At 46.2% G+C, this 72,089-nt stretch overlaps 2 pseudogenes; one reads left to right on the top strand and one right to left on the bottom strand.

Annotated features, from left to right (window-relative positions):
• Positions 1-19,102: 19,102 nt before the first annotated feature.
• LOC144123733 (uncharacterized) lies at positions 19,103-33,263 on the top strand (annotated as a pseudogene).
• Positions 33,264-41,683: 8,420 nt separating this feature from the next.
• Positions 41,684-71,538, bottom strand: LOC144123732 (uncharacterized; annotated as a pseudogene).
• Positions 71,539-72,089: the final 551 nt, after the last annotated feature.

Below are 72,089 nucleotides of genomic sequence, written 5' to 3'. Positions count from 1 at the left end.
ATAAAACATTTTTGTCCTCCTGTTTTACAGCTGTTCTGTTCGTTTTTCTCATCCACGTTTTTCCTGACACGCTTTGTACTCGCTGAAGCCTTTGATGTCGTCTTTTTGCTTTTCACATTTCTGTTTTTGACCACTCGGCAGTTAAAAAAGAGCCACACTGCGGCACCCACATCCAATTCTGCTCGGCCACTCAAAAACGTCTCGGTTATGCTATTTGAGCGATTATAAAAAAGCTGGCTTTATCGTGCTCACGAACGGAAGAGCAAACGTGTCGCGACTATATATAGGATGCGAGTTTTGTGCTCCCTCTTATGAGGGCCGAGTTTTCGTTCCGACAAATCACCTGACAAGCTTTTGGTTCAATTTCAGACGAGCGAAGCGTTCAAGTCGCCGAGGAGTTTACATGACTGTGGAAGCAAGACGGAGCCTTGCCGAACGCCATGTTTTGGCGCTTCTTTTCATCTGGCTTCATGCTTCACTCGCTAGCCTATTTGCAGGGAGCCTGTCTGCAGGAAGGAGCGAAGACCGTCTTCTGCGGGCACTTACTGATACCTTGGAGAACACGCATTTCCCACCGGTAGGCGTGAAAGCAAAAAAAGCCCAGATTACACTCGAGGGCTTGTATTCAGGGGCTTAGGTAGAGCTTTGTTGACACGAGACGCGCGCCTCCAGTGGAGACTAAGAGGTATTTGGGGAATCGATCAGAGTTCTCCCAGCTTGAAAGCGAAGAATCTGCCGCCTTAGACGCCTCGACAACTGTAGCGCATTCTAAGAAGAGCTACAAAGCGGATGCGCAGGGTGGAGATTTATTCTTACCTTTCTGCACATGTTTTTCAGTATACAACTTTGAAAACGTAAGTTTTCGATTAGCTCGGTACGATGGCAAATTTTCATTGCATTTTAATGAAGCAGGGCTTAGACTTGCGGTTAGAAATGCGTTTCACAATATACTTAGGGAGTAGTTAGAGTAGACATGAAAACTTACATTTTGTCTCATCAGTTTACGTCTAAGAGCCGGGATCATCGATTAAAAATAAGGCCATTTAATTGGTGGACCAATTTCCTTGATTATTGATTTTTATACACACTAGCAGCGGATGGAATGGACTACCAAAGGAAATAATTGAATGCCAGAGCGAAATGCTGTTCCGGGATCTGTTCTCGGAAGTAAAACAGCTTGCGCGGTACCAATTTCTTTGTTGGTATTGGATAATGTATTTGTTGGTTCCCTATTTTGTCATTCTCATTACAATGATATTATATTATTTTCCTCTTCCTTTCATTACGTTAGCCTCATAAAACAATATGTGTTTTTACCACCCGCAATACTGCCTTCGACCGCAGCAGGTACTCTAAATAAATAAATAAATACAAGTGGCGGTTCAAGAAGTTCTGAACGTAAAAGCGCAAGAAACAAGGACGTAGAATAAGACAGACAACACGAGCGTTGTAGTCTGTCTTATTTTACGTCGTTGTTTCTTGGGCTTTTACGTTCAGCATGGAAAACCAACTCGCCCAAACGTGGCATTTATTAAAGAAGTGGCCGTTTATAAGAAAAAATATAAGCAGGCATCAGCGATTCAAAATGCGTGAATAGCGCTTATGCTCCTTATTGGTCTTCAATTTTAAACTGCTACCTCGATTGATAGGTGGAAAATTGGAGAGAACGATATCCCGCTCCCCGTTCCTATGGGAGAGGAAGGACAAAGCGGAAGGTGGCTACAACAAGAGCCTGCACCTCGCAAGATTGGTAGACAAAAGAGTCAGAGTCGGATGCGGGCAGCCGACTTGCCTGCCCGGCCTTGGGCCCCCGGCCGTACATTGTACGGCACAACATAGTAGCTCATAGTACGGCCGGGTGCCCAAGGCCGGGCAGGCAAGTCGGCTGCCCGCATCCGACTCTGACACTTTTGTCTACCAATCTTGCGAGGCGCAGGTTCTTGTTGTAGCCACCTTCCGCTTTGTCCTTCCTCTCCCATAGGAAAGGAGAGGGGGATATCCTTCTCTCCACTTTGCCGCCTATAAACCGAGGTAGGTGGGAGCTGACAGCTCACTCTTACGTGTTCTTAGCAGTGTGACATCAGTGGTAGGGGCGGTGACCTGCGGTTCTTATGTTATCCCATACAGAAATGGAGCGGGACGATCTCAAAGTTATTTATTTACTTGAATTTGTAATCCCAGAGACAAGAGTTCCGATCGGTACGCCACGTGTGAGCTGGTCACCAGAACTGCCCAGTTCTGGACAACACATTTATTTCAAAGGATCGATTCTATCTTTGATTCTCATTTCACCCGGAAGTGCGCAGTAGCAGTGTATTACTCCCGATAAAATTGGGGGATCTTTCGTCAGACACGACAAGTTGAAATAAAGAATGTGCCCACGCTGCGAGCGAAAGTTCTTGGTGTGCGCAACTATCATTTGATGCTATCTGCAATTCTAATTCCGAAATCAAGTTGTTTTAATCAAGCTTCCCTACGTGATGTGCGTAATATTATCCCAAAGAAGACGAAGCAGGCAGTGGCGCGAGAACAAGCGCTCGTCATACCATGCGCGCATAACGTCTGGCGCTTCCAAGACCTCAAAAAGCGTTGGAAGCTTTGTATAGACTGCAAGGGAGACCATTTAGAAGGGGTGCTGCGCAAATGATTTCAATCTTAAACGCATTTTTTAATGGACTCTATCTCGAAGTTTACGGACAAAGGTTGTACTTTTATCTCAAACAGAACGATGGCGTTCTGAAGGAAAAATGCGCTCGGCTGCGTACAGGAAGCTTTAGGTTTGCCACCGCACTCCTTCTCGGTCAAGATGACATTCAAAAATTCTTGCGAAATTGAAATATCGCTTCAACCTTTCTACTGTGAGCCTCAAAGAGTATATTGCTCATATCTTTGCTCTTCCATTTTCTCTACTTGGTTTTCAGCACTGCAGTTAGGCAGCTACAGGATTAATTTGATAGCGTCAGTGTAAAGAATCCGACCGGAAAGGAGGCATGAATTCCACAGCAGGACTGGACTATTTAAACTAAACGGCTTCGCGCTATTTTTGTCCTGTTCTTCACGCACAAACGGAAAACAGGCTAGATTGCGGTAGGGTGAGCAGTGACGCACGTAGGCAGCATAACATACAAGGTTAAGATGCGTAAATGTTTTCTTCAAGAAAAGGAGAGGTTTCGTGGAAGCCTTTCTATTACGGCTTTTCGTAGAAGCAAAATGTGAAACGTGTTCTAACAATATTCCAAGCTCAGTGGTGGTGTCATGTGCTTCTTTTGTAATAGTGTGGTTTTATGCTAGAAATGATAACATACTGCAAACCCAACTATGTGGCAATAGCTTTGATCTTTCTTTGCTGTTGTTATACGTCCGTGGAATTGTGCAGTCATCGATTTCGTTTCTTTTTGCTACTCCGCTCATTCTTGGAATGCTTTGTCCTTGTATCTCGTCTGCAATTTGTTGCATAGTGAGGAATTAAAACTGAAGCATTGCTAAACATCGCGAGTGCGATCTCCTCATAGAAATTCGGGCATGCTTAGTGCACGATGCGATGAGCCCTGACGTTAAGTTTTTCAACCTACCTTCTCCCGTTTCATACATAAGTTTCACGGCCATTTGAAGTTGCTGCCTACGATCTCAAGGCTGGTAACCACGGAGGAACGCCGTGCGCTGGATCAGGTATTAAAGGCGGTTGTATCAACAGCGAAACTGCACACAATTGTTAGGGGAAGGAACCCGCATAAACCCCGGCCTATGATCCATCCTTACTACTTTTCGAAACGCTTTTCTTAATCATTTTATTTGTTTTTTTTACATGCTACAGCCTTCCTTAAGATTATGTCAGGGGCTAAAAATACACAAACTCCAAACAATCAGCATGATATTGGATGCTATGAATGCACAATGTAACACCCAGTAAAAATATGTCGGCTACATATCGCAGAATCTAAGAATTCTTTCAAAAGCACACCATGAGTAAGGCTAGGAACGCAGTTCCGCATTTCTGTAGTGAGTGGAAAAAAACTTTTTGAACTAGTAATTGCGAGAACAAGTGTAGGAGCCTTTGGAGATAGATAAGAACCAAATACATATTTTTAGACCATTACATGTCCTGCATAAACATAAAGCCGCGGTATCTGTACCGCAGAGCTTATGTTAGGGAATTTCCTTTGAACGAATATGTGGCCAAAGATTTTGATGTGCGCCTCTAGAATGATATGACAACAGGTTTAGAGAAATAAAAGCGTGTTAGCGTATGTACGGCTTCACTATATAACTTTTAGAGACCTGCTAAGAAGGACATAATCTTGAGATTGTTTAATTGTATAACGGAGCCCACTTTCGTCAACGTGCAGGAGTATGCTTTTAATGCATGAAGGCGTCGATCACTGATGTATTAAAAGATAAGATGCGTATCCAGAATAGAATTGTGTGAGACCGACATCTGATGAAATGCCAGTTAACGATCATCCAGTGTAACTTAAAAATGTTTTGTGAGCATTGGGAAAGAAAATGAGCTATCCAGTTTGTATGATTACAGTTTTTAAATACAGAATTAGGCATTGCAAATTCTTTCCAGGAAAAGGCGCAGTCAAATGTGCTCAATGAGTCTATAAATATGCAGTCAACCTGTTCAGCCATCTCGAGAGAACGGGAGATGTCATGGGAGAATTCTGTAATTTGTGATGGTTCTCCGTCCATGGAAACACAAATGTGGTGTGTTTACTCAGGAGATTATTGAATTAGAGGAAAACAGTGATGTGCTTGAAAATGTTATTTTCTAGCACATTACATGAATGGCCTGTATGGTAAAGAGGTCTGTAGTTGGAAAATATCTGCATGCTTGATTTATGCAGGGGGAGATATTTTGCTAAATTCTACGAAGAAAGGCATGTGTTGTTAAAGAGAAATATATAAAAAACAGTGGTGAGGTGTCAGCCGGTCCCAGCAGCATATCGTGCTAGAAATGGATGGGGTATCTCATCAGCTGGACAGATCTTTTTAGAGTGCAAACCTAAGTCCAAAATAAGAACAACTTCTATACAAATATGAACATCGCCGTTTGAAGAATATGTACGACAGCATCTCACTTTATCTTCTTCTGTCTGTTGTATACCAGCCTGCTGATTGCAGAAAGATCACGTTTTTTCTCAATTTTATCTGATCACGACGTGTTTACGCAGTATGTCGGGTCTTTGGACGCTTGGTGAAGGAAAAAACTGTTTAGATAAAAGCATGACGATATAGCCTGTTTTGCACCGAGATTTAGGTGCACTTTATAACTTGGACACTGTCGCCCGTTCTAGGTCGCTTTTTGACCAGCTAGCCCGCGCTCAAGACGGCCGGCTGATTCTTGTCCCGATATTCCCGTTCCAGACCCATCGAGCTATAGGCAGCTTTCTTCACAGCAGGAGTGAAATCTTGAAAAATCGGCGGACATAAATAAGGTAGAGGAATTATGAGTATGATGCAGAGATGCACGAAACAGATTCAACTCGCTGGGAGGCATCCTACGTGCCCAGAGGGCAATTTTTACGCTAGAGAGGCACACTTTCATATATAGGCTCAACAGTTTTTTATTTTTAATATCGGTGGCGTGGTCTTGTTTAAAGCCCTCGGCAAGGTGGATACAAAAAATTGAAAAAAAAACAACGTTATAAATGCAGGGATTCAGAAGCGTGAATTGCTGAGCGAGTTGGTTACTGGTGTTCTAGCAAGAATCCAGCTAAAACAGACACAGGACCAGAAGAAAGCTGCACGCGTTCTGTTGCCAGCGACAGAGTGCGTATGTATGCTTTCTTCTGGTCCTGTACCTTCGTTTTCGCTGTTTTGTTCCTTAAATACAGGGTTACGTGAATGAAGACATGTAAAGTAGTTTGCTGCGTAAAAAGGCACGCATTAGCTCAAACCTTCTAATCTTTAACCAAGCTCAGACAGTTGACTGAGCAGGCTGAAAGGAAAAAAGTTAACAAACCATAAATCCCCAAAACGTAAGAATGGCATTACCAGACATCATCAAGGTCACAGTTAAGAGTGAGGAAGGACCACCCAGAACAAGGGTGCGTTGTTGGACTTGTGCCCCTGAAAAGCAACGCTTGTTGAGAACACCGAGGTAACTCGTTCGATGTAAATTTACTACCAAGGTATTAGCGCTGCGCGAAGGAACGAGGACACGAAGGAAATCACAAAACACAGGAAGTTCGTTGTTGTTGCGTGCTCCTCTTGCGTGTTTCACTTTTATGAAATCGACTTTGCTGGTTGTGCTTTTCCTGGAAATAGACGGTCTGTTTGCAATAGAGCTGCCAATCACATGGCAAATGAAAATTCAGAGCACATGGTATTCGTCTCTGCCCACAAAGCTAACATTTCCGGCTAACAAGCGCTATATCACCATGCTACTGAAGCAGCGTACACTGAAGAGTGATTATTCACGTTTCTGTCTCGCAGGGCTTCGAGATGAATATGGGACGCCAAGGCGCTGGGAGTTCTCGGATCCAAAAAGGCGTTAGAAGTTGGCGCGTTTCCGGTTGCACTTTTTCCTCTCGTTCTTTTTAAACCCATTGTAATACGTTCTGTTTCGATGAAACAGCTGTGTAAAACACCGCAAACATGTTTTGTCGAAAGGTTTTAAACTTCTTTACATCGTTTTCGCCAAATTTCGTGCCAAACAAGTTGCAGTGGACATGCAATGGGCAATCATCATTTAAGCTAGGAGCAATGGTTGACAAAAGTCGCTTTTTCAGAGTCTTTGCAACTTTTCTGATTTATCTGGTTTGCTGACCGTCTAGAATTCTTGTTTCCTGGCTTTAATATACCACACATTCTAACGGCATCCTTTTTATATCGTAGCCTCCTTTGGTTTTTCTTGTGCTAGGAGACGCTTCGCCTAGCCTGCTCGTCACACAAAGCTCAGGTATGCTTTAAACACAATAGCCATTTACATAACAAAAAATAACATCATTCACTGATTTTATCGCGGCAGTGCCTATAAAATATCGACATACTGAACGCGGGCTAATTAATGCCATGTAATATGGAAGAGGCGTTAAAGATGTCTAACCACATTCTATATATATTGTGAACCACCTCTGCTATGTCTTTATGACTGGAACTAACGTCACAAGAGCAAGAAAAGTATCAAAGCTAACGGAGCCTCGCCTCGCTGGCCACCTTATTCGTTCTAGCTGGACGGACCACTGTGGCTTGGGAAGTTTGTTCTCAGCCACTGGGCCTCACAGGTGGCTCTGTATAATTGTATGTTTCATCCTCTAGCTAGATGCTTGAAGGGGGTAATATGAGGTGTCAAAGCAAGTAAGTAATAGGCACATTTGAAGCTTTTCTAGACAGAAGCTCGGTTGATAAGAATAGAAGGGAGCTATTAGATTTCACTCAATTTATTTCACCCCTGGAGGCTTAAGGCATTACTAAGAGGCAGAGACAAAAGAGGGAGATAGACATGACATATAAAGGAAATGAGTGTTTTAAATATATAGCGTTAGACAATGAATATGGAACGCTAGCTAAACATCGCAAAAAGTTCGTTATTCTATATTCATTATATAATTGGTTTTTTGGGGAAAGGAAATGGCGCAGTATCTGTCTCATCTATCGTTGGAAACCTGACCCGCGCCGTATGAGAAGGGATAAAGGAGGGAGAGAAAGAAAGAAAGAAAAAAAGAAAAAAAGAAAGAAAGAAAGAAAGAAAGAGGTGCCCGTAGTGGAGGGATCCGAAATAATTTCGACCACCTGGGGATCTTTAACGTGCACTGACATCGCACTGCACACGGGCGCCTTAGGATTTTTCCTCCATAAAAACGCAGCCGCCGTGGTCGTGTTCGAACCCGGGAACTCCGGATCAGTAGTCGAGCGCCCTAACCACTGAGCCACCGCGGCGGGTTATTCTAAATATTCACAACTGCAAGAAAGAGTTCCATTCTCGGGTGGTAGGGCAAATGAGTATGAGCAACACAGCGAGAGTTTGTGTGATTGACAAGTTAATGCCCAATCGATGACTATGGCTGATGCGTTGGGATAAGTTTTTAGGGTAAGGATTCGATGTTAGGGCAATTCAGGGTGAGGTTAAAGTTTTTGCAAAAATCTCAGGCCGAAAATTTTTCTGGAATGGAAAGTCATATCCGAATTTCATATTTAGTCACGACAGCTGCCCTCTCATATTTATTAGAATAAAACGAGCAAAGTTATTTTGAAGATGTCAAGTGAAGAAGTTCAACCACTGCAGATTCTACCGGATAAGTGTCATGTGAAATAGTAGATAAAATGAGGATGGTGCCTTGAATTATCTACCATGTGAATGTTCTAACATATGAATAGCATTATTTAGCGGTGTTATCAACCCGAATACATTTATATGAGCCTAATAATTTTAAGCGGCTGATATTCAAGGTATACGAAGTCGACCGATAACTATACTTGAGATTCGTCTAATTTTACACCTTTTGATGTTAAGCTTCCTTAGTCCTTTATTACTCCAGGCTTCAATAATGTGAAGGTCAGATTGCAGTTGTGAATCGTTATCATGATTTATTTCCTGAGCAATGTGACCGCTATCTAAGAAAAGGTGAATGGTAGGTTTTATCGGTGACAGATGAGGATTATTATAACTAAAATAAGCGGACCAAGAGCAGCACCTTTTGGTACGCCAGAACGTACATCGCCAAAAGAAGAGCTATAACGATTAGCAGCAACAAATTGAGAGTGATTAACAGGCAAACATTCAATACATTCCAGTAAATCTTGATTGATGTTAAACTGGTTCAGTTTGTGTAGTAGTTTATGGCATACTTCATGAAATTGTTTGGAAAGTCTACAAAAACACAGTATGCAGAATGTGGCAGTTCATGAAAGATATGTTCTGGGTTTCGCAGCAGTTTGTTTTAGGGCATCAGTGTTGCTCTCGAGGGAAAAATGTGTTCGACTCCATAATGTTAACTATGTTAGAGATATATCTTAGAGCATTTGACAGCTAGTACTTGTAAACAAATAGGGCGTTCATCTTAACATGTGTACGAAGTTTTCAAGCTAGGTTTGCCATTATGGACCAACTTCCTCACTTTGCATTCAGCGGCAACATTGCTGACGATTTTTGGTTTCACTTATGAAATTAAAATTGCAACTGCTTTTAAGGAACTTTGCTTTAATGAAGTTCAATGCACCGGAGGAGTGAAAATTAGCATTGTTGAAACGATTTCTAACACCGAGCACATCTACTGTTATATTATACATAATAAATAACTTTTAAGGAGTTACGAATCGCTGCGAAAAACCAGTCGTACTGGAATGTTTAGTGCACAGGCGTCATTAAGCACACTAGCACAATTATTTGCAGCAGAGGCAGATGGCCCGCGTATGGCGCCGACGGAAAACGAAAACACAAGAAAACGATTTTTTCGCGCGCGTTTCTCGAGCCACGGCTGGAGGGGCCAGTCATCGTTCAGAAAAGCGCCGAGTAGAGAGTCGGGCGAGGAGGATGTGCGAGAGTCCGCAGCGCGGCGGCAAAGATCACGGAAATGCACTACTTTCAATATCAAGGCGCTTTAATATCGCTGCCTTTCTTATGTATTCGAAAAACCGTACCAGCTGGCAGTTTTCGTAAACTCCAAAAACTACCGTGCACACGGGCAAAACAACTGATCGGGCCCAAACCCGAGAAAATCGTTAGAGTACCCCAAAGCAGGACTAATTCAAAGTAGAAATCTTTTTTCTGATATGGTTTATAAAGCTTATGAATACTGAACACATCAAACAACAACTATGCAAAGGCTGCCTCCCTGAACTCTCGCTACGTTTAAATAGCGCGTTGGTGTTGTTGGCACGAGTTTTAAGCTCCTTGCGGCGCTCATACAAGTTCACTGCTTGAAGGATGTGTTGTTTTTTAAAACCTGGCAATTTTTAACTTAAAGATTAGATAGCATTTCTTCGTCCGTATAACCTTTACCGTCTTCATTTTACCCCTTCAATGCGAAAATTTGAATGAAGATTGGACAATACCAGAACAGGCAAATACGCGCTCGTTGGTACATTTTTGAAGAACTGGATAAAACAGCGCTACGCTACGTTTATTGCTACAGGGGAGGCAGCAGGCTGTCAGAAGAAGCATAAGCAGAAGGTTGTCAACTTTCGTGTTGGTGTTGTTCACAAGATCCTGGCCTTACGTGGCAATTTCTACATTGGTGAGACGGGACGCTGCATAAACGATCGACTACGTGACCACGCAAAAGATTTAGAGAACAGGTCAGGCAGAAACCATCTTGCATTGCATTGCGCACAGTGTCACGATTGCGAAGCGCACCTCAATCGGACCACTATCGTCGCCCGTAATAGAGATGAGACCTCGAGGCTCATTTCGGAGGCCTGCCATATAAAAGAGCTAGGTAACACCTGTATCAGCAGCCCTTCGATAAATCTATCACCTAAGGAACACGCGCATTTTAATCAGTGACGCGGCTTGTTTTCAATCGGGTTGTGTGGTTGTGCGGTATCTTTTTCTAATCTTTTTTCTTGTGTTTTTACTCACGCCATTTCATTTATTTGCTGCCTCTCTGTTGCCATAAAATAATTGGTTGTTAGTCAGCGCTGGTGTTTGTGCTTCTTTTGTCTCGTCTTCCATAGCGCGGTTTCATCGAGTTCTTCGTAAAATAGACAATACATCCGTGTTCTTTCATAATGAAACATTTCGACTGTCGCATACTACGGCATGGGACGTATACAGTACGACGTTAAACACTAAGCTGCACTTGGTAACTTGTTTGGAGTTTCTCATGCAGATATGACGGCAATATTTATTGGGGCCTCTAACTGCGTGAAATATGAGTAAGTGTAAGTATCATAGTATCATATCATATCATAGTAAGTATCATCATGCCCAGCAGTGAGACTAAGGTGTTTCACCGAGTTTAAAACGTGGTCAGAAAACGCTGATTCTAGCTTTTAAACACACATCGTGACGACATGAATTCAACAAAGCAAATGCAAGGTAAATACTAAACGGCAGCGCTTTGCCATGCTGATACATGTTTTTGCGCCAATTCATCTTTTAGTAGCAAACTTCCTTTTCGCATGTTTTGATACCACTGCTGACGGTGTAAAAGAAATTCCGTAAAGGAACTGACGTGAAGAACTCCTGCAGTTAGCGATTCTCATGAAATCGAAGCCTTGCTGCGGCGGCGCCTATAACTACTTTCAAAGCTATTGTTGCGCGCGGAATCGCGTCGTTTCCTCTGTTGACTGGACGGTTCGGCAGCGCATTTAGGCGTTCTTGTGATAGTTTGGTGAAAATACACGTCTTAGGAGCGCTAATACGTGAATATTTGCGCGCTGGCGAGGTAGAAGAGCAGCTAAGGGGTTATTTCTTGAGTTTTGTGTGCTATGTTGAGCTAAGTTGAGAACAGGGAAACAGGATATCTCCGCGCTATACTGGAATGATTTCAGGCCCTTGACAGCGCAGGCCTTATCAGACACACAGACTATATTCGTAAAAACATGATTTACCTTAACTAGAATAACACACGTAAAAGCGATGCTCTGTTCTTTTAAAAAAATATAGCCTAACGCTCATGGCTTGCGGTCACACTTAAAGTGCGAAAAGTTTTTTCCATGATTTCCTCTCAACATGCAGTTGTTATATTGGCATGTGTTTGTGATAATATCAAATGATTCCTATTCCATCCGACTCTGATTCTTCGTGGGCTTCTTTTGCCCCGTGTCCTCGTTGCTGCTACATTGACCCAAACAGCCGGGCGGATCAGAATAATCGAATAGAGCCGGACGAAAAGGGAATGCACATAGCGGTTTTCCATTCGTTATATATCTTTCGCCTACAATATTTTCCCGCGAAGGCAATGCGCGGAAAATGGCAGCCTCATTGTTTTCGTTCTCCATCGGAACATACGTAAAGAGTGCTGTGTTCATGTTTGAAGTAGTGTATATATAATTAACAAATTATGTGAGCATAAAAAACTCTAAACTGTGCTGCCTTATCAGTTAAAACTTAAGCGAAACTAACTAGAAACCTGTTCCACCTTGTTTCCTGCGAAACCGCGTGACAAACGTGGAATACCTCTACCGTGCTTACCTTATCCTTTGGTTTTTTTCTTTACCAGTTAGAGAAGCATCTTAATCATAAATGTGATTCATTTCAAATTCTCTCCCGCCAACGTATCGACTGCCTTCCACTCCCTTTTAACGTCGGCTGTATTCGAACTCCAGACAGCAATTTCTTCCTTGGTTCTCGTTTATTCCGTTACGTGCTCCAGACAAAAGACGGGATCACACGAAATCGACAAAATCTATAAACAAGTTTGCGTATGTCGTGAAAGTTTAAAACAATCGCGATTACATAAGAAGTCCTCCGTAACGTTGCTATATGAGGCGAATTGATGCGCACTCCGAAGTTTGTGAAAACTTCCAATTAGAGATATTCCAGACAACCTTGATACCGCACGGTCAGTCTGTACATTTTACTAGGGCACTGGCTTTGGCTGCTTGGTTACCCAAGACAAACGTTAAACGTTGTAAAGCGAGAGGTACAATGCGAATAAGATAGGCATACCAGCGCTGACTTCCGACCTAACTTTTGTAAAAAAATGACGTCTTATACATACACACAAACATTTAGAATAATATGTGCACTACATTACGTCTTTCATCAGAAGCTCCAGCGCTTGTGAGTGGAAAACGGCAGTCAGAACAATGCGCGCCCAATGAACTCGGTGACCTGGTTGTGTAAAACGAGAAAAATAAAGCCACAAAAACTGCAAGCGGTGCCCTAGCGCCAACAAAAACGGCGCCTCTACACTTGTAATGCCAAGGAAATGCAAGCTATTGCATTTATCTCGCAGTATGAATACTTCCGCTTATGTTCTCTGTTATCATCTGCTCAGAGTGTCTGTTTGCTGAACGCAAATAGCAGGCGGACTCTATTGTTAAACGACTCGGGCGGCAAATTTGTTGCACTGCATTTTCGCTGTTTCGATGACAGAGCTTTGCCACAGGAATGGAGAACAGAAATAAAGGCAGCTTCGGTCCATGCCTCGAAAAGATTTTGTCGCTGCTTTCGCCATCGTGTGCAGTCACTCTCCTCTCTGTTTATGCGCCACAACAGCTTCTGCAGCTTCAGAGCAGCCGAGACGTCTACGAGTATGTCGGTTACCAGGACCACTAGTCCTTATTTTCCGTAGCTCTTGCTTTCCAAGCTTTAGGCTGCCGCCTACGGCTTCTTGTTTTTCCCGCTCCAACAAACATTCTGAAACATGCATCACGTTGAATAGAGCCTACGCAGCGCCCTAAAAATTGGCTGCCTGTTCGTGGTAGCCTGGTTTTCTTTCATAAACAGCATGATTTTTATGCACTTATTCAGCTGCGAACTGCCATTACCTGTCTTTGTGAGCTTCGAGTGGTGAGACAGCAATGGCACCAACTACTTTCCGCTCAGAGGTTCGTACTTCCAGTTAGCTTGTCTTTCTGAAAAAGGTAGCCGAGATCCGGAAATCGCGAAGAGACCTCCTAAGGACCCTCAAGAGTGCTCTGCATTGACTTCAGACATTTCTTGAAGCATTCAACGCTATCCGGGATCAACGTCTCCGCCTCTTCCTCCACCTATGACAAAACCTGAATTGATGCTTTTCATGGAATAGTGCACCATAAGTAGGCTTTGTGATTTGTTTTGGTGTGCGTACTCAGAAGTGACCCAGATTTGTAAGTGGTCGTTTTTTGATTAACATTCTGTTGGAAGTAAGCGTTTCATGATTGTCTCTTTTCTTCGCGCAGTCCCTTGCGGTTGATGAGTAGAGCGTTCGTTCTCTTTGCGTTTTCTTGTGTAGCGTTCCTGGCTTTCAGCAAACCACTTGAAGCAAAGATCAAGCGCGCAATACATCTTAAGTATTGAAACGAAAAATACAGCGTTAAATGCAACCCGATAAGCCGCACTGTATGCTGGCCCCGTCGATATTTAAATGCGTAAAGAACTGCCAAGGAAGCTCTCTTAGTACTTTTCTTATGGCGATAAATATGCTTTGTGGCCATCGTGATGGCTGCCTTACGTAATATTCATATGTAAAAGTATACTAAGCGTGCTATTTTGCCGTTATATTGCAGACAAAGGCCCCTTTTTAAGGTATATTTACCTGGTGGTTTCCTAAATAGACAGCTTTGAAACTGAAGTAATGAACGCAAATTCAACCTCTGACCAGAATCAAGTTTGAAAAGCTCCACGACTTTTGTTTGTCTTTCATACGTATCACCCCATGTTTACGTCCTCCAGAATATTTTTGTGTTGAAAAAAACAGTTTAATGGTAGGTGAGAGATCATATAATCACCGGATAACTAACTTCTTGTGCTTCGCATTCCCCCCTACGCTCCAAGAGCCTTCATTAGAGAGGAAATTGTTATTTTTCGAAGTTAACCGTGTTGAAAAAGAGCATGGTGACAGCACACGAAGACTTAATCAGACGACCGGACATATATTCGTCCGTAACACACGTCTTATTCCCATGACAAGAATGGGGCCTTCTTTGGGGTCATTGTAGCCCCCCCCCACACACACAAAAAAACACCCGAACTGAAGGAGGACACCAGGAAGCACAGAATTTCTTTTCGAAACGAAAGCTATGTGGCGATGCCGTTTCTGCTGAAGGACGAATCTCAACATAAACACGTAACAACCGTTTATTCGATGGCAGCGGACGAGCATATGAACGCTACGCTCGTCTCGGTTGCGGAAGGAAGAGAGCCACTCTTCCCAGACGGACAGCATGTTTTTGTAGCCACCTTCGGTGACGTATGCCTCGGGTGACGCAGCGGTGGCACTGTGTTTTATCGGTAACGCAGTCCACCGTGTGGCCGTGTAACGCTGGGACGGATGATAACAAGGCGGAAGCTGCGCGGAAATATGCGCAGTGTGTGTCACCCCCCCCCCCCCCCCCCCCCCCCCCCCCCCCCCGTGGAGTGAAGAGCCCTGAGGGCTTTTAAAAATCTGTGCAGCGTACCCGACGTCCATAGCGTGCAGTGACATAACCAGGCTACAATGTCGGGGGTCATGGATGGACGCCTGTCGGTGCACTAGTAATTCCTGGTTCGGCGGAATCGATGCAGGCTGGCTTCAGCCGGTCGATATAGACGCGGACGTCGTTCCCGTTAATTCGAAGGGTGAAGGTTTTGTAATAGCGACGGAGACCTGGGTAGGGTCCGCTGTAAAGTGGCTGCAAAGGCCTGTGGAGGGTGTCGTCGCGGAGAAAAGTGTGCGTGCACGTTGCCAGATTCTTCAAGAAGAAAAGGGGACTACCTTTTTGAATGAAAACAGAAATTTTCATGACCTCCTCCATCAATGCAGAACTCAAAAAATATACAAGAGAAAAGTGATTGCACTGTTGACTTCATGACTAACCGGTACATCCTGTGACATATTATAAATTGATAACAGTCAACATGATTGTATATATATTTTTTTTCCTTTTTATAATTCCCTGTAACCCAACAGCACGCATCTTAACAACTTCGGAGATACCTTAACATTGTTGTACAGTTTTTCCTTTGTTTTTCTTTTAATATGCCAGCAAGTGTAATGGCGACCGCTACATTTATTGTATTTGTTTATTTTGTGTGTGTATGTGCCGAGTGCAGTTTGCTTACCCCCAGGGAGGAAGGCCCTCGTCAGGCACCACGCCTTTTGGCCTCCTTCCTGAAGTGTATGAAACACACTTCAAATAAATACTTTTCAAACTTTTCAAACTTTACTGTGGTGAGCTGCAGGTGACGGGCGGAGGACCGAGATGGTGCGTCGGAGCCGGCCGACGAAATTAGTGGGATCTGACGTCGCGGTGGTGGATGGCGGTGCAGCAAGAAATTCGCCTGGGAGACGGAGTGGTTCCCCGTAGACGAGCTCTGCGGGTGTAGCCTGAATGTCCGGCTTGAAGGTGGCGCGAAGACGTAGGGCGACCGCTGGGATGGCTTCGAGCCAGGTTGAGTCCGGATTCCGGATGGCACATGATGGCTGCTTTGGACTGTCGGAGGAAACGCTCGATCATCCCGATGACGCAGGGGTGGTAGCTGGTGATCCTCGAGCACTCGAATCCGATGGTCAGCCCGACGAGCCTGAAAACGTACGATTGGAACTGTCGTGCTTGGTCGGTGGCGACGCGGCGAGGGGGCTCAAAGCGAGCAATCCAGCCGGTGAAGAAGGCCGAGGCGAAGTCTTCCGCGGTGATTCCCTCGAGGTGCCATGCCTCAGGCCATTGAGCATACCGATCGATGGTGGTGAGGCAGTAGTGATAGGGTCCCGCTGGGGGAAAGGGTCCTATGATATCAAAGTGGACGTGTTGAAACCGACCAGAGGGCTGGGGGAGTGCTCCGAGCGATGACATAGCGGTCGGCCACGAGGCGTGTAGAGGCGCGTGTGCCGCGATAGCTTAGATTGTGCGGCTGGTTGAAGAGGCCACGACGATGGGAAAGGGGCACGTAAGGCCTGCTTCGTGCTGTTGTCATGTCGCAGTAGATAGTCGTTATCGATCTATGTATGGAGGCTTGTTGGAGCTGGAGGGAGGATCCGCCCTTAAGAAGTTCTTGCAGTTCGACATCCTTGGTCTAAGCCTCGGCGAGGACGTCAGTTTTTATCTGCGAATAGCTGATAGATGCCACAACTGAAAGCGTGTCGGCGACCACGTTGTCCTTCCCGCTGACATGTTGGATGTCGGTGGTAAATAGGCAATGAATGAGAGCTGGTTCTGCTGGACCGGCGGGAGTTTGTCGCGGCGTTGAGAGAAGGCGTAGGTCAGTGGTTTATGGTCGGTGTAGATAGTGTAGTGCTGTGCTTCGAGAACGTGGCGAAAGTGTTGAACTGCTTCATATAACGACAGAAGCTCTCTATAGTAAGCTAGCAATCTCTACGTGGCGGCGGTCGTGGTTTCGTTTGTGGGACTGGCCGCAGAAGGGGTCGTTTTCCGAGCTGAGAGTTTCTTGGAAAAAAACGCCAAGGGATGCCAGGTGTTGTCTACGCGTTGCATTAGGGCGGCGCCAACGGCGAAGTTAGAGGCGTCCTTGAAGTGCCCCAAAGGAGCGTCTGGTACTGGATGGGAGAGACGTGTGGTGGTGCAGAGAGCAATTTTGCATGCTTCGAAAAGTTGCGTTAAAGCCGGTGTCTACGTGACGTGTTGGTTTCCTCGTAGACCAGCCAAGGCATCATGGAGGGGAACCTGTTTTTGTCTGCACGTGACAAAAAACGCCTGTAAAAGTTCAGCATACCGAGGAAACAGCGAAGATCTTTAGCGGTGGTGGGTTGGGGATAATTGTGCAGGTCTGAGACGCGTTGAGGCAAAGGTCGAATTCCATCTGATGAAACTTCATGGCCGAGGAGTCTGACGACTGATGCGCCGAGCGTGCTGTTTGGGTAAATGACGAGTAGTACGTGGTCATCGAGTCTTTGGAAAAGTAGACGAAGGTGCGTGTGGTATAATTCGGCGTTACGGAAAAGACCAACATGTCGTCAAGAAAGACGAAGCAGAAGTCGATGCCGCGGACGACTTCGTCGATGAAGCGTTGAAAGGTTTGCCCAGCGTACCTCAGGCCAAAGCTCATGAAGGGAAACTCGAAGAAGCCGAAGGGGGTAATCATTGCAGTTTTCGGGACGCCGTCCGGATTGACGGGTACCTGCGTGTAGGCCTTCACCAAGTCTAGCACGGAGAAAACGTGACAGCCATAAATGCGATGGGCGAAGTCCTGTATGTGGTGAACGGGGTACCTGTCCGGAATGGTGAGGGCGTTGAGGGCACGGTAGTCTCCACAGGGCCGCCAGCCTTCGGTCTTCTTCGGGACAAGGTAAGGTGGCGAGGCCTATGGTCCGTCGGAGCGGCAGGCGATTCCCTCACAGAGCATGGCTTCAAACTCTACTTTGGCACAGTTTTAAGAGTTTTGCGCGTGCGGTATGGGGCACGGTGACGGGCGCGGCAGAAAGCCGGAGGGCCTGGGGTGGTCCGGATGTAGTGCAGAGTGGTGTGCTGCACATCACGCGGCAAGCCCTTAGGGAGCGTCAAACCGGGAAATTTGGCGAGGATGGCGTGGTACGGTGAATGATTTTCAACGCCGAGTACTCTGATGCTTGGCTGGTGGGTAGTCGTTCGCTGTCCTGGCGAAAAATGTCCCGTGGTCGCGTCCATGAGACGGTCGTAGCGGCAGCCCGGAAGGAAGTTGTAGTCCGCCAAAAATTCTGAGCCGATGATTGGCTCGATGACGTCGGCGATGACAAAATTCCAATGAAGGCCACGGCGTAGGTTTTTAAACTGGACGTGCAGGCGGAGCGAGCCGTAAGTCTTGATTGTGAACCGGTTTGCCGCGCTGAGCTCGAAAGACGTAGAAGGACGGGTGCCTCGAAGATGGGCTCGTGGGTAGCAGCAAATGTCGGAGCCGCTGTCGACAAGGAACCGCTCCCTTGCAATTTGGTCGGTGACGAAGATGCGACGACATCCAGGTTGGCAGCTTTCAGCCGTGTCTACGAGCTGCCGCTGGCGTTTCCCTTATGTCCAACGGAGCAGGGTGGTCGGCATTGTCGTGCTCTGACCCCGAAGCGTAGATGGTAGTAGCACCGGTCGTCGTCACCAGGCTGCTGCGACAGGGTGGTGTTACGGTCACGGCTTTGCGGGTGGCGCATGGGCAAGTGTTGATCCAGGCGCCGTTGAATGGAGCTGAGCTGTCGATTGATATCGTCGATACGGCGCGCAAGCTCTGTGCTGTTCAGCGGTGGGGCGACAGCATGGACGGTTGGCGACAACTGCGGCAAAAAGACCTCGATGACGCGATCAGCGATCCCGGCAAGTTGGTCGAGAGGTAGTGTAAGCTGATCCCGCAGAATCGCCTGGACGTGCGGTGGAAGTCGTTGAAGCCAAAGTGCTCGCAGTAAGAAATCCTGGACTTCCATGTTTCCCGCGAGCGAGCGCATGTGGCTGAGGAGCTGCGAAGACTTGCGCTTTGCAAGTTCTGCGTACTGTAGTTGTCGCGTCTTCTGGTCTTCCGAGAGTAACAGGCGGCGGATGAATTCAGTCTTGAGGTGCTCGTAAAGTGTGGCCGTTGGTAAGTTGGCAAGGATAAATCGGACTCGTTGGCGCAATGGGCGTCGAGGTGGGCGACGACATAATCGTTGCGGGTCCGGTCTTGCGTGATGTGCGTGAGGGTGAACTGGTCCTCGACTTGGGCGAACCATACATCGGGCGAGTCGGCCCAAAACGGCCAAAGATTGACAGCGACATGCCAGACGCCGTGCGGGGCAGCCTGCGGGATGCTGTCTGCCGGGGTTCTGACGTCCTCGGCAGAGCCGGTAGGATGCTGCTGCGGGGAAGCATTGGGCTTACCGTGCCGTTCCTGAAGCTGTTGTTCTTGCTCGTCTATGGCGATGCGTTATTTTCCGTTGTCCGGGTCACCACATGTGTGAGGACGTTTCTGCTGAAGGACGAATCCCAATATAAAACGTAACTATCGTTTATTCGATGGCAGCGGGCGAGCATACCAACGGTACGCTCGTCTAGGTAGCGGAAGAAAGAAAGCCGCTCCTCCCAGCCAGGCAGCCTGTCTTTGTAGCCACCGTCGGTGACGCATGCTTCGGGTGACGCAGCGGGGGCACTGTGTTTTATCGGTAATGCGGTCCAGCGTGTGACCGTGTTATGCTGGGCCGGATGATAACAAGGCGGAGGCTGCGCGGAAATATGCGCAGAGTGTGTCGCCACAGCTTCACTACGCCAGGATTTCAAGAGGGTAGTGTAGTTCCGTTTATGACCTTGAAAAGTTTAGAGGTCGAACCGTGGAACATAGTCGCGTAGACTCTGGAGCATAGGAATTTTAGTAAACAAGTAGATCAATCATGGTGTTTGATACTCTGCTTGGCAACGGGGGCGGAGCCACAGTCTGTGACGTCAGTGGAGAGCTGTGTATATGTGCCAACTACGCGCCGGTAGGGGTAGAAACCGTTTTTGCGATGGAGGAGGAAGAACATCCTGCCGGGACAGCGCGCCGGAAAGCGAAGCTTAAACGTTTCAATGAGGCTAGGAAGCAACGCCATGCCTAAGAGACAGAAGTAGAAAGGGCGAAACGCGCCGTGAAACGACGGTTCTGCACCAAACTCTGGCCAATCCCCCACCGTGAGTATGTGTCATCGTTTTTGAGGCAACAAGAACAGCAGCAACGACGGAAGAGTGCTACTGCCATGAAACTGCAGAAATTACTTCAAGCGGTATGTCTAACCAGCGACGCAAAGGGAACATTTCGCTTCTCACCATGTTTAACCAAAGCTAAACAAGAGCTAATTTTTCTTCTCGTTCTTTCGGTGTGTTTCGTCCAACAGGCTGGTTTTTGCCATTTTTCTGTGCCATATTAATTTTCGTTTAAAGCGTCCTCATATCCTTCCCGCAACCGCTATTATCCGCAAATCATTTACCAGATCGCATTTCAGTCTTTAGTGGAAAATCTCTGATAGCCAGAATTTAACACTTATTCCGCATTATAATATCAGTTGCTTGTTAGTACAATGTATGGATTTGCAGTATGAGAAGACAGTCTCGCCAAACTTAATATTTGATCAGTTCGTTTACAATCACCGTTTTTCGGCACAGCCTGTAGAGTGTGGAACACCTACCTGCTCTCAAGCATTCTGTTAGAAACGTAGAAACATGAACGTGTCCTACGCAAAACGTAGCACTGTTCACTCTTTTCTGTCACCGCTGACCTGCTGTTTTGTGTTTAGTGTACTGGGCTGTGTCCGCGCTTTCATCTTGAAAAAAAAGAGGACAAACTAAGGGGATGGTCCGGCTGTCATCGGATTGTCGCATGGTCTATTGTACTTTGTCCACAGTCATGCCAACTGAACTCCCCTCCCCCTTCCCATCACTTCCTGGTGTGAGGGAAGCTGCTAAGGCGCTGCTAACATTGTAGCTGCCTTGCAGAGGCAGCTGAAAGCTGCATTATTGAGAATGCTGGGGCACAAGGGGAAAAAAAAACGAACAAGATGGGACTGCATGTGTAAAGGAGAGTGACAGCGGATTTTTCAGCCGAAGGAAGCCATGTACGGAACACAGTAGGTCATGGCATGTCTATTGTGGGTGCCTTGGTTCATTCCTATGTAATCTGCAGGATCTTGCAGGGTGCAGCATTGTTGTAAACATGCCATTGGAGCAATGCGCAAAGGCCGAGACGCTTTACTCTTCAGTTTCTTTAGATTTTCGGGGGTTTTTTTCTTTGTAATTTGTCCTCTGTTTCGCAGTTGAGTTTCGTGATTTTTTTTTTAATTCGAAGACTTCCCATGTGGCGTAAGAAGACGAAGACGATAAGCTAAAGTGGGCCGTCGAGCCTCTTCTCTTAGGGAAACCTTAGCAGGCTCGGGCACATAGCGTTATTTGTTAACCACAAAAGCAGGTGTTCCTCCATTGCAGTCCTAAGCCCAACTTCCAGTAATTGCCAAATTCAACATCCCTTTGGTAAAAAGCACATTCTGCAGCTAACGCTGATTTTCAGGTTGCAGAGAGTGTATCTGCGTGCTGACCAGTAAGTTTCTGTTAATTTTTTTTCTAATATTTACGTTTGTACTAGCCAAGAGGCACCCTTCTAGGTACATACCTGTAGCTTTTCTTGTGTGATTTCTTTCCTTCTCGCAAAGTTAAAGTATATGTTTATTTATAAGAGGAGAGAACTGCAAGAATGATCGCTTAGTTGATGACACACATTTACCGTGGTGGTGTACTAGTCCGACGACTGTTGCCGTTGACAGCCTGTGTATTAGCACGTGGTCGTAAATTAAAGACTTCATTTTCTCATGCGGAGTACGCATTTGTAATAAAACATAAGAAAAGTGAGTAATGGTACCGATGTATATTAGCGCTAGAGAGTTGTTAGGTGAGTGATTCAACCGCTACTGCTCCAAGAAAAGCATAATCACTGGAGTACCCATTCCCTTGTCTTCTCTCTCTGTTTTTTCTATTCTTCGCTTTAATGCAGTTTGCAGTTGTGCAATATAGCGGTAGGCCGTGTGTCATGCCCTGAAAACATCGCAAATTGGGGGTTTATATCAAGCTACCGACTTTGTTCGATCTCTATTTGTATATTTACCATGCATAGATTTTTATGATGTAAGAGCCTTGAAGTTTCTCTTCTTTTTTCAAACTCGCTCTTTAATTTGTTTGATTATTTAATGAAATAAGTACTTATTTGAAGCATCAGCTGCTTGATGCACCCGTACAAGTAATGTGAAAGGAAACATTTATAAGGTGTCAGTTGCTCTTTTAGGGAAAGTTCTTTTTAACATCTTGGATCGAACTAGTAATTAAGGTCTGATTTCTGCAAGGTAAAACCACTCCGAAAAAAAATTGCAGGGGTCACTTAAGCTCTGCCTTATACGTATGACGCGCTCGCTAATAGGTTAATACTCATATATGCAGAACTAGGCATTCTCTACTTAGTATTCATAGATCTCTGAGAGTCATCACACCACTCCGGCACTGTGGTGCAGCGGTTATGCAATGCTCCTCCTAGAAACCTCTGGCGACCAATCATTTATTTAACTGCCACCTGCCGCAGTGCTCAGTTTGCTCAGAATCCGATGAGCAACTTGTGATGAGACCACAAGGTCACGTGATCTGGCTGGCCCGCCTACCTCCTAGGCTGCTTTTTAGGAATTTTTTCGGAGACATTTCTCTCACGTTCAACGGCCCCTGACACCAACGAACACGCCGGATAATCTACGACACGAGCTCCCTAACGCTATCGCGTTAAGTATAATAAAAAGGCATCATCCTCAGATTTCATTTTAAACCGTTCTGTGCATGCTCTGAAATGTGTGCCTATGATTGGCATATTTACATTGTGAAAACTGTGGATGGCAAGCGTCATGAACAGAGGAAACGTTTAAGACTTCTGACCCGTCGTTATCCTTTCGATGTGGTGTCCTTGTTGCGCTTGATTTCTGGAAGCTGTGCACCAACTTGCCCCGCAAACTGTTGTAAAGTATGCTTGCGCTGCAACCAGGACGTGTAGACCATGCGGTCGCGCCCTGAACACGTGAAAGCGAACCGGGAGCAAGAATTAGACTCCTAAATGTATGCAAAGAATGAACTCTTTTTGCAGTTAAGCACAAGGACAGGAAGAAGCTCATCATTACCCTGCCTGAGTCGATTCCGGAGGAGGGCCATGAAAGGGGAGTAAACTTCGTGGTATCCAGTATAACCGGTGAAAGGTGTGTGAGACTCAGAGCGCCAGGAGCAGGTAGGCTTTATTGCCACTCGCAGTAATAGCGTTCGCGACGAAGACGACGATGGGAGATTAAGATGAATATAGACAAATGAGGCTGAGATTCACGCACAGTGTTTACGTTAATTCCCCCCCCCCCCTCCTGGACGAAAGCGACCATCCTGGTTGCAAGTTAGTGATGACGGGGGAGGAGCAATGAGCTTGAGGTCTGACACGTGGACGATCTCGATGCCCCGACAGCGACGATCAATAACAGGTGAAGCGGGTACGACACGATAGTTAACGGGGGACATTTGTTCATGCTCTGCAAATGGCCAATATTGCGGATTATAAATTTTTCACACAACTTTGGTGTGTGCACGATTGTCCAGAGTAAAACCTCATGACCAGAGGAATAAGAAACTGCACGGTAGGTAAGATCATAACTGCATTTCCCAGAGGCCTGGCAAGCTTATGTGTTCAGTCGCGCAAGTTCGCGGCATTGGGCGATGCGTGAAGTAAAGTGTTCGTGGGAGGGTGCTCTATAGAGAACGGGGACCGAAAAGAAAGATGGTAGGGAATCGTCCAAAGGCGGCAGACGGATAAGCTTTGGCACTGTCGCCGAGAAGAACACTAAGGTGGCGCAGCAGAATGGCGCGGAAGAAAAATTGGGGGATCTTTGCGGCGAAGGCGAAAGGTAGAGCAGCAGTTTCTTCGTATGTGTTGTGATGATACACATAGGTAACTATCCAGCGATTGCCCGCAGGTGTCAACGGCAGAGGTACGTATAGGTCGACGCCAACAATGTCTGAGTGAATGGGCAAGGAAGGGGTTGTAGGAGGCCCGCAGAAAGAGACGTTGCCGTTTACGGTGTTGGAAGGGAACACAGGATGCGAAGTATTTTGCAACACGGCTCGAAAGACACGGCCAGTATTAGCGGTTTTTAAGCCGATCGTAGAACTTCTGGAAGCCAGGGTGACGAGTGGTTAGTTCTTCGTGGAACGCTTGCAACCGCTGACGGTGGAGATAACAGGGAAGAACAGGAACCCATGAGGGGCCGACAGGAATGTAATTGTGCCGAAGGAACGTGCCATTTTGTACCATGAAATTGGTTAGTTGGCGGCGCAGTCGTGCGTTGGGAGACTGCGTAGCACCGGTGAGGCGATCGATTAGCATTCGGCAATAAGTATCAGTCTGCTTTTCGGAGGCGAGATCTCTGGGCACGGATGGGAAGACGAAATCAATGGGGGCAGTTGTGATAGAAGGAGACGGGGAATACTCAGGATGGCCTAGAGACGAAGGAGGCGACGTTTTTGGTGGTGGCAGCGAAGTGAGGGGACAACGAGAAAGAGCGTCGGCGTCCTTATGTTGTTTTCAAGATTAGTAAGTGATGTTAAAATCGAATTTCTAGAGGCGGAGAATCCAGTGTCCGAGCCGCTCAGACCGATTCTTTAAGGAGTACAACCAGCACAGAGCATGCTGATCACTGACGATCGTGAAGTGTCCGTACATACAAGGGCGAAACTTTTAAACAAACAAGAACACTGCGAGGCACTTCTCTTAAGTGATGATATAGTTGTGTTTAGCTGGAGTCAGTTTACGACTCGCGTAGACAGCAATCTTTTCGAGGGATGAAGCTTGTCGCTGCAAAAGCACAGCGCCAAGACCGTGCCCGATGGCATCGGTGTGCCAAAATGTTGAAGCAGACTCATCAAATTGGCAGTGCACTGAATCGGACGTGAGAGTTTGTTTATGTTCTCCAAATGCTGCCTCGCAATCGGCAGACCAGCAGAAATTTGTTCCAGCAGTTAGAAGCTTGTGTAGAGGTGACACGATAGACGCGAAGTTGCTGATGAAGCCACAGAAGTAGGATGTCAGTCCAAGGAAACTGCGAAGCTATTCGGCACTCAACGGACGTGGGAAATGCAGGGCAGCCGCAATTATATCGGGGTTAGGCTTATGCCTACCTTGCTGATGACGTGCCAAGCACTTTATTAGATATGGAGGCAAATCGACATGTTTCAGTATTGAGCCGAAGGCCAGTTTTGCAAGCGCTGTTAAAACTTTATCCAGGCGTTGAAGGTGGCAACAAAAGGTGAATGAAAATATGACGATATCGTCCAGGTAAGAAAGCATGTTTTTCATCTTAGGCCCGGGAAAACTGTATCAATCATGCGCTCCAACGTAGCGGGAGCGTTGCGCAACCCAAAAGGCATAACACATGAATTCGTACAACCTATGCGGAGTAGTGAAAGTTGTCTTTTCTTTGTCATCTTAGTGCATAGGGATTTTCCAGTAACCGGGTCACTGGTCGAAGGTGGAGAAAAATTCGGCTCCTTGTAAGCATTCAAGGGCGTCTTCAATGCGAGGAAGTGGGTATACATCCTTGCTAGTTGTCGTGTTCAGAGGACGATAACTGACACAGAAACGTACCGAACCACCCTTCTTCTGCACTAACACGATTGGTGAGGACCAAGGAGTGGACCAAAGACGTGTGATCTGACGATTGAGCATGTCATTGACATTGGCGTGAATTATCTGGTGCTCGGAACTGGGCACTCGGTACGGGTGGCGACGAATAATCCCAGAGCCATCAGTTTCGATGCGATCGGGGGTTGCACATGTTTAGCAGAAAACCGAGTAATGTAAGTCAAAGGAATATGCGTGCTTCTTCAAGACGGCCACCAAGGCATGTGTCTGGTCTGAGATCAGGTCGGATCAAATGGAGCATAAAGGGTTTCAACAAAAGAAGCAGAAGAGGAAGCTGGTTGCGTGTCATTGTAAAGCTAGAGAGGAGCCATAGGATGAGCTCTGCGGATTGAAGCGACAGTAGATTCATGGCGAAGAAGAATAGGCTCATGCGTAGGTTTTGAGGCTGCCGGTAAGAAGACCCATAAAAATAATGAAAAAGCAAGGGAACAAGAAAAACTCCTCGGGACAGAAAGTGCGAGGAAGGACGAAGGACGTATGATCTGACGAGTCAGCTTGTCAGTGACATTGACCTGAATAATCTGGCATTCGGAATTAGACCATCGGTACTGGCGGCAACGCGCGATCTTAGAGCTGTCAGTTTCCATGCGATGGGTGGTGTCACATGTTTGACCCAAAACTGCAGCAAGTATGTCAAAGGAAAAGGCGTGATTTTTCAGTGCGGCAGCCAAGACTTGGGTCTGGTCTGAGGTAAAGGCGGGGCTGATGGTAGCGTAAAACGTCTCATGAAAGGAAGGAGATGAAGAAGCTGGTTTCGTGGGTTTGTAAAGGGAGAGAAGTGTCATCGGCTTGAGCGCTGCGAATAAAAGTGACAGTAGATCCTTGGCGCAGAAAAATAGGCTCAGGAATAGTGTTATAGGTGGCTAGTAGAGACGAACCGCGTCAATAAAGACGCGACGTAGCAATAAAAATTCCTCGGGACAGAAAGCGGTCCATCTAAAAACGGCGCACAAACGCACTACAAAACTTTACTGTGCAGAAAGCGAGGCTCGAGCAGCCAATGCGTCCTCATTGGTAATGTGGGCGGTGAAAACAGGCATGACATCGTCGCAGTCAGGATAGAGGACATGGTCAGCAGCTGGAACTAATCGGTGAGGCATCCGGTCAGGTAGGCCACAGATGGCGGTTTCTGTAACCTCGAAGGATAGTTGTCCGCACATATTGACAGCAGACGATGATGAAAGGAAATCCCTGCCAAGAATGAGTTGATGAAGGCAGCACAGCGTGTTCGATATGATGGCGGATGCCTTTGATAGGGATCCAAGCGGTACAGTGTCCAGAAGGATGTATTGGAGGCTCATTAGCAGCACATTAACTCTGGCCGAAGAGGGAGTACAGACATCTTTCAAAAGTAAACACAGGTCGGATCGGATGACCAAGAAAGCGGCGCCGGTTTCAGTTAGTGCTTGCACAAGAGTTCCTTCAACTTCTAAGAACGACATATTGGACGGGGCTGGAGGAGGACTTGCAGAATGAGGTCGGGGTGCAGTTTTACCTCCGGAAACGGCACAAGTCAGCTTTCTGGGCTGCGGTCCGAGTGCTGAGAACCTGCGTAAAGATGCGATGAAGAGCGACTGAAAGGCGACGAGAAGCGGTGGCGCGATGCACGGACTTTCGAGGCACGGTCATGAAGAGTCGGCGGGTAAAGGTAGCGAAAATGATCGGAATAGTCGTAGTTCGGGAGGTACGGAAACTGCGTCCACATATCGACGTGCGGGGGATCACTGCAACCAGCACGCTCGTCACACATTTGCCGGCGGCAGACACGGGCGACATGGCTAGTAATTCTGCAATAAAAACAAACGGTACAGGGTGGACGGGGACGCCACACAGGAGTATAAGCAGCGGCGGAAGGACTTGAAGAAAGAGCTGCGAGGTTGTGCTGCGCAGTTTCAGAACCAGATGGCAGGAAAGGTGACAGAACACACGTTAAACTGCCGTTTGCCTAGCGTGAAACCAAGCCGAACGTAACTCACTCTTCGCGCACCGCTTCCTAGCGTTTACTCCTCTTTTCCCCTTCCGCGATCGCGGGCCTCAAGAGAGGGGGGGGGGTGGGGGTGGAGCCCGATCATGTACACTGCTTACACGCCTCTGCGCAGCGATGCACTTAGTCGCCTCTGTGCCAAGCACTTTATTAGATATGGAGGGAAAGCGACATGTTTTAGTATTGAGCCGAAGGGCAGTTTTGCAAGCGCGGTTAAAACTTCATACAGGCGTTCAAGGTGGTCACAAAAGGTTAATGAAACGATGACGATATCGTGTCGGTGGCGTCGCAGCAACCTCAGCATACGACGGGACGCAGCGAGAGACAGGGGACTCTTGACTAATCTGGCGCGTTAAGTAGGCCAGCTGGTCCTTGATCATGTCACGCAAACTTGAAGCAGGAGGAGGAGGGACGACACTTGAGGGCAGACAATGAAATGGCGCCATGGAACTCTTCGCGGATTTTGAAGAGAATGAGCTTGCGAAGGTCTGCATCAGTAGAGGGGCGAGAATCCCACTTTTCCTGAAGTCGGTTCGACTGCAGGTCGTCAAGACGCTGGCAGGTCAGGCGGTGCGAATGTCCAGTAAAAAGGAAGGCTTCTGGACAGCGACAGCAGTGAAGGCGAAGGAGCCGATGACGTCCAGGACATGGCGATCGCGGTTGACTTCAGGTGTGGCCTTGTTCACACGGAGGCAAAGAGCCAGCTCGTCCTCAATGTAGGATTTGCAAGACTCTCCTGGAAGCTGTACGCGGATGTCCAAATTTTTTTGTAGACAGCCGAGCCAACAACGACGACACCAAAGACCTGGCGAATCTGTGGCGTGAAGCAGGACCAGTTAGAAATAGCACCTTCATGAGTGAAAAATCAAGCCTTAAACACATCAGACAAATAAAATAAGACGTCGATAAGCTTCATCGAAGCGTCGCAGTGGTTGAAAGCGCCTACGCGGTCTTTTTGTTGTTGCCTCAAATACGATGGCACATACCCACGGTGGGGAATTGGCCAGGGTTTGGTGGAGATTCAAAAAGGAAAAAAACTGATTCGGGTTCATTTCAAGCGACTCATAAATTTAGAGGAATCTGAGAGTAAAAGAAAATCATGAAGTTTGAGAGATCTTGAGGAAATCGGAATGAAAATCGACGAAACAAAGCAGTGAGTGTGTAACAACTAAAATTCAAAGAATTAATCAGAAAGAAAATGATTTTGACATGAATGTACTTGACATTGAAAAGCTAACACAAAAATCTACTGGTTTCAATAATATACTTGTGAAGAAGCTGACACACCTGAATAATGGCATGCCCTTTGACGGTTGCACCGAAGGAGAGGAGGACGGGCAGAGTAAACGGCCGCCCAAATTGAGCGAGGGGAGTTTGCAAAAACTGAATTCTCTGCCGTTCAAACCGCCGGCAGTAGAGGGTGAAATGATCTATCGTTTCAACGTCCCCGCATGACACACATAGATTCGACGGCGTGAACCTGGAACGGAATAAATATAGAACGACATAAAGAAGGCCGCCACCGTCTGGAAGACGTTGAAGTAACGAGCGTTAGCTGTTTGGTTTACTAGATGAAGAAAGCGAAGAAGAACGCACCGCTCGTCTCGAGAAACAGACTGCAATATGTTTTGAAACGGGGTGGATTGCTACCATGCTCGGCTACGCGTGCACGCACGCTGCCTAGTGGAACGATTGCCGCCTAGCGCCATCTACGTCTACCCTGCTGCAGCAAGGTTTCAACGTCGTCGCCGCGAAGGGCCGCGATAACATGAGGGTCGCGCTTGCGGGTTCTGACCGTCCAAGCGGGTTGGGCTGGCGGTGGTGTGGGAGGGATTGCTGTGGGTCCCAGGCTTGCGCCGTAAGGATCGGGTCGATCGTTAAGCAGCGCGATACACACAATCGGGGCCGAGAGGATACATGCCGGTGGCGCCCGGTGAAAGGACGGTGACTATTGCGAGCGACTTTGGGTCGAAGTGCTCCATCGGGGCAGGCGGGCCGACCAGACGGAGGCCGGAACGGCGCTCCAGGGGGCTGCGGAGAAGTACATAAACTATATTGGGGCTTAAAAAAAACAAGAAAAATCTGTCCCAGCCCGCACAATGGAGAGGTACAAAATTATTGCCGGACTATAAAAAAAATCCAACATTAATAAGTGTCCCTGCACGTGCTAGGGAAAGGTACAGAGGGACTAAGAGCCACCTCCACAACGTGTGGGATTGCGAACGCCCGGAGCAGGCTTTCTTGACAATCGCAGTAATGGAGTTCGCGACGAAGACGACGATAGGAGGTCATAAAGAATATAGACAAATGAGGATGAGGTTTGTGGTAGGTGAACCACATTTATTGGACGTCCCGGTAGCCGCGGCTGCTGAGACGGTGGAGTGGACTGTTCACGTTGCTGGCTAGGCCGGCTGCCGAAATCGTTCTCTGTTGCACGAGCGAGAGCTTCTGGTTTGCGCGAGGCAGGTCGCGCCAACTTCATCTTCATCAGCGCCGCTACAGGTTCACGCACAGTGCTCATAGCTGCAACTAAAAGAGCGTATTTAATTCCTTTCTGCATCGAAGGCATGAGGAATGCTAGCCCGATAATAAATCTGGTAGTCAGATGTCACCACTATCGCTTTCGCAGTGAATAAAAATGCAGGTTAAGGTATCAGACGTCACCAAATACATTGTTCACGGTGTAGAGAGAAAGGCGGTTTCTATTATTTCTAGGTTCATACATCGTACCGTGCATTATTTGTGATGACAACTGGGAAGCAGGGCTGGGCAGGAGGCGCCGTGGGACGGGAGATCACAGGTGGATGGCCGTCCAAAGGGGCCGGTGAAGCAAACATGAGAGAGATCGGGGTGTAGTTTGAGGCAGCTGGTTGAGAAGGTTGGCAAGAGACTGGAGCGTCCTCGCGTGGCACTTGCAGAACAGTGAGTGTGGGCTCATTCGGTGGCGGAAATAGTGGACACATCGGTGTGGGGAGCGGCTCCGGTGCATAAGCTGGCGGAGGGAAAACCGAAGCAGCTCGGGTCGAGAATGCGGCCAGGGGTGGTGGTTCGAGTGGCGCCGCAGTTTCTGTGTCCGGAACAGGAGCGCAGAGAGTCGGCGGGAGCTCCAAGCCAAAATATGCCGTCAAACGCTTCGTGAAATCGGCGTATATGTCGGGACCGGGAGGCGGCAACCGCAGCTGTGCCAGAAGACCGGGTGGTAGTTCGCGGCTGGCGTGCTGATAGCGCAGCAGCTGGCTGCACACGTTGTGGACATGAAGGTGCGAGTCCAGCAGCGCCAGCCACAAAACGGGGTCTCTGGCATAAAACGCGGGCAGGCCGCGCAGCCGAGGAAGGAAGGGGCGTTGATACGGCTGAAGGAGCTCACTGGAGGTGATGGGAAATGCGTACATGGCGATGAAAAACTGCTGAAGGCCTGGTGCGAACAGTGGGCGTGCAGAGGCAAGGCCAAGTGGAGGGACAGGACGGGCAGGAGCGCAGAGCCGGTGGGAGCGGCGTTGCGTGCGTCGGAGCTGTCGTCCGGTGTCACCAGATGTGGTGGAAGGTCCACATTTATTTGACATCCCGGTAGCCGCGGCTACTGAGACGGTGGAGTGGACTGTCCACGTTGCTGGCTAGGCCGGTTGCCGAAATAGTTCTCTGTTTCACGAGCGAGAGCTTCTGGTTTGCGCGAGGCAGGTCGCGCCAACTTCATCTTCATCAGCGCCGCTACAGGCTCACGCACAGTGCTCATAGGTGCAACTAAAAGAGCGTTTTTAATTCCTTTCTGCATCGAAGGCATGAGGAATGTTAGCCCGCTATTAAATCTGGTAGTCAGATGTCACCACTATCGCTTTCGCAGTGAATAAAAATGCAGGTTAAGGTATCAGACGTCACAAAATACATTGTTCACGGTGTAGAGAGAAAGGCGGTTTCTATTATTTCTAGGTCCATACATCTTACCGTGCATTATTTGTGATGACATTTGTTCATTTGTTCATCATACTACTTCGCTAACAAATGACACAGCAAAATTCTCAGTCCTCTATGGATGACAAAGTGACATCGATGGTTGTGCCGGATTGCCTCTACTCCCCCACCCCCTTTCTCTCCCCATCTTGAAAGCTTCCGGTACAAGCCCCGCTGCATCTAGCTGGCGCCGCTCTCAGGTAACCTCGATAAAATGCCTAAAGACGCCCAATAGCTGCTAGCACCCACTCCAAGGCTTACCTGAATAACAACTTTCGCCAGTACACAAAGCAAGGAATTGAAAATCGCACATAGCAACCTAGCATTTTATCCAGGGGGCGCTGTTCGAAGTGCTTTTTGTGTAGGAATTTTGGCGGGCTTTTACGATGCCTAGTGCCGAAGGTTTTTGTGTAGAAATTTTGGCGGGTTTTTACGTTGCGAGTGCCGAAGGTTTTTGCGGAGGAATTTTGGCGGGCTTTTGGCGGGCCGGACGATGGGTCGGCAAGCTAGGAAAATCAAGGTCGACGGGGAGTTAGTGCAGTGCCAGAAGAGCGACCGTTGGTGATATTTAGACGAAACCGAGTTCGGGAGCTCAGCCGAGGCAGATGGGAGTAGCTTCGCGTACAAGCTATGTAACCGTTTTAAAGAGACCGTTCGGACGTTGAAAGGGGAATGGGCAGCTAGGATCAATAAACTCCAAGGGGACCTGAAGGTGGAACGAGAGGAACGGATAAAGCTAGAAACTCAGGTCGCCGAGTCACTTAAGAAGGAGGGGGCTAATGCCGACCTGTTGGAGCGAATTGTGGGTGAGGTGAAAGAGGAGCGGGAAAAGCGGGCCCAGCTAGAAGAGCAGGTAGAAGTTCTCAGGTCGCGGACGGCAGGGCGCCCCGGTTTGGAGCAGTATAAGGTGGGGGACGAGGCTCGTAGATCCTACAGTGCTGTAGCGCAGCAGGCTTTGAGTGGGGAAGACAGAGAGGTAAAAACGTGCACGGTGACGCGCGAAAGTAAAGTACGGCGACAGGAGAGACAACCAGTGCGATCTGGAGGGCCACAGTCGCAGTCAGGAAGCAAACGGTTAGAGCGCAGGAGAGTTCTGGTAGTCGATGACTCGAACGTTGCGAGGGTTGATGGAGACGTTTTGACGACAGTGAAGGCGGACAGACGGGTGCAGGTGGAGACCCAGTCAGGGAAGAGCATGTTAGATGCAATGGCCAAAGCCCAGGAAGTGGTAGGGGACAACATGGATGGCGAACATTTTGTCGTTATCCATGCTGGTCACAATGATGTGGTGAAGGGGAGGAGCCAGAATCTCGAGAAGCAGAAGTGAGGATGCGCAGGCTTAGAGAGGCCTGTGAGAATGTGCATGTGACCATATGCACAATCCCAGAGGTCCAGAGGCAGCCTAGCGATATGGAAAGAAGGGTCGTTGAGGCTTACCGTGTAATTAGGTTAATGAGTCGAAGACTAGGATACGGGGAAATGGAAGTTTACAGGGAAGAGTACGAGGTCCGCTCCCACCTTTTTGCACAGGATGGCATTCACTACGGTGGTGGCACTGGCAAGAGTTTGCGTTGTAGGATAGGTCACCAGGCAACAGCTTTTTTGGGGGGACGCAGAGCTCTGAGACAACCAGTGTAGAGAAGGAAGAACCAAGGTAAAGAGACGACGGAACCATAGGAGAAGAAGCAGACACAAGCGCCAGGGCCAAGTTAATTCAGATATAGGTTTCATTAAAATGCAAGTTGGCAGGAATAGACTGAAATGGGAGGAAATAGAAGAACAGTTAAGGCAGGAGGAATTAATGGTATATGGTTTAGTGGAAACACATCTTAGAGACGTGGAGTAACCACCCTGTAACCCAGACTACGCATGGGAATATTGCAATAGAACAGAGGGCAGCAGCAAGGGGGGAGGGGTTGAATTGGGGCATTCATTCATAAAAGTATGAATTTTCAAAAGGTTAAACTGAGATGCAAGGAACATTTATGGCTAAAAGGAAAAGTGGCAGGGGAGCAAAACTTATTGGCTTTGTATACCTGTGGATAGGAGCTAATACTAAAGAGGAAAACAGAAAAATGTTAGAATGTATTGCAAGCGACATTGATAAGCTAGGAGGACAGGGTGAGATAATTATATTGGGCGAAATTAATGCACACATAAGAGACCTGGATGGGTATACAGATTCGACAGGCAGCATGATGCTGGATATGTGTGACAGGCGTGATTTAGTTGTATGCAACAGTACCGAGAAGTGTGAAGGCCTCATAACAAGGGAGGCAGGGAGTCTACACTCGACTATAGATTATGCACTAATGTCACAGAGAATGTATAATAGATTAGGGGTAATGAGCATAGATGAACATGGTTCCAGAAGTCTAGGTAGTGACTACAAACATATCAAGTTGAGTTCCAGAAGAGAAACCAAACTAAGACTGAAGCGAGATGAACAATCAGAGGGGAACTTTTACTCAGAAAAGCAATTGGAAGTAGTATCCAAACAAATTGAGAAAGTTATTTTTGAGAATAATGAAACACAATGCACTGATACCAAATTAACTCTATTACTTGAACTAGAGCTAGCTAAGGTGCGAGTCAAGCTAAAAGGGAAAAGACGTAAACCTAAGAGTTGATGGGATGAGGAGGTCAAGAAGGCGATAGAGAAACGTCAGGAAGCATCCCGGGAACAGAGATATTCCAAGAAAAGGGGGTAACCACAAGCTGAAGTAGAGAGAAAATGGGATACCTTCATAAAGTGTGCAAGAGAGGCATCCTATTTGATTAATGAGAAAATTAGAAGAGAGTGTGCACAATGGATGTCAAATGTAAATAAAAAGGATAGAAAGCAGCTCAAAAATTCTGAGAACATCTAAATAGAATGAGTAATAAGACTAGGCTAGAGCAAAGGTTTATTTTTACAGATAAAGGTATTCGACTAGAAGGGGATGAAGAAATGAAACACATAGGAACAAGGATGACAGAAAAGTTTAAAAGAAAGAAGTATTGCAATAATTTATCGAAGGAGGATAGACCGGTTACTGCAATTGCTTCACTTGAGCAAAGAGAGTGGGAAAGGGCACACAAGAAGGTTCCTAGTGGCGCGTCAAAAGGTGCAGGTGGTACTCCGATTATGTTAATAAAGAAGCTAGGACCAAAACCTAAGCAAACATTATTACGGGTAGTGAATAAAATGATAGTGGATGGCAATGTCCCCGATGAATGGCGATTGAGAAGAATGAACATGATATATGAGGGAAAGGGGGACAAAGCTGACGTAAATAACTACCGTCCCATAACAGTGACATCTGTGGTTTACCGGGTGTTGATGCAGATTATAAAGGACAGACTGCAGGCTTGGGTGGAGAACGAGGGGGTGCTAGGGGAGCTACAAAATGGGTTCCGGAAACAAAGAAGGTTGGAGGACAATCTGTTTTCATTGACGCAGTGTATTGAGATTGCTGAAAAGGAACACAGGCCCCTATGGCTAGCATGTCTGGATATTAGGGGAGCCTACGACAACGTTATTTAAGAAAATTCGTGGGACATACTGGACAAATTGGATGTGGAAGATGAAGCAATTAATCTTTTAAAAGATATATATAAAGGTAACAGAGTGCTTATAAAATGGGAAAAAAGTGTATCAGGGCCGATAGAAATACAGCGAAGGCTTAGGTAAGGATGTCCTCTGTCTCCTTTGTTGTTCATGTTGTATCTGCAAGGGTTAGAGACTAAACTAGAGAGGAGAGGACTAGGCTTCAACCTTTCTTTTTCTAGAAAGGGGAATGGATTCAACAGTCATTACCGGACTAATATACGCGGATGATATAGTGCTAATGGATGGCAACAAGGAATATTTGCACAAGTTGATAGATTTTTGTGGTACACAGGGAGATAGATTAGGTCTCGAGTTTAGTTTAGAGTTTAGAAATCTGCAGTCATGATATTTAATGATGAGGGCGGCGAGCATAGAATACAGGAGTTCACGCTATAAGTATTGGAGGAGTACAAGCGTCTTGAGGTGTGGATAAGTAACGGTGCTGAGTATCTGACAGAGGATGAAATATATGTAATGAATAAAGCTAGTAGGAATGCAGCTGTCATGAAAAAATAGGGCACTGTGGAATTACAATAGGTATAAAGTGGCAAGAGGGATCTGGAAAGGGGTGATGGTTCCTAGCCTGACTTTCGGTAATGAGGTCCGGTGCATGAGACCAGATGTTCAAGCAAGGTTATACCCCTGTCACACGGGACTTCTTCTCGGCCTTTGCCGTAAAGTTGTCTTATTGCACTAAAGGAGGAAAACCGAAAAGGAGCAGCGACGCTGCTACACGGCAAATCCAAAGGAGCTACAACGCGGCCTCCGTCAATGCCAAAAGTCACCGCTGTGTGTGAAGCGGCGCTAGTAACATTATGAAATTAAAGCAGACGGTAGCACTTCAGCTAAGAGTGCTTTCGTTTATGTTGGAAAAAGTAGCTATCACGATAATAAACGAGCGTTCTGACGGTGAGAAACGAATATTTTGAAGCAAAGTTTCTTTTTTTTTCATCGTTCTCGGTCCGACCACGGTAGGCGCACTTTTCCGTTCGGCTCCTCGTCGTGTTCCAGAAGCGTGCTTTGTTGCTTGTGTCTTTGTGCACACAAGCAAACTCAAAACACGCACACAACAAAGAGCAAACAAAGAAGAAACAGCAAAGCGAGATGCGCAAGCACGCGTTTGTCGATGCAGCTGCTGTAAAGCGTTCAAGTCCTTTCTTAGCAGTGTGGATGTCTTTAGTCATAGCCACCTCTACGGTTAAGTGCACTGTAACTCAAAATTAAACATTAAATAAGATAAATTAGATATTTTTTTACGGTTTCAAAACTAAAAATTGCGTCAATTTTTTATTCTTTGAGCTCGCTAGCTGCCGCTGCCGTCTGGGTTACTCCTTTAGGCAACTTTAAGGCCGCTTACGGCCGCCTTTATTGCTACGGACCTTTATCGCAAAGGTCTCGACGCTTTGCCGTGTAGATGCGCGTCACGCGCCTTTAGGGCAAAGGACCTTAATTTCTAAGGTCTTACAAGTGCCCGTGTGACAGGGGTATTAGAAATCAAACAACGTGGCATAGGGAGGCTAGCTTTGAGAGCACATGGTAATACACCAAATCAGGGGGTACAAGGTAATATCGGATGGCCGTCGTTCGAGAGCAGAGAAGCTAGCAGTAAGATAGCATTTGAGGAGCGATTGAGGAAAATGGGGGAAAAGCAGTGGGCTAGGAAAGTTTTCAGATGCCTGTATATAAGGAATGTTGATACGAAATGGAGAAAGCGGACTGGAAAATTGACAAGCAAATATCTGGACAGCAGTAGAGCGGCAAACCAGCAATTATCGTTTAAGGAAAACGTTAAATAAACAGAAAGAGCTCTGTAGAAAACAGGGATGCTGAAGAAATTGAAACTGGGAACGTACAGGATTTTAAGCAGTGAACTTCCAAAGAAAATATATATGATAATTGTAGGGGAAGCTCTTTGTTGTTTGAGGCCAGGACAGGAGTTTTGCGGACTAAGACATATAGAGTCATGTACCGCGAGATAGACACATTGTGCGTTGCGTATGGAGAGGAGGAGGAAACGGCTGAACACTTGATACTTTTCTATAAAGGGCTCCACCCTACAGTGGAAAGCAGTGGGCCTGATTTATACAAGGCATTGGGGCTTAAGGATAGTGAAGGGAAGGTAGATTTTAAGTGGGTGGAAGTAACCAAATGAAGGTTATCTGATTTGTGGCTAAAATTAAGACAAGAGTACAATTTCACGTCATGGCTCGCTGGCTTCAACCACTGCCTGATTTAAAGGGTTCAGCCGTATCCATCCATCCATCCATCCATCCATCCATCCATCCATCCATCCATCCATCCATCCATCCATCCATCCATCCATCCATCCATCCATCCATCCATCCATCCATCCATCCATCCATCCATCCATCCATCCATCCATCCATCCATCCATCCATCCATCCATCCATGCATCTATCCATCCATCCATCCATCCATCCACCCACCCACACATCTGTCCATCCATCCATCCATCCATCCATCCACCCACCCACCCACCCACCCACCCACCCACCCACCCACCCACCCACCCACCCACCCACCCACCCACCAAGGACATATCTACAACGGCAAAAGAGCGCAGGCTCATGTTGCGCAGCAATTCTGGGCCATAGATTCGCTGCCCGGAGTAATTTGAAAATGGGGAGCCTTCCTTTTATGAAAAAGCTGCAGTAGCGGCTAGTTCGGATGGACGAAGGAAAGCCCAGACTTTGCACAGAACTACGGGAAGCTGCATCTCTATATGTGCTTCCTGAGAAGTCAAAAAGAACCGTAATATCGGTGTTCCGTATAGCGGAGTGCGTCGACTTGGCCACCTGTCATACTCCGAAGACCAGCAATTGGCGGAAGAAACGCTGGATGTGGCGCAAATTTTAGGAAACCGGTAGCGGGTTCCCAGGAGAGCTCGTTTTTTGTTGGCTCTTCTGCAGCGGCCGGCAATTTCGTACTGCTGACGCCCGCCAGCCGTTCGCGCGAAGAGCGCTGGCCTGCACTCAACCCCTAGCCTGTGTGTTTGTTCCCTCAGCGGTAGTTTCTCCTTGTTGAACGAACTTTTCTGTCCTCGAGCTTGCCTTCAGAAACTTGAGAGCTGCTGTGCTGCGCTTAGTTTTCTGCTCAGCCTGTCGTTTCCTTACAGAAGCATATCCTGTATGCGCTGAAAGTGTTTCGTCGTAACTTTGCTCTTGCCGCATTATGGATTCCCTTAACGGGGCTGAGCGAAGGGCTGCTACGAATCAACCTCAGGTTGTTCCCGTATCTCGGGTTTGCTATGTTTTCCGTATGTCTAGCATCCTCTGCTTTAGTGCAGTTTTGGTAAGAAGAAGAAACTCGCACAAATTCTTGCCCAAAATGGCTCTCTCGTACCTTTAGCATGGGGTACAAAGCAAAAACTGTGCCCTAAACGAGAATCTTCAGTTCTTGAAGCACCCGTGGTCCACAATTTTTTTTTCGTTTTTAGGTAGCAATTGAGGAGTGGGAACGTAAGTGTTAGATATTCAGTGGCCATGAGCCTTTTGTAGGCTGTCCGCGCTGCCTATCGTTCCTCTCCTTGAGAAGATTCCTTCTTTCGAAAATTTTCTGTCGTTACGAGGATTTGTCGCTACTGCTATTGTGTTTAGCAGAAAAGCCTTTTGAGTGCACTGAAATTCCCGACGATAATATGCTTGGGTGATTGAAAGATAACCACAAAGTAGCATCATTACAAGAGTATCTAAAACAGTTTTAAGATGTCATTTATCCAAAATAATAACCACCCAAATTACGCTAAGAGCGTTCGCCATGCTTGATAGTTCCTATCTGAATAGCTATATATAGAGCAAAGCAAGCGTTAAGAAGTGCAGACGCTGTAAATTTTCTACTACTTTTAGATCTAGTGGCTGGAATGGTCCCGAACTTTTTTTTAGAAGCTAGCAGTCAACATTAAAGCAGCTGCAGCTAAAATAAACTGTAGGAATATGCCTGCAGTGATGTAATGCGTAATTTTGAGACAGTCTACATATTTGCTTATTACTGGCAGCGTGGAAACTGTCATTCTTTCCCTTGTTTCGTGACGCCCCTTCATGGGGCACTGCAGGAGAGTGCGTGATTGGTAATTGGTGAAGTCTTAGTCTTAATATCTGGATTCGCGAAGTCTTTCGCTCACCGCCTTCACACGCCAGGCTTGTTTTCGTAACGTATTGGTGTGCCTGTACTAACCTCCTCATAAGAATATTTTGTTGAAAACTCGACGGTTCTTGTAATGCGTCTTTTACTCTTAGCGCATTTTAATATTTTCTGTCGCTTTATTATAGGTGTGATTATTGTTTTAGCCAAGCACTTGGCAAGATTATTTTATATACCTTTTATACAAGAGTGCAGATATCTCACCTTTCTAGGATAAATCACATTTCTCTTCGATATCATATTTGATGTTTGATTTCAAACAACAATTAATGTTTTATATTTGATTTTTGATATCAAAGGTGCCCGAGTGCAGGTTTATAACACACACAAAATTTCTGGCTGTGACAAACAGAAAAGTTGAAGTGGCATGCTGTAGGTGTTATGTGACTTTAATTCGACATTTCTTTCAAGTATTTATACGGTAAATGAGTTGCTGCCATTACACGAAATACTGCTACCGCTAATAGCTGTAGCAGCTTCCAAAACTTCTATGTCTGTACTCTGCTGTGTAAATGCTGCTCAATGCGTCAATGCTGCTGTGTAAAGGGGAAGTCAGGATCCCTCAAACTGTTTATACAGCTTTTTTTCCTGGCTTTCTTCGCAACACTTTGGTGCAAAATAAACTTCAACTTCAATTTTATTAATGTGGAACGTGTGCTGAATCCATTAAGAAATAACTTGTACAGACAGCCACTTAAACCACTGAAGCTTTGTGCCACTTGCACACTTCTCGACGTGTGACATATATTGTGGCAGTGAGAATGGATGCAAACGCAGATATGGAGGGCAAAATGGCAAGGCACAGAAGCCTCTCTTCGCTGGAAATAGCTGCAAGTGCAAAAGATGGCACTCAGAGTCAGAGCTCAGTTTTAGTTCAATATGGCTGCCACGTTTGCAGACAATAGACCCCGAAGTAGTTGAACAGTAAATGGTCGCGATAGCGAGAGCATAAAAGCTCTCTCTTTCCAGCTGACAGCGATAATAAATTTCAATGGAACAATAGAAGTTAGCTTAGGTGATGGCCTGTACACTAGCCATTTATAAGAGAAAAAGTTTCCGAACTGAGAAATGAAAAAAAAAACTACTTGTGACACGTAACTGTACCTGCATAAATCAAAGCTCAGCGCATTTAAAACAAACCCTCTGTTCGCCTTTATATCGGTACCAAATCAACCCACCTCGTTGGCTTAGTGTTTTTAGCGGTCGGCTGCTGGCCAGAAGTTTGCAGGTTCGATCCCGGCCGCGATGAACTTATTTCAATGGCGGCAAAATACAAAAGCGCATGTGCGCTGTGCGATATTCGCGCGTTAAAAAAAACCGCAAGTCGTCTAAATAATCAGGAGCCGGCAATTACAGCGCCCCTCAAAGCTCCTGTTTCGGTTCGGGAGATTAAGCACTAATTCAAAGTACTACAACATGTTGCTAGCCCCCTCTCTTAACTGGAATTTGATGGCCCAGCGCTGTTGCTGCCTTACAACTTCGCCCTCAGGGCCAGTGTCTCGCTTGTTCGCCTCGCTTTATCGCTTTATCGCCGCGACCTGGCGACCGGTTCGTCCGTGGAGTGCAGTCCTGGGAGAGGCTCCCGTACACCCCGCTGCGCTCTTGAGGGCACCCATTCTGTTTCGAACAGCAGCCTGAAAGGGCTGACAGTTGAGTCTATGTATTTGTGTTTGTGCCACCGTAATGTTGGATGTTAAGCCTCCCAGGAGGATTGCCCAGACCACGTATGCCGGACAGGCAGAGAAACTAACATGACCCTCCTCAACGTCAATGTTGCTTTGCTCACAAACACACGTGTCGCATTTTCCAAAGCCAGGTAGGTCGTGCCACCTTAAAATTTCTATCTCGTTGCTTTTACTGCATCGTATTAAAGGGACACTGGGGACAACCTCAACGTGGCTACACTGGGGACAAACTGACCAAGAGGATACCTTAGGTAAAATAGCAACTTCTGGATGATGTAAAGAAAAGATTTTATTGATTTGTTGATTTATTGATTGATTGAATGGCTGGCTGGCTGGCTGGCTGGCTGGCTGGCTGGTTGGTTGGTTGGTTGGTTGGTTGGTTGGTTGGTTGGTTGGTTGGTTGGTTGGTTGGTTGGTTGGTTGGTTGGTTGGTTGGTTGGTTGGTTGGTTGGTTGGTTGGTTGGTTGGTTGTCTGGCTGGCTGGCTGGCAGGCTGGCTGGCTGGCTGGTGTTGGCTGGTGCTGGCTGGCTCGCTGGCTGGCTCGCTGGCTGGCTGGCTGGTGCTGGCTGGCTGGCTGGGGCTGGCTGGCTGGCTGGGGCTGGCTGGCTGGGGCTGGCAGGCTAGGGCTGGCCAGCTGGGGCTGGCAGGCTGGGGCTGGCAGGCTGGGGCTGGCGGGCTGGGGCTGGCGGGCTGGGGCTGGCGGGCTGGGGCTGGCGGGCTGGGGCTGGCGGGCTGGGGCTGGCGGGCTGGGGCTGGCGGGCTGGGGCTGGCGGGCTGGGGCAGGCAGGCTGGGGCAGGCAGGCTGGGGCTGGCAGGCTGGGGCTGGCAGGCTGGGGCTGGCGGGCTGGGGCTGGCGGGCTGGGGCTGGCGGGCTGGGGCTGGCGGGCTGGGGCTGGCTGGCTGGGGCTGGCTGGCTGGGGCTGGCAGGCTGGGGCTGGCAGGCTGGGGCTGGCAGGCTGGGGCTGGCAGGCTGGGGCTGGCAGGCTGGGGCTGGCAGGCTGGGGCTGGCAGGCTGGGGCTGGCAGGCTGGGGCTGGCAGGCTGGGGCTGGCAGGCTGGGGCTGGCAGGCTGGGGCTGGCAGGCTGGGGCTGGCAGGCTGGGGCTGGCAGGCTGGGGCTGGCAGGCTGGGGCTGGCAGGCTGGGGCTGGCAGGCCTCTCGCTGGCAGGCTGAGGCTGGCAGGCTGGCTGGTTGGTTCGTTGGTTGGTTAATTAATTTTATTTCGTTTCGTTTCATTTATTGAACCCTCACATAGACAAGAAAATGAGTATTACAAGAATTTTCTGCTATTTATACAATGTTATCCAGTCTGTTGCGAAAATGCTAGTTATCATTGATGTCGACGATTTCTGTAGGAAGGTGGTTCCATTCACGTGAAGCACGAGTCAGGAAGGAATTAAATGCTGATAAGGTGTTAAACATTGAAATTCCAACCTTGTGGCGATGATCTGTCCGGCTTGAAACGCAGTGGGGAAGAGCAATGAGTGCGTTTCGTAGAGTGGAATGACGATACAATTTATGAAAAAGACTGAGACGAATTATTTTTCGGTGGCAAGCTAAAGGCTGTAAAGGGAGGTAAGTTTTCATGCTGCTTACGCTTGTGTCACGATTAAGGTTAGATAAATAAAACGCGGTGTATTATTTTGGACTATCTCCAGTGAATTCATTAGTTCTTCATATTGAGGATCCTATACAGCAGCTGCATGTTCCAGTTCTTAACAAATCAGCGTTTTGAAAGCAATATTTTAAGAGAAGACGAGATTTTTGTAAATTTTCGGCGTACGTAGCCCAACAGCCGTTTAGCGTTGTTAATAATGTGCTCGATGTGGTGCGACCAGGAGAGGTCTGCAGAAATGTGGACGCCCAAGCATTTACATGCAGTGACAGATTCTAAGTGGACGTTATTTAAGTACTACCTGGAAGGACTGTTATCATGTCGGGATATTCACATAACGTTACATTTGTCAATATTTAGGTTCATGGTCCAATCACTGTACCAAGTATAAATATAGCTAAGATCGGTCTGAAGAAGGCTATCATCTTCGGGTGATGTTATGTAGCGAAAAACTACGCAGTCGTCAGCAAAGAAATGAATGTTAGATGCTACTGTGGAAGGAAGATCATTGATGTAAATGAGAAACAAAAGTATTCCAATGACTGACCCTTGAGGCACACCCGAGTAAACGTCACTGAAAGGGGGTGGTTTATGGTTGTTTAACGTCCCAAAGCGACTCAGGCTATTAGGGACGCTGTAGTGAAGGTCTCCGGAAATTTCGACCACCTGGGGTTCTTTAACGTGCACTGACATCGCACAGTACGCGGGCCTCTAGAATTTTGCCTCCATCGAAATTCGACCGCCGCGGCCGGGATCGAACCCGCGTCTTTCGGGTCAGCAGCCGAGCGCAATAACCACTGAGCCACCGCGGCGGCTACTGAAAGGTGAATCATAGTTGTTAGCGGAAACAAATTGTGATCGGTTATGAAGAAGGTATTCAATACACTTCACAACGTTATGATCAATGTTTAGTTGATTTATTTTAAAAAGTAATAAACGGTGGCATACCTTCTCTAAAGCTTTAGAAAAGTCGAGGAAAATGCAGTCTGCCTCTGATGCGCTGTCTAAAATAAGGGGGAGGTTGTTAGTAAAGCAGACAAATTGGCTTTCGCATGAAGAAGATTTTCGAAAGCCGTGCTGTGCGGGTTTAAAGAAAGAACTAGTCTCGAGAAAATTAACAAGGTTTGCGAAAATTACGTGTTCTAATAATTTGCAGCATGTGCTGGTCGACGACATGGGAAGATAATTTGCAGGCAACGTTTTAATTCCTCATTTGAAGTATGGCAACACCTTCCCGATTTTCCATTGTGTGGGCAATGGTGAGGTCTCATGAGATTGCTGAAAAATCTTTGTTAGTTTAATAGAAGTGAAGGCAAAGATTTTTTTAATTTGGCACTGATACAGTCGTAGCCGTGTGAAGAATGAAATTTTAAATCTTTAATAAGTTTAACAATTCCTGAGGAGTCAATATGTAAAGGAGGCATTACTAAATTACATAATTATACCGGTGGGTGGCACGAAGGTTGACGTCTGGATTATGAGAAAAATTCTTCACAAAGGTTTTGTTGGGGACCGAAGCACATGAATTGCTCGGTATGGAATCCCCTAACTCATCTATCAAAGTGAAGAAATTAGCAGTTGGCGGGTTGATAATGCGCCAGAATTTTCTAATGTTCGATGATAGCATAGATGATAAGGTGATAGGAAGAAATTTTTCTTTTACTTTTTTTAGTGCTGTTATGTAGGCATTAGCCGCTGCTTGATATGCATCCGAATGAGAGTTGTTGGTAGATAGTTAAGCGGTGTGATATCGCCGTTTGATATGGGCTGTGTACCATGGGGCCTGCCGGTTAAAAATGATGGTGCGGATAGGAGTGTACCCGTCAGTTAGTGAATTCTGGCAGCAAACATATCCCAGTTGGTTTGCGCAATTCGATCATGAAAATTCATGAAGTAAATGCTGATAATTTTTTATTAATGGCATCAAAGTTAGCTCTGTTATATTCGTGAATGGTATTTTTATTTTTGGCGTGTTTAGGACAAACCGTCTTAACGTTGAAAATCAGCATAGAGTGATCACTTATGCTGGGAAAATAAGTAATGGCGGAACCAATGTCGGGCCGTTTGGTTAGAATGAAATCCAAGATGTTGGCGGTATTAACGGCTGATCTGGTAGCTTGAGTGACTAATTGTGTAAGGGAAAAATGGAGCAAAAATATAGAAATGCGCTGGCATCGGGAGAAAAATGAGATACGGAATAAAAATGGGAATCCTACCTTATGTTATGAAAATTAGTCTCCTAGTAAAAACAATGTAGCTGAGGGAAATCTAGAGCTTATGTTAATTTCATCACAAAGGTCACTATTGAACGATCGCTGAGGAGACGGAGGACGATAACATACTCCTATTATAATTTTCTTGTGGTCAAGAGTAGACGAAGCCCAAAAAGTTTCTAAAACGCTGTTAGTATGGATGCAAGATGACGGTATGTTTTTCGATAGCGCTAAAAGAACGCCCCCTCCGCGTCTGTAAGTGCGGTCACATCGATATATTGCAAACTCGTTAGCGTTGGGACAGGCTTCGTTATCAAGTACCTGCGACGAGAGCCAAGTTTCATTAGTGCGATAATTTTCACAGAGCAAGTGTCGACTGCCGAAGAAAGAGCCGCTTGCTTATTTGAGATACTTCTGATGTTAGTGTACATAATGGATACGCCAATTGATGAGATAAGACCACTGCCCCTCACGCCCCCCTGGGGTGTTGAATGTGGCTCTGAATGAAATGCATGCTTAACGCGGTCGCCTTGTGGCGCAGCTTCTTCGACACAGTCTGCAGTTGCATTGTACATGTTGAATTGTACTTGAAGGATTTTTTGTTTGAAACTAACCTGTTGTACCAGAGATGACATTTGGGTGATCCTGGCTGACTGCTACCAAACTCGATAAGTTTCCTGCGGGCGAGTTGAGTGGAGGGCGAGAAATCTTCACTTACTGTAACTTTATGTTCATGGAAGTCGCTGTGATGTGATAGGCTTAGCTCTTTAATTTTGTAGTTGCTGAATTTAGCTATTATGGGTACGTTTTGTTTTTTTTTCAGCGCCAAGGGCGTCTAGACGTTGGGCACGCTGAATTGGGTTATTAGGAAGTGCGGCAACAACTTTGGTTAAAAGGGGGTTCGGTGTGGTTTCCGTATGTTCCCAAGTTTCTGCAGAGCCTGACAAGACATAGAAAAGTAAGTTGTGCCGTCGAGACCCGTCCGCAAGCTCGTCTAGTCGCGACTGTAATGTGCAACTTCGCGAAGTTTCAATGGACTCCTGCATGCACGCAGTGTCATGGCTGTAATTATCAAGAATTTTAGCCTTTTCTTCTAAATCGTGTAGGCGTTTCTGCAGATCAGTTAAATTGGTATCAATAGCTTTTTGTCCGGCATTGATGGATTTAATGTCAGCGACCAGATGAGCTTGCGTTTCCGAGCTCTCAATATAGCGCGCGTGTACATCCTTCAGAAATCGAAAGAGAACAGACATTTGTTCAACGGGGTTGTCAGGGAGGGATTCGAATTTTGAAAGTGATTTGGAGCGAGTAGTAGGGCCAGGGTTAGTTTGAACATCGCCGGCCCATAACAATGAAAGGCATTATAAAAGGAGTTGCACAGTGCATCACATAGCGCTTCCGGCCCGGGAGCAACAATAAGCAAACGTCATCGCTCTTTTTGTCGTACAAGGAAAATGTACACACCTGCGTCGGAGGAAAACAAAACTTAGACCACATGGTTCCTGCAGTGCTCCCGTGCCCGTTGCCCGTATGTTCCCGTCCCAGTGCTGATTGATTGATTTATTGATCGTTTTATATATTTACTTATTTATTTATTTACTTGTTGGTTAATTGATTGATTGATTGATTGATTTTATAAGCTAGAAAAGGTAGAAAAATAAATTACAGGTATTGCCGCCAACGCACCTTTTCCTCGGCCTAATACAAAGCCGTCAAAACATTTTTAAGGGCGATTCCTGAATCTAAGCCACACCGCCCATCACCGAACCGGCGATCACGGAATTCTTTTTATGATTGATATCACCAAAATAAAGCGAGCTGCGAGAAAACAATTCTGCATTATTTATTCCAATTCCCTCCTGAGCTGTTCGTCTTTTGCTCTCCGAGCAAACATATACGGAACCACAAGAAAGAAAGCAAAAATTTTTACTAAGAGTAAGATTTCGATGGAGTCTTCCTGAGTCCCTTCAAGGCCTCAGCGTTAGCCGGCTAATCTCGGGTCACAAGAATCAGCTAGGTGCTCCTGTTACTGTGTCGCACTAAAGTGCCAGTGTTAGCGGAATACAGTACAGGAATAGCGGTCAAGCTGAAATCATATATGTCACGCACTTACAACTACTAATAGCCTTTGCCCAAATGTATGTGGCATGGGCGCCCAGACTCTCATTTTGCCATGTCTCCACTCGCAGATCTTCAAGAACTCATGGAACGGCAACCGGGATAGCATTTTTCATCATAATGCTTCCCGCTTCGCATTCGCTAATATTTTATTAGTAAAGGTACTTCGCAAAAATCCGCGCTATTAACACATATGCGGAGTTGCGTCTATGTTTGCGCGTAATAAGTTTTCCATTTTTCCCATACGCTTTTGTGAATGGAATGCGGTGTCGAACAATGTCGAAGTTTTTGCGCACCTTTCGATTCAAATGCTTCTAACCCGGTGTTCTTCTTTCTGTCTACTTCATGGTAGCCGAACTACCTGCGTAAATATATTTCAGTACTCTGTTAATATGCTTCCGAAGCCATTTTCTCTGAAGAAGAAAATATTGATTTCGTAATGCTGTATTATTATACTTATTGCTTCCTGTTTCGTTAACCGCATGTGCGCTGATCTTCCCTCTACTGCTCAAGTTGATCGCATCTCTGGAGTATTACGGATTAATTACGATTTTTTTAGCATTCGTGAGATGGTGTAAAAACGCCTTTGTCCGACCGATGCTATCAAAATTCAGTCGGCGCTGGGAAAACCAACTCAAGTTGAGGCTAATTAGCAGTCGTGCCACTCTGCCAGCAGGCTCCTTTCCAGCGCTATCCACCACATGATATTTATGTGCCTGTGCAACGTGAAGGCAAAGCGAGCGAGCAGCGAGAACCGGCCGATAAATTGTGAGGCGCGCCACAGCGCACAGTTCCTTCTTGGCGTCTTTGTTTTCACCTAGTGAATGTGCGTTTTCCTCTGTCTAATTCGGGTCTCATTAGGTACGCACAACATGTCAGGCACGCGCCCAGCACAGCGCACGCCGTTAGGTTAGGATAGCAATCGGTTCGGTTATTTGCATAACTCGAGGGTGGTGCGAGAGGGAGTGCGTCTGAAAGCAACAGGGGTCGATTTACAGTGGACAGGCTTCCAGACAGCTTGCATATAGAGCCAAAAAGAAAGATTCTCTTTCTTTTTTGGTGTAGCTGAAATATATCTTCCGCGTAATATTAAACCTTTTCTTTCTTTTTTTTTTGCTTTCGTGAGCATACACGTTTTTAAAGTTTCAAGAATGCATGCTTGGTATTGATTTCATCCTCGTGATTGTGTGCGGTGGCATGACTCCTGCAAGCGCACGTGCAAACGCAGCCGGTGGCTATAGGCGCCGCACGTTAGCGCAGAGGCAGGAGGATGCGTGCCGCCTTTTATTTTACTTTTTGCTCCAACGATTTGAGGCCTCAGTCAAAGCTGGTATAAACATGTTTTGAGACATAAGTTACCGAGCGAGTCCGATAACTACGTTGTAGACATTTACTTCACGTAGACTGCAGGTATCTATAACACGGCTTCGAAAAATGAAGGCCATAAAAAAAAATTCCTCTACTGGCAGTAACATGCATTAGGTGCCAGAATTTTACACCTCACACCAAAATAACTTGCTGGCACTGTCACCAAGAGAGGGTTCAAAGGTACTATTGTCAACTAAGGCCGCAGATGAACTGCTATTTATTTATTTATTCAGAAAAATCTCACATCACAGGGTCTTTGTGCAGAGGGCAAAAGGCGCAAGTGAATTTTCCCTGACCGGGCCCTAAGCACCACTCGAACACAACAGCATTGAGCACTTGCATACAGATGCATGCAAACAAACATTCTAATTATCTTGGTGTGAATGCTTGCGAAATACAACTTTCACAATTAAGTTTACCGTACATCCTCATTACTGAGATATTAGAGCAAGAGTTCACAAAAAAAGTACAGTGCAGCAGAAGCCACCAATCAGACTCACGTATAGAACCAGTAATAAATCACAAAAACAGGTGACCTACGTGAGAAACAGGTAGGCAGAGAGGTGTAGATAAGCATAAATTTATCGAGCCGAGATTTTCGCAGAATTGTACCATGAAGAATTTTATTTCCGTAATATTGCTGCAAAGTCGAGCAAGAGAAGTTATTGGATCAGCGAGTTGAATCAATCTGTTGGAAGATGAGAATATGACATATTGTGTTTTATTAACATTGAGCAAAAGGTGATTTGCCGTAATTAAGCCATTGAGACAGATTGTTGAGTCATACCTTTATAGCAGTAATTACAAGTGGTAAACCATGCAGCAGAAAAGATAACGCTGATGTCATCCACATAAAGGATCATTTCTGGAGTGCATAGTATAGATAAAATGTCATTGCTATAGAGAATAAACAGCATAAGAACCAAAATCTTGCCTTATGTATTCCATTTCATATTTAGTGTTGTTAAGAAGGCAACCCGCCGCGGTGGCTCAGTGGTTATGGCGCTCGGCTGCTGACCGGAAAGACGCAGGTTCGATTTCGGTCGCGGTGGTCGAATTTCGAAGGACGCGAAATTCTAGAGGCCCGTGTACTGTGCGTTGTCAGTGCACGTTAAAGACCGCCAGCCGCCGTCGAAAAGGCAACACAAAATTTCTGATGGTCTGTCGTCTTGTCGTAAATATGACATGCTGTCTTACGTTCTGTAGTCTGACGTCCTCTATTCTGAAGATCTTTATTCTGACGTTATGTAGTGTGACGTTATGTAGTCAGACGTTCTGTACCCTGTAGTCTGTTTTTCTGTTGTCTGCAGTCTGTTGTACTGTATTCCGGCGATCTCTATTGTGATATTCTGCACTCTGACGTGCCGCACTCTGATGTTCTGTTCTTGAATCCCCTACGATACATTCGCAAGATATTTTCGCTCTGTTCACTCCTAATATCAAAATATTGAGACGCGTGGAATGTTACTGGAAGCAAATATGACGAAATATTCCTAATGGTTGGTTTGCCATCCCAGTTCTTTGCAGGCGTACGGAGCTACCAGTTCAGCAGAGAAAATTGTGTGAGCATGCAAAACACATGCAGAACAAGACCTCTGTGTAGTGGCCGTTTATTTAGGTCCAAGCCTCGACCCTGGGGAGGAGGTGCTTGAACAGGAACACCTGCCCGGACGAAATATGCAAATGTGAATGAAATATTAATCGAAACGTTTTTGTGCCACTAAACGTGTCTTCATAAAAAATTGCTTTCTAAATAATATATATATATATATATATATATATATATATATATATATATATATATATATATATATATATTGGATATCGCACTAAATAGCATAAATGAAACTTCTATTGATTGTAGTGTCTAAGGTCCCACTGGCTACAAGGGACCACTTAATGGAGAGCTCGAGAATTATTTAGGTAACGTGATGTTCTGTAATAGTGAAATGTTTTGGAGAATCCCCGAGGAGGAGTAGATCAGTAATAAGGGAGTAATGACTAAGCTTTCCTTTGTAGCCTAATGGCTGCTCTTGGATGGATGCCAATGAGGAATTACTCCCTTTTGATGTTCTGTAATGTGCGCTGACAGCACGCAGCGCTTAGGCGGTTTTCAATTTCGCTTTCGTTGAAATGAGTACCGCCACCGTCGGGGTGCAGTCCTCGATATTGGCATTAGCAGCTTAACGCCGAAGCACTCAGGTACCGCAGCGAGTACAAAATGAAACTGTTTTCAGAAAAGCCGAATAAAAAACAGAACACTCATAACTTGTTGTTAATTAGCCTATTACAGAAACTAACCATTCACGTACACCTATTTGTAATGTATCAGTCACGTAAAAGCAGCATTTAGGCAAATCCTAATAAATTTATCGATGCTTCGGCTTCTGGCACTTCTGAGGCGTACTGGGCATGCTTTGCCGCATGCATGTCTTCACCCATCTTGGCTTGGCGACATTTAGTACCGACATACCTTGAGGATATGTGATTTTGCAGCACACTTTGAGATGCATTTATTTTCGATACACTGAACACATCCACCTAACGGCGTAAAGGTTAAAGCATGTGGCCCACGTCTTTCTGCCACTGCTGAAAAAGGATTTCAAAAATTGTGTCAGCATTTTTTTTTTCACTTCAGCCTAGTCCACGGGCAGCCGAGAAACATCTAGCATATACTGCGTAGTTATGCTTAAAAAAACGAAATCGTGTAGAACAAGAACAGTGGCGCACGCAATTACCACCATACACTCAACACGGAAGTTGCAAAACTCAGTTTAGCCGTGAAGGTCCAGCATCCCTACGCCGGGTACCCTGATCAGCTTGTGGCACTTTAACATATCCGCTTCACTCAAGCTCCGCTTCTGCAGAAAGTTCCAGAAAAATTCCACACAAATAAAATCATTCGTGCTTTACCACAAGCTACTTTATACGAGGTTGCATGCCTCATTGCCAAACTGCGAACATGATTTTTATGGCACTAGCCTTAAGATTTCTCCCAAGAAAACCATCACCTGACAGGAATCATTGAACTGGTAATGCGACACTGTAAGCACTGACCACATGATTGCATGCGGTAGTATCCTGGAAAAGAATTGACCGAAAATGATGAGCCTTCTGCCGTGCACGTCTGTTTCCACCGGGGGAAACATGTTTCTTGTCTAGTTGTTCGTTGAATATTTGCAGGAGATTATGAGAATACTAACACTGCTTTCTTACCTACGATATCAACCCTTTTCTATATGCAAAGGATAACAAGCACTACAACTGTTGTTACCCGCCAGCCGACATGCAGAGCCTGCTAGTCAGCCACGAGCACGGAGGATGACTATAGGAGTGGAAACTCCGCTGTCTGCGGCGACCGGAAAAGGTCAGAAGCCCGCGGAGCCACTATCATGCTGGCGGCGCCTGGCGGCGGCCTGGAAAGAAACTACTGCCGTTTCGGTTGCCAAGGCAACCGGTCGAGCGTGTTGCTCCCGTTCGGCCGCGCGCGCCTGACTTCTATTGAGGGCACTCTCGCTCGCTTCTTCAAAGCTGGTAGCCCGAAGGTCAACTGGTGCTACGCTTCAACCATTTCAGCACAGACAACGACAAGAACTGTTGCTGTTTGACTTAAGGGCGCCGAAATACAACGTCACGGCGTGCCCGCTGAAGCAAACACCCGTGTCGTCTGCTTGTCGTCTGCATTGAGCGCGCGCCGCCGGAGCTGCCTGCCCGGGCGCTGCATTTTTTTTTTCGCTGCGGATTCTACGACGCGCCGCATGGCGCCGCCACTGCATACGGCCCCGTCGGCGCATACAATTGTGACTTAATCCGGTCGCCTGCTCTCGCTCGCGCTGACGGGAGTTTCACCTCCTATATAATCTTGCTCCGTGGCCACGAATGATGACAGAGTGGTTCTGCACTCTCTCTCCGCTCTTCCGCTGCGCTTCCTGCACTGCCCAATTACAGGATTAAGTCTGCTGTACGGCGTAGTGAAAGGAAGCGTGTTAAAGCATTTCGGCCAGGTTTAGCACAAAAACTGTTGTAGGCTCCAATCTAAAGTAACCAAGCTATTCGCCGGTTATTTTCTATTTGCTGTTAACAAAATGGTTTTGACACACTTTTTGAGGGACGCTTCAGAACAGGATGGTCTGTCTTCCCAATTACAGAGCTGGCTCCACACACTGTGAAAAGAGATTATACAAAAGGTATCGCTGCTAGATTACTCAATAAAACCCATCAACGCATTCACAAAATGTTTCCCAAAACATATAAGAATAGCATTCTCACATTTCAACAGCAAAGTAAGCGCATCTCAGAGTATTAGAGGCTCAAAATTCCCCATACAAATGTCGTTCTTATTGCTAAAGAGTAGCGAGAATAAAGGCACGAATGTAAAAGCTGCAACTAATTACAAAGGAATGTGAAATTACCAAAAATACAAAGCACAACAGAATGAATAGAATTATCCCTAGCCTGCCACACCTCTCCAAAGCTAAGGAGCGAAGTAACCAACTTCATTTGACTTCAGACAACACGAACCTTGTAATAGCGCCCACATTGGCCATTTTATTCCAGAAATTCCCGTAAGCCGACTATATAGCCTACCTCTATAACTTTTACTTGCTCAACTTTGCCAATGGGTAAATTGCACATGCACTGCTCATATATGAATGGTGTTACGGCATTATCCCAGAAACCTTCTATGCAGGCAATGAATACTAATATAACATTGCACTTTGCAGCAACTTGTAGTGCTTCAAGGTATACCCAGATGCATTGCCATCTGGGCCGAATATGTCTAGGCTGCGTGGACTTTCATATTCAAAATTTTCCATGAACTGTCAGGAGCAGTGAGTGAAGATGGTACTGCAGACCAACCACAATATTTTTTTATGATGACGATTATGAATTTTTTGTGGTGCAAGGGCATCTATGGCCAAAAAGCGCCATGCACAAGGTGTTTTCGACTAATCTAGGTGGGGTCAAACAATATATTTTAGCGAAAACTACGGAATGTTTCAGTGCACTCTTCCAAAACGAGTAAGGAGTATTTAATTTTGCGTGATATCAGGTAAAGACGGTTGACCACGGTGTCATAATAACAAGGCGAAGCTCTAGTAATAACCTTCTCGGAAATAAAAAGATTGAAATGAAAGAAAATCAAGGCTACAGCTGAATGCCACGCTTAAAGTGGATTACAAATAAAATCAAGCAAAGGCTAAGAAATAAATAACCATGCACGTACAGAATTCAGAAGAAAACCAACATTATTTCCCGAGGAAAACTATTCACTGCACGCTCGTAAAAAAAGAAAAAAATAAGCAGGTAAAAGTACAAATGCAGAAATCATCGCCAAAATTCAGACGAAAAGAAGATGAATAGCAGCATGAAGAAGAGCTCACGTGAGAAACAGAAACCGAAAAATTAAGGGTGATATCGAGAACAAAAATCAAAGGAGACCTGAACTATTATAAAGCAATGAACATTGAGAAAATATAAAGAAAACATGAAACAGAAATACTGAGATAACAAAATGCCTGCATGTTTTCATGTTTTCAGAATGAGGAATTAAAAAGGCAAGGGACAGTAAAGACCGCACCATCCATAGAAAGGAATGGATAACACGATAATACAGAAAGAACAGGAAGAAAATAGGAAAGTCAAAGTTGAAGAAAACAAAAAAGCTATGAGAAAGCGCTGACAGGGAACAAGAGAAATGAGGCCGTATTTAGTTTATAAGTTCATAGTAAAGGAGGAAAGTTCTGAATAAAACTAATAAATCAGATATGGCGTGAATACACAGTTATACAGCTTTGTCACATATATTAACGTAAAAAAGCACATAGGAGAGAAAGCCTAGACCCCTGCGAAAGTAAAAGGTCTACAGGCACACCACAAGAAAAAAAGCAAAAAAAAAGATGGCTAGAAAAACTGTCAGGCAGAAAAAGGAGGAAAGAAATAAGAATTGTACCGGTTACCAACCTCCCTTGTGAGGCATTGATCGTTTCATTCTGGTGCATTATGGATTGTATCCCGCAGGTGGGGCACTGCGGACAGCCTAAGTGGCATACACGCACACATTAGCGACGCGTCAACCCCCTCTGGTCAAAGTCCTCCACCAAATCCCACTAGCAGATTAATGCGCTTTATGACACCTTATTATTGCTTACATGCGAGAAATATTGCAGAACGTTGATGTGACACGCTACTGGGGCATTCATGTAAACGTGGCTTCTGTTGCCGTGCTCAAGCGCAAAAAAATTCAGAGGAACACTTTGTTGACCTAAAAAGTGCGGTGAGGCGAAAGCCTTTAGCGCGGTGTTGTTGCTTGTGTCACTGATGTGTGGTTAAGATGTTGATTAAGTGATTTGTGAATATTAAACGCTGGAGACACTTGAGGTACGTGTTTGGGAGGCATCCGTCTCATTCGACGCCTTCTCGCAAACACTCTCCGGCGTCCTACACAAGAACTACATATGCGCTGACAGGAAGTAGCGTAGTCGCTACCACGCTCGACTGAGGAAGGAAGGATGGTGGTTGGAATCCCATCATGAACAAAGGTTTTTCTTCTTATCGAGTAGCTGAACAGCGTAACGGACGGACGGACGCACAGGGTCGCGATCATGAGAGATTAAAGGCCTTCGCCTAATATCGTCTCCTTGCTGCGGTGGCTTAGTGGTTTAGCGTTCCGCTGCTGATGCCATGGCCGCGGGATCGAATCTCGGCAAAGACGGCCGCATTGCGATGGAGGTGAAATATCAGACGCCTGTGAGCGGTGCGATGTCAGCGCATAAAGAACCGCATGTCAAATAAATTAATCCGAAGCCTGCCACTTCGACATCCCCAGCGCACCGCTCATTTGTAGCGTCGGAACGTCAAAGCCCACACATCGGAAGCACATCTTGTGAGACTCATTATGCGCGTTAAAATTTTGTGTCTTTTGCTCGGTAAACCGGCGCTCGAACGCTGCAGACAAGTGTGCTCTTTACCGTATATCTTGAGCGCGCTTGGCTACAGCGCTGGAGCGATCTTCGACGGGACAAACAAAGGGAAATACTAAATCGCATCTGCTTTGTTTTGAACTTAGCGCTTCTGCCTTCATCCTTCACAAAGGTATCTGGCGTCGTTGGAGCGAAACCATTGCAACTACAAACGACTGCGCATTTTAAAACATCCACCTTTAGCCGCGGACAACACAGCTCGAACGCTCGAGCGCCCTGTCACCTCTCCTGGCAGGAAGCAAAACTGCACCATTCAAGGATGTCGCGCGGCTAATATTATATATTTAAAAGCTACGTACTTATGGCCTAACAGCTGGTACAAGAAGAAAACAGGGACACGCAATCTACGCACCTTTTTCCGTCCATCAGGCTTGCTTTCGTGTTGGCTGTCTACCTCCTGTGCTCCTTCCTCCCCGCAGCCACTTCATTGTTTGTCTGTGGTTAAATGCGAGCGTTAGAAATTATCTGTTTCTTCTCATTCGACATGAATGCGCTTAGCAGCAACGGCAACTTGTCGGTCAAATGGATGACGCGGGCACTGTGTAGATAGTCGTTGCGCTTCTTGTCACCGTCCCACAACAATTCATTGTTCTGTCCAAGTCTTCGATGTCCAATGGGGAGTTCAGCACTACGTCTTCGCGGATGACGTACACCGCTTGCGGTCACTTGCGTACTGAATAAGCGGAAACAAGTCCGTGGCACAGCACTGATACACCACTATACCGACACGCAAAACAAAGGGTGCGCTACCGCGGCCGCACGAGCCTAGCAGCTCATCCCCCCCCACCCAACATTCTACGCGCGCTGCGCGCGGACAAATGGCCCGTTTTCCCTTTGAGGCGCCGTTTTAAGTAGATATCTTAAACGCAGAGCGGGATGTCGAGATTAGCTTTGGCATTGCCACCACGTCCCGCAGTCCGTACGCTTGTGCCGGTCAGAGCCTGGGATATGGACCCTTTGAATAGTACCGTCGCATGGCTTCCGTATACAAAAGCTTCATGCGCGCTTTGGAAAATATTTCACCTGAACTGCTCTGCAGAGGTTGCAAAGACTTTTCAGCAATGGGCAACTATAAGTGTTTAGGATGACTCGAAGATACTTTAATGACTTTAAGATGCTCCCTGCCGGTCTGAGTTTAGTTTTCAAGCTGTTAAGTAAGGGTGGCGCAGAATTCCTGGATGGGCTTGCATTTACCGGCAACTGCATGCGGATATGGGGCCTTGTGCTTTGGCGGAAGTCTGGTACTATTACAAACGGGCGGGGGACGTCATTTAGCGCCGCCCACATGTTTTCTACAGTTCCTAATATGCTACATAATATTGATTTAAATGCGCAAAAACCCACAATCTCACAGCTACTCCAATTAGTGAACCCTATAAGGAGTTGCGAACAAAGAATTATAAATGAAATAGTGCGGTGAACTTCGATCTAAAAAATTTTTAAGTAAAGAAAAGAGTTCCTTCGAATTAAGATGAACTGAATGTTGTTAGAAGATATGTAACGTATTGGAAAGTACTTTTTCGTTTCCTCTACTCTAATAAATAGCAAAGAAATTTTATTATTTTGCAATATGGCTTAGATTTACGCCACCGACTAATGACGCGTCGCACAGCCCTTGGCGCTCTCGGAACTAGCAACAACGCGAAGTTCTGTCGTGGACAAAGGAGAAAACGCTGAGCTGGTAGCGTTTTACCAAAGCGCGAAAAAGAGCACTGCTACTCCTGCGCATTCATACGCATTTAACACGCTCTCACGCGGTATTGGCGGTATTCTTAATTTTCGCGAAATAAAAAGGGGTGCCTAAAATTACCTTGTCGGAAGTACCTAAGCCCGACTATCTATGTAGCGTTCGACCTTTTCCTATTAACATCTGATCATTTAAATCCATGTTTAAAAAGTTTTTGTTCACTGGGACTAAATGTTGAGAGAACAAAACAAAAGCACTAGCCCCCACTTTACATAGCTATACCAATTCCGGGGTGGTGGGTCACTTTCCTATTGTTTAAAGACATGTTTACAGTGTTAATTAATGCCGAATAATTATTGAAGATGTAGGAGGAACGAAAAAAAGAGTTGCTGCATTGCCTAAGAATTCATCACTTCATTTCAATTAAGAAGAAACCTTTATTTTCTTAGTGTTGATTCGTTTTATCTGAGAGCAGTACACGCGATGGAGCTAAATCTCATGTTCGCATTTGTTCGCGCGACTGAAACTTCTATTGTCGCTACAGAACAGTCTGTAGCGTGTGTTCTGTCTTCTCTCGCCGCTACAGAGCTTCTGTTGTCACTACAAAACACTCTGTAGCGTGCCTTCTGTCTTCTGTAGTCGAAGCAGAATGTTTTGTTGCCGCAACAGAACATTCTGTTGTCGCAACAGATTATTCAGTGGTAACAACAGACTGTTCTGTTGTCGCAACAGAACATTCTATTGCGACAACAGTAATATCTGATGCGCAACAGAAATTTCTGTTGTTTTTTTTTCTACTGGGAGGTGGTCGAAATTTCCGAAGCCCTTCACTACGGCATCCCTCACAGCCTGAGTCGCTTTGGGACGTTAGCCCCAATAAACTATTGTTAAGAAGGACATAGTGGGAACGATTCGAGTGATAATTCTGCAGTATTTTGAGCGAAACACCTCTTATTTCACAGTACGGGTGTCATTTAATAGGAATGTAATGTTTATTGGAATGGGACGATTTGCTCAACTCTAAGAATAGGCCTAATGTGTAGAGCTGATTTGCTATATTTTTGATGAGCGTTTCTTTTATAGCAAGTTAAGCAGATTCAGTTTATTCATGTTTATAAAATTCATACTGACTCCTACATATTAGGTTACATTTCTGAAGACGATTAATAATTTTTCACTTAGTATCATTTTGAAAAATCTTACAACACAGCGAAGTACTGAAAAAGGTGTGTAATTACTGGGATTGTCCTCCATGCCACCTTTGAAGAACATCCACCCTCGCTATGTTCATTCGGTCAGGGAAAAATCCGGTTTTTTATATGAGAAATTCTATGTGGGAAAGCACGACAGATATTAAATCAAAAATTGCTACTTTTGGTGATGCTTTCGTGCCATCATGAACAAGGGAGCAGTCATTATAGTAGGCCACCGATTTCTCCGGGACTTGTATGACATAAAAGCAATGTGTTGGCTAGCCTGTGATCGAGGTGAGCCTAAAAATGGCCATATTCAGCCAGGTAAAATTTTCCAAAGTGAAAAAGTGTTTATTATTTCATTGGCAAGAGCCTTACCACTTATGGTCTCCTTTCCTATTTCCATTTCAACCGGAATATTTGTTTGTGATTTTTGATGAAGATTCTTTAGAACATACGCTAGGATTTTTGCGAAGCAGGATATTGCCAGAGAAACTAATCGTTTCATAAATATTCAAAACAAATCGTGCTGTCATCTCCAGTGTTTCACTTTAATAGCTTGCACTTCTTGTCCTCGACGTACTTACTGAAAAGATCTGAACATCTGTCTGTTGCTTGTGCATTGACTCTTCCATGGGATGAGAAACCGAACAGACCAGGTTGCTTATATTCCTAATGATTTGTAGACGTGTTTGAACAGGAATGGGGTACTAAAGTATTTTATGCGTACCTCTCTGTGTATCGCTCACGCCACCTGAGGGTAAGTAAACGATCCAAACAGTTTTCCCACAACGAGAGTTAGCACTAACTACTTTTTTTTTTTACCCAGGAGTTATTCCTTCACATGAAGGCATTTTGACATTGCTTATTGTGGGGCGTTACTGGTACTACAAGCTATGACGTAAAAGTTTGGTGTTAAAATTACTTGTGGAAATTGACTAGGGACATCTTCTCGAAAATCAGCTTTAACGCTGTAGATTTGTGTAATTTTATAAACTAGCGTTTTCTGAATTGCTTCGTGCTGTAGAAGAACCTGGTTGGCATTACAGCGCCGGTACTTCTTATAAAACTTTAAAAACTCGTCCGCAACGTATCGGACCAAATAGAATTAGAACCTATGTCGCTGTTTCCGGAGTGATTTGAAAAAAAGTATCACTGCAGTCACTCTTTTGTTGTAGGAAATATAGTCATGTAAAAATATCGTTTAAAACGTAATTTTCAGCTCAGGTTAGCTACTTTTAGGATTCTTACTCATAGTTTTTTTTGCGAAAAATTACTAGCTGACAAAATTGACGTTTATGCCCTAGTGATCAGCTTGGAACATCCAGCTTAATTCATAAAAGACATTTATTTCTTTGGTATTACCCTTCTATTGCTGGTATTACCCTTTTAGCGAAGACGCGCTGCAAGACATTTTGTGATCTTTTGCATAAAATGTCAAATAAAGTGAATCTGAACGCGACAAAGCAAGTGGGGCACTGCATAATGTGCAAGAAATTCGGTGCAGCGTTATCGTACTTCCTAAGGAATTATTACCCCCGTATTCACAGACTGGCCTTACCTTAACCTTAGTTTAAACGCGAAGGGCAACTTTCAGAAAGGTTACTGAAAGTGAAAGGCCAAGCTGTGTTTCAGAAATCCACCTATCGGCCGCCTTACGGAAAGCGCCCTTACCCACAGAAGGAAGAGGCATGGTAACGAGGCTAAAGAAATATTCATGCTTGCCGCATCAGTGGATGTACTGATAACTTGTTTTGTATACTATAGAAAGCAGTTAAACATGTACTGGAGCTGTCATAATCATTCGGTAGACAAAATTAACAAGCCTGACTCAAATTTTCACGCATGTTTCCTCTTGGTCTAGCCACAATGACAGGCAGCCGTCGCTACAAGAAGCTTTGTTGAGTCGACGTTGGTGTTTGTTTATTTTCGTGTGCTTTGATCGTGGTGTGTTGTGCTTGTGCGCATTTTTTGGTTGCTTTGCTCTGAACGTCAAAAATGTGCCTTTTCTGAGGATTGTTGGCCATTACAGAGATGCTGGTAAAAGTGACAACTGCGATACTGATCCGAAGTTCCCGGGTTCGAACCCGACCGCGGCGGCTGCGTTTTTATGGAGGAAAAACGTCAAGGCGCCCGTGTGCTGTGCGATGTCAGTGCACGTTAAAGATCCCCAGGTGGTCGAAATTATTCCGGAGCCCTCCATTACGGCACCTATTCTTCCTTTCTTCCTTTCACTCCCTCCTTTATCCTTACCCTTACGGCGCGGTTCAGGTGTCCAAAGATATATGAGACAGATACTGCGCCATTTCCTTTCCCCAAAAACCAATTATTATTATTATTATTATTATACAAGGTAATTTCATCCCATAGCCCCTTTGCTGCTGCTGCCTTGTGCGGCTCGGCCTTGGCTTACTTCTGCAAGATCTACTGCAGAAGGCGTCGCGGAAATCGGGCATATCTTTATTTTATTATGGGACGGGTTCGCAGTGAAGGGGTGGCGAGAGTAGTATTTTTATTATAGCGCTGGCCAGTTCCGAAGCGCACTCAGCTGCGTCATCAATGCGAAACCAGGGAGCAGCTCTTGCGCAGACATGCTGTCATTGCTCGAATATAGGAGACAGACATTCTGACAGCATGGCTGTATTGCTTTTTCTGGTGCGAACGTGAAGTACACCAAGCCAGCAGGCCGGCCGGCCAACCGGGGGGGGGGGGGGGGGGGGGGGGGGGGGGGGGGGCTAGCAATGTTCGCGCCAAAATGTCTTTTCTAGTCTGAAAAAGACACTGTAGGTGACAAAATCTAGAATGACTTCCGGCGCCGGTGGTTATTTTGGTCAGCGGTGCGTGACAGTTCGAAAAAATTTATGGGGCGGCTGAAGCCGCATAAGCCCCCCCCCCCCCCCCCCCATATTCCTAGCTACGCCCCCGGTGTCGATGCAACAAAAGGATACGCCACTGCCATTCCACCAGCTAAGTTTGCCGCATTTCGTATGGGCAGTAAGCCTACGGCTTCCATTTAGTTCACTGAAAAGCAATGCGCCTCGCTCGTTGCTAAAAAATTTAGTGAAGGCCCAGAACTCGTCTCACCGCGGGAGATCGCTTAAGGCATCATTGCAAGGACGGCTGAGTCGCTGACAAGATTGCCGCCGCATGAGAGCTATCCCGCCTATCGGTCGTGTTTTTGTAATGCACTGAAGCCGGAAAAGCTGTGCAGAAACGACCATGAAGAGGGGTCAATATAGACAGAAACAAGAGTCGGCAAAAAAGTTTGCCTGGAAATGCATTGTTTAGAACCGAAACCCGCGGGATTCTGCGAGGCTCTTCGCACGGTAAGCATACATGCGCATTACTTAAAGGGGCCATGACAGGGTCGTTCTTCATATTGCATTTTTTGTGCTTCACTAACTAATACAAGAGCTTATGATTCAATTTCCGAAATTTGCTGCCCTGGACGCGCTCTATATTCCAAAAAAAAATGCGATCGAAATTGAGAACAGGGAACTCCTGCCACCGGCAGCGACCGCCATATTGAATGCTCTCTGACGTCACTGGGGCATGCACGGAGCAACGTCGTTTGCTCTCGTTGCTGCAATGGGCGCAGGGAGGTCCCATTCCCCCCTGTACTTTCGCGGGCGATTGAAGTAGCAGTCGTCCCCCATAGATGAGAGACTGGTGCCTTAAAAGCGTTAATAACAGTAACGCAGTTATCCTTCGGTATAGGTAGGGTCCGGTCACACTAGGTCGATGCGATGGCATCGACGGTCGGTTGGCTGGTCGGTATGCAAATGTCGTCGCTGACGCACTGATCTGTCACGCTAGACCGACGACGACGCCCGCACAACCGACGACCCCGTATCGCAGTATAGTGTAAAAGTGAACTTAGTGGGAACTGGCACAGTGTGGTGGGGGACTACTTGGTATATGACATTCTATAAACTTATCAAATTTAAAACATATTGGACCTGATGCTAGCCACGGCGACATACGCGATGTGCGTGCATCAGCGATGATGTGCTTTCATTCGGTGCTTGCGCATAGAACCTATCGGCAAGGCAACTGAGCGACACGGGCAGAAAACGCCGCACGACGGTGCCGCTCGTCGCTCGTCGCCTGAGCTTGTGCTGCCGAGCAAAAGCTTCACGCCCGGTGAATAGACGGCCCGAAAAACTGTGCTTGCGTACCTTATTCGTATCGAAAAAAGCGAAACAAGCGGCTACATATCATATCTTCACCCTTTATTACTAATCAGACTGCCTACTTCGCAGGGCGCGAGTACAATAAGGGGGAAGTGTCGGTATGTGACCTGGTCTTCACAGCATGTGCTGAAGACAGCCGGCAGCAGCCGCCGGTGTCAACAGTGGACAACAAATCTGGTTGTTTTCATTAATTCAAGTAATGTCCGTACGTATTTTAGCAAAAGCAACTTAATATCAAATACTGATGGCATAAGAGGAAGCATATACAATTAGCGGGAAGCGCCGGTTCTACGCGAAGCGTGTCCCAAGCAGGCGAAAATAGCATCAGCGGCGCTTATTTCAGTGTTATCATAGTGTGTAAATGATTAAAACTACAATTTGTGAGCAATACTACGGAACATTTAAGATAAGGAGAGCCCACCTTGCGTTTCATGCCACGCAAACGAGCAGTACTGTTTGCGCACAGCTATGTAAACAACCCCAGCCCCGGGCTAATAACAATATTAATAATAATTGGTTTTTGGGGAAAGGAAATGGCGCAATATGTCTCATATCTCGTTAGACACCTGAACTGCGCCGTAAGGAAAGGGATAAAGGAGGGAGTGAAAGAAGAAAGGGAGAAAGAGGTGCCGTAGTGAAGGGTTACGGAATAATTTCGACCACCTGGGGATATTTAACGTGCACTGACATCGCACAGCACACGGGCGCCTTACCTATATTCCTCTATAAAGAAGTAGCCGCCGCGGTCAGGTTCGAACCCGGGAACTCCGGATCAGTAGTCGAGCGCCTTATCCACTGAGCCACCGCGGCGGGGCAAGCGCCGGGCTGCAGTTGTAATCGTCGCACTCCTGGGCCACAATGCGCACGCACAGTAAACGATAAATAATGTACTATTATTTTCAAGCCCTCATTTAGACGGCGGCGACTATTCACCGGTGCGGGCTGTGAAAGCATTCGAGTCGAGTAGGGTTTCGCAAGCGGCTTGGTTCCTGCAAAAGGGTTCTACGAGCCGAAGGGAATGTATGTTCGACTTACAAATGCACACATGCAGCGGGGAAGTCGTCTCATTCGGCACTTTTCCCTCTTCCTTTCGTGCTTCAAGGTTACTCTAGTGCCACCTTGTGTTAAATAAAGTTTAATTATCGAGCCGATGAATAGCGGACAAGAAATTGGTAGCCAGCTACAAAACGCCGCGGCTCTCACAGCGCACATCGGCGGAGGTATGCACGGCACGTGCCGCTTTTCACATACGGGAAAACTTGACTGCTCAAAAGAGAGCACACTCATCTATAAATATAACATGTGCCTGAGCCTAAATCATAAAGCAGGGGTATATCGATTTCTGTTTTCTCAACAATCACAAGATGGGCGCCACGAGCAAGTCCGCATTCTCAAGGATCCCTCAGCTCGCGTACCAATCTGAAGGCTTGCGAAAAGAAAACACGGAAAATCCTTTTTATTTCGATAAGCCAAAAAAGATAACTTATCGAGCGACCGCCGACTACGGTGTGCATGCAAGCACCTCAACAGAGCGCCGCAGACGACGCGGGGCAGGCATGCCCCTGTGACGTCAGTGATCAGAGGTTGCCAGACCACCAAGCAGTTCACAGAAGAAACAGAAAAAACTCGTTGTAAAATTATTTACCGCACAGAATCAACTGAAATTTGGGGAATTTTAATTTAACGTGTTGACAATCAAATGCGATCAGCAGGATATGTGTGAAAATAGGCTGTCATGGCTTCTTTAACATTATTTGTGTATTAGATCAGTAAATTGCACCTCCTGGTAACAGGCGCGACATTTACGCTGGTTTATTTGTGCATGCGTGGTTATTTGTAAGGACGCAACATGAACGTCAGCGCAAACATAATCGTTAAAATTAGGCATGAGATTTTTTGTATAAGAATAAGATGTGTTTGCGTCAAAGTGGTAAACTGAAGGCCCTAAGTGAAAACAACTCATTTTGGCCGAAGGGGAAAATTGTTCCTGGCGCCTATAAACAAAGGCCACCTTTTTAAGCGCACTCTAAAAGATATGAATAGTGCGCTTTTTTTAGTGTGGCAGTGTAGTAGTGCATACCACCGTTGGAACGAGATGGTTTTTGCTCCATCTTGCAAGCACAGGCTTCGCCATCACGCGTCTGCTAGCAAGACCCAGAAAGAAAGCCTGTTGTGTTGAAGCAGTAACCAAGAGGCATCACCTTATACAGAAGAGAGATTTCTCATGTTGCCTTCTAGCCAGGTGCGCAGGTGAACTAATTGCTGTCACAATAGAGAGTTTACTTCCTAATGAGTTCCTGAACGCAGCACGTGCGTACGGTTCTAACGAGCACGAACACAGTTAGGTAGTAAACTTTTAACAGAGATATAGTGTGAGGAGAAAAAAAATTCTTTTTGCAGCAGCAGCAACCACTTTCTCAGAGCCTTAAAAAATTACACAATATAAGAGTGGTGTCCCGAGAACATGCAGATTGTGTCGAGAGCTTTGCTTTAGTTCGACTTTGTTTTATCATAAGCAACAAAGGGTTCACCTCCAACTCTTTTTTCTTTGACACCTGCCGCACCGGTCTGCCCATTTCATTAGCCTACCACAGTCAATGTCGCCAGCTTTGCTTCGTTAGACGATGAGCTGCAGCAAGAAAAGTTTTGTAAGACTAATTTCACAACCATAGGAATCAGTGTTCCGTCACCACCAAGGTATGCTTCTTTCATTTAAGTAACTGAAACCATGAAAATATTGATTAATCTTCATGACACTAATTCCCCCTGGAGGCAACCGATCATGCACGTATCATAACGGTCATTAGGTGCGCGAACACTAAATTGGGTATTTGTTTGGGACTCCACGTTCAAATGCATTATTTTAATCTCTCATGATCAAAGCCTAATTCGGAGCAACGTGGCTTTAAATTTTGATGAAATAAACGGCGCTTGATTTGCCGGTACAGAAAACGCAGAGTAGCCGTACACGATGTGCTATCACGCATGGTGCTTCCGAGGGTAGTTTCCCCCGCTGACTTCAACGGTGTACAATGGAGTGATTTCTAGAGCTTGTAACTTCCAGCGTGAGGGAAGCTTCCGATGAGCAATCTTAAAAGATGCCTAGCATTTTATACCTGCAAAAGAAAGAGTACGCTGGAGTTTTGATATGTTCAATTATTACGGCTTTATCATTTCCTGCGGACTGTCGATCAACATACCGTTCATAGAAAGGCGACGGCTGCTTCTTCAGAACATAAAATTGCAGGATTGCACTTATTTGCTAATGAGCGCAAATGAGAAAGTATTTCTGTGTCCTCTCTTTCTCCCTCCGTTTTTCATTTTCATTTAGTTTCTGTAATTTTTTCTTGTTTTCTTTTTGTATTCTTATTTATATTTATTTCTATTTGACTGTTTTATTTTCCTGTTTTTGTTTATATTACCGGTTTCTTGTTTTATTTTTATTCATTTTTTATTTCATTACATATATGCTGTGTAAGAACTGTTGCTTAAACTACTTTTACGTTTTTGTTTTAATTGCCATAAACTTATGATTGACACTTCGTGCGGACCACTTCCGTTCGCGAAATTCCGTCCGCGAACTTCCTTCCACAAACTTCCGTCTACAACTTTCGCCTACGCCACTCATCAGCCAAGAGAGGCTTACGTCTTAATATCCGCCCCTTCTCCACACCCCCCTACCCCCCGCTCACCGCTTAGCACGCACCTTATACTTCGTGCAACGATCGCCGTCATCAGGGGGGACGCAAGCACTTGAGATGCCGCCAAACGTTTTAACGCGACAGCGTTAAGGGCCCCGTGTCGCCGAAAGGCCGGTGTGGTCGGCGTCGGGGGCGTTGGCCGTACCGAAAGATGGCGCAGTTATGTCACATCTCGGTGAACACCTGAACCGCGCATTAAGGGGATTTTTCTTCCCTTCAGACTCGACTACTGAGCCGGAGTTCCCGGGTTCGAACCCGACCGCGGCGGCTGCGTTTTTATGCAGGAAAAACGCTAAGCGCCCGTGTGCTTTGCGATGTCAGTGCACGTTAAAGATCCCCTGGTGGTCGAAATTATTCCGGAGCCCTCCACTACGGCACCTCTTTCTTCTTTCACTCCCTACTTTATCCCTTCCCTTATGGCGCGGTTCGGGTGTCCAACGATATGAGACAGATACTGCGCCATTTCCTTTCCCCAAAAACCAATTATTATTATTATCCTTCATACGCGGTATGGGTGTCCAGCGATAATTGTGAGACAGGAGTCATTTCCTTTCCTTAAAACCGATTCTCATGTCATTTTCCTTCCCTTACGGCCCGGTTCGGGTGTCCAGCGAGATATGTGAGGCAGGCGTCTTTTCCTTTAATTGTCCAACGGGCCTCGCGTCGCGCCGAACGGGCGATGGCATTCCATGGACTTCTTGGCAACGCAGCAACACGCTGTCGCGTCTCTCTTAAAGACGAAGCTTAAGCGTCCTCCAAAATTTTTAAACACATCTCGGACGCTTAACGTAGGCGGGAAACACGAGCCCGCGAACACCCGGTTGGTAGAACAAGGACTTCCTTGGATGAACACATGGCGTTCGGGACGCCGCCCACAAACGCGCTGACCGGCTACTGTGCCCGAATACAAACAGGCGTGCTGGTCCCGGCTAGCCCAGTTGGCAGAGCAACTGCTTTGGTGAAGCGGTGGCCCCAGGCTCGAACCCCGGGCCAGGTCGAATTTTTTTAACCACGAAGTTTCTGTGGAAGCTATATAGCTTTCCTGTGTAGCCGTATGGCTGCGCTTGGGTGGATACCAATTAGTAATTCACTCCATTAATGCCCGATCACACCGGCACACCTGTAGCCACACATGAAAGATAAAAATGATGGCGTTTACGCAGTCCTGTGAAGTGCAAAAAACGAATCGATACCAGTGTCACCTCTGCACACCAGCAACGATTCGCCGGTGGGCAGACATCCTTACAGGCCAGGCATCCTTACCCTGAGTTACTGAACCCTCCGCCTCGCATCAGCTGTCCCACCACCCCATCTGTCACGGCAATGCGCCGTACCACAATGGTAAAAACAGGCTGATTTTAACGCGAAAGCCTTTAATGGGTAATACTCGCGGCCATGGATCTGTCCGGCGTCCGTTACATCCAGCAACTAACGAAAGCCACTTCCTTCCGTTACGGCGCGGTTCGGGTGTCCACCGAGATATGTAAGACAGGCGTGTATTTCTTTTTGTTAATAATAATAATTGATTTTTGTGGGAAAGGAAATGGCGCAGTATCTGTCTCATATATCGTTGGACACCTGAACCGCGCCGTAAGGGAAGGGATGGAGGAGGGAGTGAAAGGAGAAAGGAAGAGGTGCCGTAGTGGAGGGCTCCGGAATAATTTCGACCACCTGGGGATCTTTAACGTGCACTGACATCGCACAGCACACGGGCGCCTTAGCGTTTTTCCTCCATAAAAACGCAGCCGCCACGGTCGGGTTCGAACCCGGGAACTCCGGATCAGTAGTCGAGCGCCCTAACCACTGAGCCACCGTTAAAACCAATTTTCATTTCATTTTCCTTCCCTTACGGCGCGGTTCATCTGTACATCGAGATATGTGAGACAGGCGTCATTTCCTTTCCTTAACTTCTCCAATCCAGACACCTCCTGAACGGAGATCTGGAAGGATGCCGCCTAAACTCTCTTTCAGCCTCCCTTTCTAAATAAACAGCCCATTCATTCATTCATTCATTTATTCACCACACAGCGATACAAGCAGCAGCACCGCGCTAAAGGCTTTCGCCTCACTGCACTTTAGTTCAATAAATAGCCGTCATGAAGTTTTTTTATTCACTGTCTAGCAGTATAGCCTTCTTTCGGCGAAAAATACGTGGTCAGTATGTAGAAGTGAACCCTCTACCCCAGCGCCTATCGTATCAGGGCATCTTCCAGGTAGTCTCCGGTCTCATAATGTGTCTCCTCTGGAGCACCTTTCGGTAAGTGCACCTCCGGGCACCCATCGGTAAAAGGCTCTCTCACCTTAAAGCCTACATTACCAACCTCCACCTATCTATGCCCTCCAAAAGCTTCCAGAAAGCAGGTGCTTCACGCAGGAGCGGAAAGAAAACACTTCACCTCAAGAGTATTATATGATGGCGCTAGAGAGTGACATCTATTAAAGAGACTATGGAATAAATTGAGGTTACGTAAAGCAGACGAGAGATAGGCATTCCATGGCTCGACAATCCAGGGCAAGAGTTTTTGAACTAGCATCAATAACAATGAAGATATAGACGATTAAAAATTAGGCTCCGACTCTTCCCCCTCAACTTGTACAAGCGGGACACCAAAAAAAATTGGCAGTGGCTTAGCTCGGCTATGCCAGGATATACGTAGCGAGAGGTACGTTTCCCTGGCTGAGCTTGTTGTGGTCACTGTATGTTTAGCCACGGCCGCTCAATGGCAACGCACTTGGTGCGGCCCGTCGCGTTGGCCGAGAGAGGCGTGACGCGCCTAGTTCCCATCACCACCGCAGCAGCGCCACTGCTCCGGGACAGTTGCGGGCGGACAGCTGTGCTCTCCGCCTGCAGCGGCCGCGCGGTCAGTGCTTGATTTGTTGCGAAAAGAGAGCTGTGTAGCGGTATTTCACAAAATATGAATGGTAATGCCAACTGGCGATTTGCTACTGATAGCAGTACGTCAGCATCGCTGCGCTTGTCAGCGACAGTATGCCTCCGAAGGCACTTAAGTTGGGTGCGCTTCTTCGAGCATTCGCCTGTTCAGTAACTCGTGTTCGACACACAGGAAGCCGGTTATTCGCTATATTAACTTGTTGCATATATTAGCTGGTTAGCATAAAAATGCTTGTTTTAAGAAGTCCGAACTCTGACCAGTCTGGTTCACAATTAGAGCCGATGATTGACGCTGTTTTACATTTCTGGACACGCAGAATTCTACAGCATTACAGTTCAGCCGGTTCACGGGTATACGCGGGAAATATTTTGCAAATGGGCACTACTAGCCTACATCAATGGTCGAAAAGAACACACGACAACCAGAAGTCAGTAAGTTGAGTCCAGTTCTTTTCATATCAAAGTTCATGTACACAGAATCTGAAAGCTTTACAAGCGCATAGCTTTCCTCGAGAGAGGTTTATGTGTAAGCAAAGTTTTTTCCACTGTCGAATTCAGGTTGCTAGCCCAGTTCGTCAAAAATGGTCTTATCAGCTTGCTCAAAAATACTTTGCAGAGGTCCTCAGCGTGGTTGCGATCCTTTTTTTCACAAGTCAACGCCGGACATTGTGTGAAATGATGAAGTATTGCGGACGTCAAGGTGTTGCATAGCCTTCTGGTTCGTCTCACGTCCGAGCACTTCATGACCTTGGTGACAAAGGTGCATACAAGCTTACACAGGCCAACTGCTTCCATTGTTGGGTACCTTAGCCGTCCATCGTCAACGTTGCGTATCAATCCATAAATTGCTCCAGCTGGCCTCGCTGCTTGAAGAAGGAGTTTGCAGGAATCACAAGCCACCTGAAAACGAGCATAACAATGAAAAACGGTACGAAAAGAGTACAGGCATATTTCAGTTTATATATGTATATAAATTAGTCATCTAAACAAAGGACAAAAAAATGCAAGCCTAATCCAATTTCTTAAACTTGTAAACCAACTGTACCTTTTCCTCACATGCACGTGCAACGTAACCGGCCAGGTATACAATTGGTGCCAACTCTATGTCAGCTACCGGCTCACTCCACATAGTGATGAATTCAAGCTCACTCGAGAGCTCCTTGGCTGCAGATGAGATGGCAGCTGACAAGGCATAAGTTTTACCATCCTGGATGGGAAGTTTAACAGCTGCTTTCGCATCGGAGTTCATGGGAGCATTTGCTGTCTCTGCTGCTTGCAGGATTCCAACCTGCATAAAGAATGGCAAAATATGTAACTCCTCACTTGCCTAATTGTTTTTTTTTTACAGATGGTACCTTCAGCAGTTTTTCTGATGTGAACACTGCCGCCCGTGCGTCGACCCTGTCGTTTCCACCATTGAATTGTCTCAGGCTGCTGAAGAGCGATTCAACAGGATCGCTGTTAAGAGCTTGTGTCAGGACATAGCGGAAGCTGAAATACAAGAAATTCAGTTAAATGAAATGCAATAGTATGGGCGTGAAAGACTCCACTGAGAAGACACTTACTTGACGTGACCCAGGAGGTACTCATTTAGTGCCACTGTTGATCTTGTTGTCAAGAGCGTAGCTTCGTATGTCTCCTTGGTGAGTTTTCGTTTGGACCTGCCGCCTTGTATCTGAATGTCCTCAATATAGCACACGAAGTCCAACTCTAACCAAGACAGTCTTTCGTCGTCAGATACAGTGAATGATTCTTCCTGCTGTTTCCATGGCTTCACTGAAGCGATGTTGTGTAGAGCGTACCTTTGCTATCATCCTCATAAAGGTGATTGTTGCAGAGTAGTCTTGGAATTCAGACGCATCCGGGTGGCACTGTGAGTTTTCTTGAAGGTACTGGAGAGTGGCAATAACAGGCGGAGAAAATATTTGCACGGCCCTGCGCACTTTCATTTTTTCGAGGTTGTTTGGTTCAACATGAGCCCGTGTAAGGAACCTTACGGGCTTAACGAGGAGTTGAGTTTGAATTTCAAAAAGTTTCCTTAGGTAGAATCCACCTCGAATGGCTTGCCCTTCATCTACCATTTCCCTTTCTAGGGAGTTGTTGCGGAGATTCTTGATTAAATGATTTGGATCAAAGGACAAGAAGAGTGGATCACCTTCCCTAAAAGGGTGAGGTACAGCGTGGGCAAGTGCACCATCCTCTGAAAGGCGTTTGAATAGGGCAACATTAGTTTGATGGTTGTCCGTCACAATTCTAGCCATACGAAAACCAAGTTCTTCCACTGTTTTCATTACTTCCATAGTCATAGAATGAAGCTTGTCATTTTTCAGGCAGCGGGTGAAAAAATAGTCGACTCGTATAACGTAAGGTGTCGACAAGCCTCTCAAAACAAAGCACAGCAGGCGATTTGCCACCTGAGGGACTGTTGTAGCATGCTCTGTAGAGCCGACGTCTACGAGGCCAAAAACCTTGTCAACATCTCGGTCATAGATTACTTTTTGTGCAATCCCCATTTCATCGATGATGAGTGAACAGAAAGCCTCTTGCGGCACACTCAGGCTTTCGTACTCAACACGAAGACGTTCTCTGATGAGGGATGTGACTCCAACTTCTCCTGTTGAATGACCCACATATTTCTGTAGTGTGGTACGACACGGTAGCTTGAAAAGGCTTCTCGAGCGAACATGCTCATAGCCCTTGCTTGAGCACGCTTTCCATAACACACACTCTCTCAAGACAGGTTCATTGTGCACTGATTTTTGCTTGCAACAATTAGAAACCTGATTTTTGATGAAGAGAGCTGTTTTGTCCTCGGCTTCGGATGATTTGATTACCTTCTTGAAATCTTGAATCTCCTTGTTTACTTCGTACCATTGCAAACGTTCTTTTAATTTGTCGTGCTCGGCTTGCAGCTTTTGTAGTGCTTTACACTGACGAGCTATTTTCATTTTCAGCCTGCGCTCAATCTTCTTTGCATCATCTATCACTCTCGAAATATCGAATGTTGTCTGACAAGCTTCATCAACCAGCGCAGAATTATCGCAGCCGGCTTTTAATGTGAGCT

Source organism: Amblyomma americanum, chromosome 3 (assembly GCF_052857255.1).
Source record: "Amblyomma americanum isolate KBUSLIRL-KWMA chromosome 3, ASM5285725v1, whole genome shotgun sequence".
Lineage (NCBI taxonomy): Eukaryota > Metazoa > Arthropoda > Arachnida > Ixodida > Ixodidae > Amblyomma > Amblyomma americanum.
Note: the sequence above shows the minus strand (reverse complement) of the source record. Positions and strands in the feature narration are given on the sequence as shown.